This window comes from Rattus norvegicus, chromosome 6 (genome assembly GCF_021556685.1).
Source record: "Rattus norvegicus strain SHRSP/BbbUtx chromosome 6, alternate assembly SHRSP_T2T, whole genome shotgun sequence".
NCBI classification, from domain to species: Eukaryota; Metazoa; Chordata; class Mammalia; order Rodentia; family Muridae; genus Rattus; species Rattus norvegicus.
In genome coordinates this window covers 25,063,048-25,135,136 of record NC_141539.1, presented here as the reverse complement: position 1 = coordinate 25,135,136, position 72,089 = coordinate 25,063,048, and the positions used below count along the sequence as shown (strand labels likewise).

Genomic DNA, 72,089 nt, shown 5'->3' with positions numbered 1-72,089 from the left:
TGTGTAACTTAGCATTGAAGTTTTCGAAGACAAGCACAGTCCATATTTTGTCTTCTGTCCTTGCACCTATAATAAAGGGCTCATTCCCATTTATGACCTTTGGTTAATTGTTTTACAGCCCTAAGGAAAGTATTCTAAGTTGTTAATGTCTGCTTTCTATCTCAGAAGCAATTAGCTGGTGACCTGTGAAGATTGTCAGAGTTCTAATTGCACTTTTCATATAAAAGAGGACCTTAATAGCAGTCCTATTATAAAGGGCTTAATATTTACTAGTATAATTTTAGGAATTCTTACAGAATCATCATTAGGAATTAAGAAATCATCTGTCTGTATAGCATCATTATAAGACAGTACATTTTGATTGGTCTGCAGAAAATCTGCCCAATAAGGTGGCCCAGTGACTATTATTTCATTTAATAATGACAGGAAAGGCTTATCAATAGCAGGAATCAAATCCTGAGAATTGTCCCTCAGGCCTTGCCTCCAAGGGCTTCATAGTTCCACAGTGAAACATCTCTTCATGATCATCTACTACCCTTTAGCCTCTCCTGATGGCTCCTGGCATGAAACCTTGGTGAAAGGCTATTACTGGTTTGTTCTTCAGAACTTGCTCAGCTTGCTTTCTTATACAACTTAGGACCACCTGCCTAAAAGTGGTACTGATTGCTATGGACGGGGCTCTCACACAGACGACATTAATCAAGAAAAACCCCTACAGACTTGCCTCTACATCAGTCTTCTGAAGGGATTTTCTCCGTTTAGATGACCTCTTGCTAGATTCATCTGGGCTTGTTTCTAGAAGACAAAAACAAAACGAAACAAAATTATACTTGACAATACCTGCTGTGCTATTTTCCTGCTGCACATGCTCAGACCTTTTGAATGAACAAGAATTACACTAGTTTGGAGTTCACAGCTCAGAGAAGACATTGACAATTCTCTTCTTTTTTAACTTTATGTTATAGGACATTATTACTGATATAAAAAATTTCAGCCTCATTCTACTAATCAAGATATGTGGACATGCAGATTAAGACCATATATAGATATAGATGTTATAGATATAGATGATATAGATATAGATGATATAGATATAGATGATATAGATATAGATGATATAGATATAGATGATATAGATATAGATGATATAGATATAGATATAGATATAGATATAGATATAGATATAGATATAGATATAGATATAGATATAGATATAGATATAGATATAAATGAACACACATGGATATGTACATATATGCATATACATCATGGACATACAATCCAGCGATAGAAAACTATCTTAGATAAACTATATATCTTACATGTAATGTACTCTACTGATTTTTTGTGCTACTTTATTTATTTCAGGAAGGACACTGGTCAACCTCATCAAATTAATTTCTATGTCTACAGTTGAGTTGCAAATGGCATTTTGGAAACATCATAGCACAGAATTAGAGAGACATGACCTTGTGGTTTGTCTTCATACATGCCTATGTATGAAGAATAAAAGCAGCTTCATTATCTGCAGGAGATTCTTCATTTATCCACATACACTCTGTGGAATTGATTAAGGAACCCAACACATAAAATGAAATGGAAAAGTAATATTTATCAGCTATTGTTGTTACTAGAACCTGATGACTAAGCGCAGAGAAAACATTATTTCCTTCTTATCAGAGATTTAAACAGATTACGAGAAATTACCTTTCATGTTTCATTATAAGTAATGCTAGTGTTTTTCTCTATTTTATGAAATTAGTTTTGAGGTATTATTGTTTAGCTATCTAAACACTTGATGTATTTTGTGATATTACTTTACTTCTGACCTCCCATATGCAGAAGAAATAAATCTTTCCCTGTGCCTTTTCCATGCAGCACAAGATGAAATAAGATTTGCCTTCCACAAATAATCACCTCATGTGCTTGAAGTAAATAATTTCATTTCATTGCCATACATACTTTTTAAAAACTTTTCTGACTTCCAATTTAATTCTACATCAGGGAAGACACATAAAACATTCAGTATCAATGTGGATAGGAAGTAATTTTTTTCATGTGCTCTCTGAAGTTCTAACCTGGAGAGAATGACACCTCTGACCTGGAACCCTTAGACTTAAAAGACTTGAATGAGTGACACTTTCTTTGGGTTTTTGTAAAGACAGTAACCATACATGTACATATTAAATACAAAATTCCAGCGTTATACAACTGACACAACCTAAATGTTTCAAAGGAAAGAACCCTGTCTTTTTCCAGTTACTTAGAAAAAAGGAAATGCCACTAAAATCAATACCTGAAATTCCTTTCTATGTGCAAAAGGGAGAGAAGATTAACATTTATCTATAATTTCCTCAAATATGTCTCTTTACCAGCCCAGTATTCATTCTTCCAGATAAGAGCTATGCACAGTTTGAAACAAACTGCCTCACCAATGAAATTAGTTATGCCTTAGCAACTAGCCAAGAGTGTCCAATTCTACTTGTGACCTTTTGAAACTATGACACCATATCGTTTCCTGAAAATGTATAGGATGGTATTCATATGTATTGTGGAATTAATGTGGCTAACTGGACAGTAGTTGGACTTACCTGCTAACTACCATCTAAGCAGAAAAGAAGACCCAGCACCTGAGATTCAGTCATAGACTGCAAAAGCTTGAGATGGTTCATAGTGGTATATAAATCTTTTAATGCTAAAGACTTGTAGGAAACCGCCCAAAGTGAGTTGTGAGCCCCACTTAAAACCTTTCCTTTGGATGCCCAAATACCTGCTCTGGTTATGTTCCTTGTTCTGCTCACATAAAGTTGACATTAGTTCTAAGCATTAACATCAGATTTTGTTTGTGAGTGACTTAGATTTCACAAAAATACTGGGCTAAAACCAAAAAGAAAAAAAAAAGAGAAGTAAACTAAACGTGAACATTTGGCATGCCATTTAACATTATTGTTTTTTATTGGAAAATTCAGTATTCACTGTAATATATCCAAACAACCAGAACATAGTTTTTCCTTAAAATATTGATGGAACATTTTTGGTGTAGTAGAAATATTAGCTAAGGACAGAAATTTTATAGGTGCTGTTAATGTTGACATGGGGGTGGTGTTCTTGCTTGCTTTTCTCCTTTGAACACTGGTAGAGAAATTAATGGACACAAATATGTAATATAATGGAAATCATAAGTTGGATTTGAAGTTATTCATGGAGTACACCGAAAACAATATTGGCATATTGTCTCTAAGTGAAATAGTTTAAATGATACACTTCAAGAAAAGATGTAAGGATACTCTCTGCAGAAGCTCATATAGTCACTGCATCCTCTAGGTTCAGAAACAAAAAGAGGGATTATATGACCCTCCTTGCCCTTCATATTATTTTTAATTTATAATGAGCTATTTAAAAGTTTGTTATTTAATGAGTTCACAGGAATAAACTTTGTCATTAAATATAACATGATTTCATATAGAGAGCTAAACTGTGTTGGAGTATCTGAGCTTTCATAATGAAAAGCAATAGATCAATATAATGTTTGAGAAAATGAAGCTTAGTATAGAAAAATGACTTGGAAAAGACATTGGCACTCTTGAAAATACATCTAAAAATTTCAGTATTTATTGTGATTATAAACATCCCAATAATAAAGACTATAAGGGCTAGAGAGATGCTCAGCAGTTAAGATAACTTTTATTTCTTGCAGAACTTGAGTTTGGTTTCCAGTGCCCAGAAAGGGAGCTCACGACTCTAACTACTGACTCAAGGGGTCTGACAACCTCTTCTGATTTTATTAGATACACAGACATACAGAAACCTAGTTAAAAGAAAAATTATCCTTAAAAAGGCTGTTTATACTGTTTGCATAAATTTTCTTAAAATTCTTTAAACAATACTTTAACGTATTATAACCATTACTGTGAAAGGAAAAAATTTAAAATTGCCCCCTAGACAAAAGTTGAAGCCAAAAGCGGGCCCTGGAACTGCCTGTTCCAGAAACTAGCTGATCACCGAAAGAGTAATTGCACCAGCTGGTTCAGCCATTTTGTTCCAGAAACTAGCTAACCATAATAGCAGCTGACCATGGTAGCAGGAACTGGTTAACCATAAAGTTAGATTAAAATCTTAAAGAACAATCATGAGAAACAGGAGGTTCTTCCTTGTGATTCGGTATGGTTTTTCCTTTAAATACCCCTTCCTCCAACCATTCGAGGATGAACTCCTGTACCCCTGAATGGGATACGAGTCTCGACCCCAGTGCACTGGTTTCTGTCGTCCCTATCAATAAACCTTTTGTTGATTGCATCAAGATAGGTCTCTTGTGAGTTCTTGGGGGGTCGCGTCATACTTGAGTCTCCCTGCTCTGGGGGAGGGTCTTTCGATTGTCAACAAAGAACCAATGGAATCACAGAAAGGACATATTAGGTATGTGCTCCTGAATGCCTTTTGTTTTTATATACTTAGTTCATATTAATTTATATGGCTACATTAAATTATGTAATTACTATTATATTCTCAATAAGTACTTATTATTATAGAACTTGTTAATTTGTTTGTAGGAAATTCTTCCTTTATGTTCCCATTTCACACTATCCTGTGCCACTCCACTTATAACAACCTCTTATGCATTAAAGAAACCAACATTGAAGCATGGAAATGGTAGTTCCTTGCAGCTATCTCTACTCTCATGACTACAAAAATAAATGACTCAGAAGACTCACTAATGAATCTAGAAGAACTGCATCCATTTATTTGCATATGTATTAAGCATTTTGCAGAACAGGAACTATGTGAGTTTGTAGAAGAAACCTCTCTGGGAGTGTGACGTTCCCCGTACATGATGTTACTTCCTTTGTATCCTATTCTAATTGTCCTTTTTGGCCAGCTCTCACTCCTTAAATCCCTTTCTACTGTTAGTACAGTTAATCATATATATTTTTTCTAGTACTTGTTATCTTGGCTACACATTATTCAGCCCTTTCCCACTTTCTGACAGTAACTCTAAAATTCTGTTTTCCTAACCTCATCTCCGTAGTCATCATCCTTTCAGATTACTACTACAATACCTTAGACTGCATTACACGAAAGACATTATCTCATGTCATGAGTGCAGTGAAGAGTCAAAGTGCCAGCAGGTTTAGTGTTCTCTGAGACTATTTCCATAGGTAGAGTCTTTTCCCTACCACAGAACGTCATTACTCCCATTCAAGTGGGCTCCTTCCTCATGGACTGGTAAACTCAAAATTCTACTTCTGAATACTAATATTTTGGAAGATCTCCGAGTATCGAATTGGAAGGCAAATAAATTTTACAGCAGAATACCCACACAATTCTAAACAACTCGATTTACGTATTCAAATATTCCTGATGTTTATTGTATCTCCTAGCTTCAGCTTCATTTCAGAACATTTTATACTTCAAATTCTGTTTTTAATTCCATTTAACCCTATTATTGTCATTGACAATCTTCACAAATTTCTGTTAATTTTACTCTTCTCAGCTCTATGTAAGAGTATATCTTCTCTTGCCTCGTCTCTGAGTTCAATGCTTTGCTGCTTCAAAATAACTTGAATTATATCCTTATCACATGACTTCTCAATAAGTGGTAAATTTGGTTCTTGTTTGTAAGTCATAAGCAAATAACTTAAACCTATTTCTCAGCTAAAGACTGAGCTATTAGTTGTAGCCAATAGTATCTAGTTCTGATCCATCCAAATAAAACAAAAAAATTATAGAAACACATATATATCAATTTCACATATGCACCTGTACTCTTGCTCAGATTTTTATTGGACAAATATAGATTGACTCATTAAAGCAGAGAACTATCAGGGCCTTGAGGATAACAGAAAATTGGAGAATTCTGATGGAGGGTCCTGGGATGCATTCACTCCTTGTCTCAGGCTGGGGTGGTGGTAGTGCAGAGACAACATTGCCATTAAGAGTCACAACTAAGCACAAGCTAAGGAGCATGGGATATTCAAAAGAAACTACTCTGCTAGTAACCCCTAAAGGGAGCATCTGTGGGTATAATGACAGAACCCATTCAGAATTTCACAAGTCAGCTGCAGCCCTTCTCAGTAACACCATTAGCAGCCTCTTCCAATGGATCATACAACCAATTCACTCCATTCCCTACAAGGCTGTACCTAGGCTTTCCACATCTACTTCCACTTTCCCCTACCATTTTTCATATCCTTTCCACTGAAATCTTCCCTTAATTTCATATCTTTAAAAAATAAGATGCTACAATTATTTAGTGATTATATATATATATATATATATATATATATATATATATATATATATATATATATATCCATGGGCGTGAAGCTATCACTTGACTGTGGGGAAGTCACAACTATCCATAGTCTCAAAAAGAGTGATTCCCTCCCAATTTCCTTCATACACACCCCAGTTACTACTCATGGCCAATAGCTCCTCAGTAATGGGTGTGGTCTGGAGCTCTTGTACCCTATCTCTGCTGGAAATTTGGTCTTCAGCAGGCAACCACAGATGTGATTTTATGATTCAAATAGCTGTGTCATGCCAGAAAACAATATTTCACAGTACACAACCGAATCTTTCAACTTTTACATCTTATGTATTTTCTTTTCCTTTTAATCCAAACGTGGCTAGGTAGTCCATTATAGTCATGCTATTACTGCTCCAGGAAGTCCATCTTGTCTGGCAGTTAGGATTGTAACATGCAGGGTCAATTGTTGGGCAAAACTGTCAAATGTGCTTTTTTTTTTTTTTTACTCCAGTAGTGTACTTGCACCTTTTCCCACTTTGTAAGCTACTGAGGTAAGAGAGATGGTCCCCTGTCAGTTTGAAATTCATTTCTCTATGACTTGAAGGAAGTGTGTAGTGTCTCCAGAAATATGGTCTGTTCAAGAAGTTATGATGAGTAACTAAGAACAAGGGCGGAAGGCTGTGTGGTTTTGGAGATTTCTGGAGCCTTGTAAGCAGTAACTCATAGGGAGATATGACCACACTGCAGTGTAATTTTCATTAAAGAACACATGTATTCTGGGAGCTACATTATTTACTCATGCAAGATGATTCTTTTACAACTTTGTTTTATTTTTGTTTTGAAATTAAGTTGCTACTTAGTGGATTTCCATAAGGTTTTTCACATTCCTTTAGATTCTATTAAACCGCCTATTTTTCATCATTTCTCTCTAATCTATATTTAATTATGTCACCCCAGCATCCTCTCCTTTCATTTCATTAAAATACTTATTAGTGAAAGACATGCACAGCATCATTTTAGTTTTATTTTTAAACTACGTGTGTTTATTCTCTTTCTCTGACTTAACCACCCTTATTCCGTGTGTGTGTGTGTGTGTGTGTGTGTGTGTGTGTTTCTCTCTCTCTCTCTTCTCTCTCTCTCTCCCTCCCCCCCCCTCTCTCTCTCTCTCTCTCTCTGTGTGTGTGTGTGTGTGTGTGTGTGTGTATCTATGCATGTGGCATGCATATGTGAAGGTCAGAGAACAAGCCACAGCAGTTGATTCCTGACTTTTGTAATTTAAGGCCTGGAGATTAAACTCATTTAGCATCAGGTATGGTAATGAGCAGCTTTACCCAATGATCCACAAGCGATTGCTGTCAATGAGACAGTAGTTGCCATGCTATTTAAAGTTTTCTGTAGTTAGGTAGTCTATCATTCCTTTCTCTTTTGTATATCCTTCCCTTTTAAGTGAGCTGTGACTCTGTAAAGACTGATTTCTATCTCTTGCATGTTGTGTGGTTGCTTTAAAGGAAAGTATCAAAACCTCAGGTGACAGCAGATGCTGGCAAGAATGTGGAGGAAGTGGAACACTCCTTCATAACTAGGGGATTGCATACAGGTAAAACCACTCTGGAAATGAATCTGGAGGTTCCTCAAAAAATGAGAAATAGATCTACCTGAGTGATATAGATCAGTATACCACTCTTGGACATGTACCTAAAAGATGCCCCATCATGCCACAGGAGCACCTGTTTCATTGTTCATAGCAGCCTTATTTGTGATAGACAGAAGTTAGAAACAACATGGATGCCCCAACAACAACCACAACGAAAGAATGTATACAGAAAATGTGGTTCATTTTCACAATACTACTCAGCTACTAACAACAAGGACATCATGAGTTTTGCAGGAAAATGTATAGAACTAGAAAATATCATCCCAAGTGAGGTAACTCAGACCCAAAAGCACATGCATGGTATGTATTCACAAATAAGTGGAGATTAGTAAAAAACTGTACATAACACAGAGGATAAAATGTACAGAACTCAAGAAGGTTAACAAGCCAAGGGGCCCAAGTGATGATGCCTCAAACTGAGGAGGGAGGGAGAAAAAAGGAATCACAGGAGGGGACAAGGCGGGAGGGCCCTGAGTAGGAAGTAGGACAGGGAGGGGAAGACAGGAACATGATCAGATATTGGTTAGGAGAACAGGACTGAAGCTCTGAGAGCCAGCAGAAAGAATGGAAACAGGCAACCTCAATAGGTAGAAGTGGGGGGTATGACCCTCTAGAATGTACCACAGACCTAGGAGATGAGAGAGTCTCAGGACTCAAAGGGAGGGAACTAAATGAAAGCTGCTACAGTGGGGAGAGGGAAACTTACAGAGTTCACCTCCAGTAGAAAGACAGGGCATCAAGTGGAGGGATGAAGTTGCCATCCCAGAGTCAAAAATTCTAACCCAGAATTATTCTTGTTTGAAAGAACTGCAGGTACAAAAATGGAGAAGAGCCCGAGGAAAGAGAAGTCCAGCAACAGGTCCAAAGTGGTGTTCCGCTTAAGGGACTCCCCAAATCCTGACACTATTACTGAGCCTATGGTGTGCTTATAAATAGGGACCTATCATGACTGCCTTGCAAAAGGATCAACAAGTAACCAAAAGAGTCAAATTCTGTTATCAACACTTAACCAATGGACAGAAGTGGTAACCCCTGTGGTTGAATTAGGGAAAAGCTGGAAGAAGCTGAAGAGGAGGGTGATCCTGTAGGAAGACCAGCAGTCTCAACTAGGCTGGACCACTGAGATCTCTCAGACACTGAGCCACCAATCAGGCAGCACCCACCAGTTGATATGACATCCCCAAAACATATAGAGCAGAGGACTGCGGGTCTGGGTTCAGTCAGAGAAGACTTGAGGCCCCGGAGAGTGGGAAGGTCTGGTGGAGAGAGGGTGTGGGTGTATGAACAGGGATGGGGAGGAAGAATGAAATCTGGAAGAGTCAGAGAGTAAACTGGGAAAGGATAAATTCTGGACTGTAAAAATACATTAAATAATAATGATAATAATAATAATAATAATAATAATAATAATAAAGAGCAACAACAAAAATGCTATCATAATGTCTTCATCTCAGTCTCCCTTCCAATGCAAAATCAGTTGCAAATATCATTGCGAATCATTAGTTGATATCAGTTGTCGTGATGGAAAATGCAGGCATAGTCATTTCTTTTGTGGCTTTTGTTATTACCAGTTTTTAGTGATGCATTTAAGCTGTAATGTAAACTTACCATTCATCCTGATCTTTATTGTAAGGTTTTTGATGGGAAAATGCAAATCGAATTTAAAACTATTAACTTATATATTGTGATGATTAAATTTATTGATGCAACTATATCTTCATAAATTTTAGACAATTTATAATTAGTGATTTAAAAGAGAAACATAAAGCCAGTAAAAGGTTAGGGCAGAGAAGAGAATGTAATAATGATTAGCATTTTAAAAATATCTAATTCCCAGAAGAAAGCAATGAGGTTGGCTATATTTTTTTTTATTTTGTGCATGAGCTGCCTGGGGATTATATGGTATTAATTTCTTTTTTAAATTTCTTTTTTATTTCTTGCAGGCAATAATATTTAGATCCATGTTTTGTCAAATATTAAATTATTCTTTCCATTAATTGAAAAATTTACAAATCTAAGTTAATGCATTCTCAAGATTTAAAAAAATCATTAAACAAATGAGCTTTTTAATGAAAACAAAAGGTTCTCAGTCCTATGGATCAATAACCCTGAGGCAGCCATGTGAAATGTCATTTTGGTGGCTAGCTCCATTTCTCAATATAATATTGTGTGTCTCTTTCCTCTTCCTCTTGATAAGTAATAGATATCTACAAAGCTGTCCTAAGCCTTAGTAGCTAATCCTACAACAGGTAATTAAAAAATAGTCAATAATTCAGAGGACTGCTAAGTAAAAATGAAACACATTAACACTCAAACCCTTAAGGAAATGATATCTTATAAGGACCGATGCAGTTCTCTAATCATCATATATAGCTCATCCAATGAAAGAGATAAGTAATGGAGGAATTTTGAAATTTAGTTATGAAGTCTTGTTTTCAAGGATTAGCCTAGATCGAAGAAGGTGACATTCATCCACAGTGTTGTATGGAGGGACCACCAGTCAAACAAAGTGTAAAGAGCTCAGGAGAATCTTGTCAAACACATAAATTATGCCCCAGGCAACCATTCACTCTGTACTCATTGCTCCACTACAGAGCACCTCAGAGGTGTACCTGTCTGAGAGTAGAGGAATATGTGTAGGGGCATTTCCTGTTGCACAATGACAGAAAAGGATGTGGAAAGAATCTCAACACGATTCTCATTCCTAAAACCTACTGGCCTATGTACTTTGGCTATTAACATTATTTGGCTACTTGTCATACATTGATTTAAAGAGTTCCAAAACAATCTAGGATAGAAATACTCATCATGTGTGATTTGTACTTTCAGTGGTGCTATCTTTTTCATTCAGGTTTTCTATGTTCTCTCTTCAGGATTGAAGAAATAGCGGTATTTTCATTGCAAAACATGGCTCTTTTCTGTAATTGTATATCCTTCCATACTTTTGCATTTTTCATTCTCTCTTACAGTACATCCCAATTAAAGCATTCCTTCCTTCTACTCCTTCAAGTACCACCTCTACTGCTTCATCTACACTGAATCTCCATTTCCCTTCAGAAATAAGCAGCATTCCCAATGATATCAACTGAACATGGCATAAAAAACATGCAATAAGATAAGGCACAAAACTCATATTATGGCTGGACATTGCAACCCAGTCAACAGAAGGGAAAGAAACCCAAGAGCAGGAAAAGGAGTCAGAAATTTCCCTACTCCTACTGTTGGAGTCCCACATAAAAAACCCACAACTAGAGAGAGCTGGAATCCAAGGAAAGCAGACAATCCTGAGACCTCAGGGGAGATTCCCACTTCTGCCACTTCTGCTCATATTCCTGATTCAAGAGGAATATACATGGTAGCCTCTGGATACAAGTATATAGGAGCAGTCAGCAGCAGGAACCAGCTGGTTTCTGCCTGTACCTGAAACTGAACTGAACCTATCCCACAGCTCCCTGCACCCAAATCCCATGGAGGAGATAGCTGGACCCTCAGAAGTGCAGACAATCTTGAAAACTCAGAGGAGACGACTACTTTCTGCATACCTTTCCTTTCCAAGAGGAAATTGCCTAGTGTTGTCTGTTCCCTCTGGGCATAGAAACCTAGGAGCAATCAGGAGCAGCACCCTATGGATTTCCACCTGGACCAAGACCTGAAAGCCAGCCACCAGGAGCATCTACACACCTGAGAGCAGAGGTATTGTTCTGCTTCAAGCAACTCGCCTGGAGGCTTCAGGTCACAGAAATCCAGGAGCAGCTCTCTCTCCCCAATCTGGCTAAAATTACAAGAAAACACAGCCAAACAGGTAAAGGAATTGAACAAAACCATCCAGGACTTAAAAATGGAATTAGAAACAACAAAAAAAGCACAAAGGGAGATAATCCTGGTGAGAGAAAACCCAGGAAAGTGATCAGGAGTCATAGATGCAAGCATCACTAACAAAATGCAAAAGAGAGAAAAGAGAATCACAGGGGCAAGATACAATAGGAAACATTGACACAATAGTCAAAGAAAATGTAAAACACAAAAAGCTCCTAGGATAAAACATCCAGGAAATCCAGGACACAGGGAGAAGATTAAACCTAAGGATAATAGATTGAAAAAGATGGGTAATCCAACAGGAACTGTAACATCTAAGCAGATTTTGAAGAAATCTATTTACGTATCAGACTTTACCCATATTCTTGAACTACTGTTTCAAATCCAAAATATAACATTCCAAACTTTCATTTATCCTTCAATGAATGGCTCCTGTGTACACTGTGCATTTGTTTGCTCATCTTAGCCTTTGTGTGTTTTAGTTTAAAATGAAAGGGAGGGTCTTGGGGATTGCAAGCACAATGAAAAGCAGGATAGTTTCAGGATCAAATTGGACTCTATCATTAGCCTGAGACCCATCTCATCTCTGATAACGTTGTGACTAAATAGAAAGGAGAGGAAGAATATGAACTAAAGGAAAATGTAGAAATAAAATTTTGTTGTTCAAGTCAGTATACTAATTAGACTCACTAATCCCACAGGGCTTTGATATTTTTTATTGCTAATTTGTTTCTTTCATTTCAAACCTTAAAGAACTTGACCTATAAATAGTCTCCCTTATCCCTCTTGTCCTAAAGAAAAGTGAAATAGATACCTTCACTTGATTGTATAATTAAGGAGAATGTGCCTTCTCTATCTGGATGTTTGTATTGCTAAAACAATATATCAGAGATCAAGTAATTGTAAATACTGCAAATTAATTACTCATAGTTCTGGAGGCTGAGGAGTCACAATTTAGTCATCAATAGATTTGTGACTACTCTGGGCTTTCTTTCTCATAGACAGCAAGTGTCTGATGCATCTTCAATGAATGCGAGGTCAATGGTGTCTCTTCCATAGTGGAGGACAGAGTAGAAAAAACAGGGTTCCCCTCAACCTTACATAGGCACTAAGTCATCAGAAAAAGGTTCCAGAAGAGCCTAATCAATTTTGATATCACTACTATGGAGATTAAATTTAAACAAAAATTTTAGAGAAAGTATGTTTAAACAATATTAAAAGCACATGTTTTGGTGGTTATTAAATAGAGGATCCATAAATAGTCTTCATGTATATTACCAGATTTTTTTGACAAGGTTTCAGAAGCACTCATTGGAAGGATAAAAAAATAGTTTCAACAAATTCTGTCAGAAAAACTAGGAATACACATATATAAAAGGGATATGATACATTTACACCCACCAAATATTAAAGGTCACCCAGAGACTGAAATGCAAGTGGTAGGTAGATAAAATGGTGCAACTACAATGGAAAGCATTGCTATAATCATTCAAAAATTAATTCTACAAGGATTTTGAAAGGCAATATAAGTATATTTTAACCTACAGAATTAAAGGTGGTTAATTCACCAAATGCAAAGAAATGAAAGCAAAAGTGGAAGAGTGGTTGGAATCCTCTGTATATCAATATTATCTGCAGTAGACAAAAGGTGGAAGCCACCCAGTATACCTGGATGGAGAACTGTTAGTGTCTCATGGTTACATATCAGTGTACATACATATAATGGCACATAAGTAAGTGTTCTCTAAATGGTTTATATAGTACATTTTACTTTTTGCGTATTAATGTTAAAAACACAAACTTTGTAAATGACACTTATTACATTAACCAAGACAATTGGAATAAAATAACATTTAGCTGCCAAAGTTAATTTAAGAGTAAATTAAAAGGATAAACAATTGGACATTTTTATGCAATCATTTACAAATATTACTCAGGATTTCCATGATAGGGAAAGGGCTTCAGAAATGTAGATACTGTCCCTGCTCTCCATATCTTAATCAAAGATGAATAGAAAGAAATAAAATAATGAGTTGGCACACACATGCCTTCTATTATTATTTAACCTAGTAATTTCAGTCTGCATTCACAGTTTTTATAGCATTCTGTTTTATTCTGATTTGTCAGGCCAATATAATATATATATATGTATATTCTATTATGCCACCTTCTTCTCCTTTTCTCATCTCCCAACCAGGTCCTTTCCTCCCTGTTGACCATTCTAAGTGGGATTGAAACATCATCACTCTGGCCTTCCTTCTTGTTAAACTTCTTACAGTCTGTGGGTTATATCCTCAGTATTCTGTACTTTTTGGCTAATATCCATTTATAAGTGAGGGAATGTCAAGCATGCCTCTAGGATCTGAGTTACCTCACTCAAGATGATGTTTTCTAGTTTCATCTATTTGCCTGAAAAATTAATGATGTCCTCATTTTTAATAGCCGAATACTCTCCCATTGTGTAAATGAAACACATGTTCTGAATCCATTCTTCAGTTGAAGGACATCTGAATTGTTTCTAGCTTCTAGCTGTTATGAATAAGGCTTCCATAAACATAGCAGAGTATGTGCACTTGTGGTATGCTAGAGCATCTTTTGGGTATATGCTCAGGAGTAGTATATCTGTGGCTTCAGATAGAACTATTTTAAATTTGCTGAGGAAGTGCAAGATTGATTTCCAGAGTGGCTGTACCAATGTGCAAAACCACCGGCAATGGAGGAGTGCTCCTCTTTCTCTACATCTTCACCAAGTGACATGTGCTGTTACTTGAGTTTTTTATTTTAGCTATTCCGGTTGATGTAATGGTCACTTTGATTCACATTTCCCTGATGAGTAAGGATGCTGAACATTTCTTTACATGCTCCTCAGCCATTCCAGAATCCTTACTGAGAATTCTCTTTTTAGCTCTGTACCTCATTTTTAATAGGATTATTTGGATTTTTGGGGGTTAACTTCTTGAGTTCTATTTATAGTTTGAATATAAGCTTTTTATCAGATGCCTAGTGAAGATCTTTTCCCAGTCAGTAGGTTGCCATTTTGTCCTATTGATTGTGTCCTTTGCCTTACAGAAGATTTTCACTTACCTGAGGTCAAATTTATCCATTATTTATCTTAGAGTCTGAGCCATTGGTGTTTTGTTCTGGAAAAAATATATATCTTATGTTTTTATTTAATAAAATAACCAATAATGTAATTGCATAATGTATAATATAATATATATATATATATATATAGTATACTATATATAATTTTATATATTCACAAACACACATACTATGTATTCATCTATTAAATATCTGTTTATCTGTCTATATCTATCTGTAGCTGTATCTGTCTATCTATATAACTATATATAACTATATAACTATAACTGTATATATATATATATATATATAGAGAGAGAGAGAGTGAGAAGAGAGAAAAAAAGAGAGAGAATTTTGAAATTGTTTTAAAGTATGGATATATGCAATCCATTTTTTAAGTCATTGGAGCCATTGAGAATAATTGAGATAAGAGATAAGGTTCTTTATTTCAATTATGCTATTATAATATATTATGCATGCTATGAAGAATTAGATATAGAAGTAAGGAATGCCACAAAGCATCTATTTGAGGAAGCAAGAATAGTCAACATGGAGGACAGGCTACAACCTGTGAGCTAAGATTTTAAGATGACTAGAAAATATATTGAATGTGAAGACTGTACTTCAGGATAGAGAATGTCCCAGGCAGAGCAGATGATGCAATAGAACCATTCCTCTATATTGTACAGAAAGCTATAGGCAGAGCTGTGAATGCAAATTCTTCTCACCTTTTAGATGAGTTTCCAAAGAATGCTTGTTCATTAAGACCCAATTAAGATTTTTACTGGTGCCACAGTTTAGGAGCTTATCTCAGTGGGGCAGTGGACCAACCCACAAGACTGAAAACCTGGGGAGGTCAAGAGGATTCAGAAACTCCAGCAATTCTCATAATTGAAAATGGTAGGATTTAAATCTACTCCTCACTCAGTTCCTGTCCCAGAAGTCATGACCATAACACCCCATGGAGAGAACTGTGACAATCTGTCATAGAGAGATAGTACATGAAGTCCTTCCACATGCAGATGAGGAATCCCTAACATCTCACACCAAGCCAATAGATCTGCCTCTAGATCCCAATCCACCTCCCAATGTTTATAAGATCCTATCCACACACAATAAAGTGCACATAATTCACCAAAGATCCTATAAGAGTGCCTGTTTTATCAAGCTTTAACAATCCAGGGAAGAGGATTCTCTTTCAAAGCTCTCAGTGCTAGAAGCTGCTCAATCAAACTAGGTTGCCCCAGTCTTGGTCCTAGCTGCCCACTGCATCCTGCCACCTCACATTGATTCCTGTGTAGCCACAGCCAATGTAGAAGTCTGGCAACATGCCTTGCTCTGTCTCCCCCTCATAGACCTGCAAATCTTCGGTTGCTCAGGCCAGGTCATATCTCTGCAGATCCCTGCAGATAAAGTCCAGTATACAGACTGTCAAGTCCTTTTCGGGTGAAGCCCTTTGAGTTTCCTTTTTTTTGTAGACTATGGAGGGATGTATTGATTCCCTAATTGATTCTTGATTGTGTCAATAAAGAAGGTGGAAGACCAATTTTTGGGATAAGTGGAAAAGGTGGGAGTTCCGCGTCCCAGGAGGAGAAGAAATAGCCAGGTAAGATCTTAGGGGGCTGGAAAAGGCTGCTTCTGTCACCAGCAGTTGCCTCAAATAGGTTACCTGATAAGAGCCCAGCAATTGTGATATCTGGCTAGTTTTAAAATATGAAAATTGTCTAGTGTTTTCCATCTGCAATGCTAATGTGCACAGGAGGAGAAATAGCCAAGCTATCAGGGATGGACGTTATGTCTTCATGGAGAAGAATACTTGAATTGACTCCCTTGTAGGCAATATGGGAGAAGGAAATGGTCATCACTCAAGAGTATAAAGAAAAAGCACAATGTTAATAAATCATTAAAAGAATCAGTAAGAAGCAATAAAGTTCAGTAAGGATTGTAGTAGTTAACGGCAGAAGGTGTTTGCAGTTCCTACGAGATTCCTTGTAGCTATATCCCAGAATACCAATGCAGAGGATGACTGGCAAAGCAGCTGCCTTTCTCAGACTGTGGATATGGGACCAGCACCAGAAAAGACATTTATCTTGGAAATGGTTAAGGAAACTGTGTTCTCAAAAGCATGCAACTTCACATTAAATCTTTGCTGATACTAAGTAAGGGGAAGTGTATGAAAGAAACCCTGATCCAAACTCAGGTAGAAGATCAGTACCAGTGCCATTGTGAAATTATTACACTAAAGTAACTTTGACATAGGAATTTAACTTTCTCAAACTCATTTTATTATCCTTTGTTAAGTCAGTTTTGAATTTTCCTGAATCACAGTTCTATCATTTGATTTAACTTGTGAATCTTGTGTTGACTGACAATCAAAACAGAGATCATATTACTTTTGGGTTTTAGAGCCATGATGTTTTGTTGGGTTTATATGTGTCAAAATAAATATCCAAAAGAGTTAATTTCTATCAAATGCTGATTCTACAATCACCAACTCTTGGGCGTTGAATTTGTAAACCAGTGTTTGTCAGAATGCAGTACTGTTCGAAATTCCATGGGGAATAAGAAAGAAGCGGTAGGTATTCCTTTCTGGAAAGATGATTTGTGATTGATGTGATTGGTGGTTTGGGTCTTTTCTACAAATTGCAAAAGTGACATTCCAAATTATGTACCAGCTTAAAGTGTGTGTGGTAGAGTGACTAGTATTTTATGTTTTCTCCAATGCTAAATGTTGAAAGTTTGATGAACGCCAATGTCTGCATCCTCCAAAATTGACCTGATAAAAATTTCCTAAGCACAGTGGGCTGTTGCAAGAATTCCACATGCTATACAAGAGACACTTTTACATGGTGATAGATGGCGTTTGTAGTTCTTGCCCTTTGCTTTTTTGAGAGTTCAGCAACTTCATAACACTTTATAAGTGTTACTGCTTTCCATAGTGAAAAGGCTTTACCATACAGCAAATCTGCTGGTATTTTTATTCTTATACTTTCACTTTCAAGGACTATAAAAATGTAATTCCTATTCTTTATAATTATCAGTTTCAGGCAAATTATTATAGCAGTGTAATTGAACATTAGGTATGGATCTTATCTCTTGACTAATTGACCATTCTTTAGATAGTTGGGTGGTATACCATATGCAATAAAAATAATTTATTTAGTTGTAATCGTTGTCTTTGTTATTTTTAATAATCTCCAAAGTTTTATAAGAATTAAAGAACACAGGAGAACGAACTCAAAAATATTAAGAAAACAATTGATTTTATACCACAGTTTTCCTGATAACATTCTTGTATGCTTGTAGTAAGTGATCAGATTCAACATTAAACTAGCTTGGAAAGGACTCTCCTGAGACTTCTCATTGTCCCTGGTATTTTCAGGATCACATAGAGTATTGTTAGGCCAGAGAGTGCAAAACATTTTCTAACCAAGACCATAGAGGGAATCAAGAATCTATAAATATGGAAAATGGTGGTGGTATACAAATGAATAGAAAATATGTTACTGAAACTTTATAGATATCCAATTAGTAAGATTACAGATTGTAATATATTTAATTGAAAGTTCTATCTCATTGGATAAGTCACTGAGAGAACAAAAACTGCTCTAATCATGGTTCTCACAAGTGAATAAACTATAGGCTGTGAACAATTTTCTATTAGCATGAATAACCTAGCAGATATTCATCCAAATTATAGGCTTTTAGGCTTCCAGGAATTCTTTGCTCTATATATTTTAGAAATGACCGAGCATATAGTGACAGCAGAAACCCTGGCTGTTCTCACAGCTATGGGGATTTCTTATTTCAGGTTAATTTATGATCTGGTCATGTAGTGGTGAGAATACTACCTTTAACGGTTAAGTTCATGGGCTGGATTAGGCTAATCCTTTAATTCTCGGCCTCTCAATTTTTCTGGAAATGTAGAAACTAGGCAATCTGTGTGGCTTAACATGTGATGGTCTGGGTGTTCTAATAATAAAGTGATTTACTGACAGAAGCCACATATGACTAGCACAGTTTTCTTAACCTTGTAATTGTCAACATATGTAAGTCATGAGCCTGAGTTCTACAGTTATTGAGTTCCCAGGCACCCTGCAATCAGTATAAAAGTAGTCACCTTTGTGGGAGGCAACAGTGAGCTCCAGATTCAATTCCCTTGTGACAATAACAATATCATAAAAGGCTTGCTTGCAGCTTGACAAGAGGGTTATAAGCCATAGCAAACATTGTAGCCATGTTTTTAGAGATTTCCATTACCTTAAATGACATCTTGTATCACTGGTGTCAGCATTGCCTGTCACCAAGTCACACAGGCCTACATCCACCTCCCACATGAGCTATCCAAGTCACTCAGGCAGTTTTCAAAAGCTTTCAGTTTTTTTTTTAAATTTTTTACTAGATATGGAGTGTTGGAGGAGCATTTAAAAAGAATATTATGGTTGTAATATTTATAAATATCATGTTTACCGATTAATGCATTATTTTCTATCAATGTCTTGACCTAAAATCAATCTCAGATCAAGGTGACAAGTTGTCATCTTTTCATAATCTCAATAATGATATAAAATAAAGTGGCAAAGAAAATTGAAAAAGGAGTATGTGGCATTGTGTACTTATATTCTCAGATTTCGAGTCAGAATGACCAGAGTATGACAGCCTCTCTGAATTTCAAAGAATTTAACTTCATTTATGTTTTGCTACATCTAAAACTCTACCACTCTACTCCACATTACCAAGGTCATAAGCACATACCCATACACAACTTAAATAAATAACCCCCTTATAATTCACATGCATCTCAATGATCAAGACTTGCAAAAGGGATCTTCAATCTTTGTTTGCAGACTCATGGAGAAATAGCAAACCCAAATTGATACTTTTGCATTTCAGGTTAAATTACTAAGCAGATGTCTGTTTTACAACCCTATAAATGTGCCTGACAGAGACATCAAAAGTAGAACTAGTGAATTCCTAAATTTGATTCTTAATGATCTTTTCACTTTATTCTGTATAAGCATCATGTGTTTGCATATAAGCAGTTTCTAGAATTACAATTTCCTTTTTTTATTTTATAAATGACCAAAAATTTTAATATGTTGAGGTTAAAAAGCAAGACATAGATTTGCTGTCATCAAATCATATTTCATTTCCCATTTTAAAGATTGGATTGCCTCTCATATTTTCAGGACCTACAGTCTACGAAGCTCCAGTCTTTGATATTCTCAACAACATACATGAAAATCACACTTTTCTGCCTTAGACAATTGGTGTTTCTGACTCTTTGCTACTGTTTTGTATGTGATGCTATAAAAGGTGTCTGTGTTTTACCTTCTGAATCACCAGTATTGTCCTCCCCATCTTTTCTGTAGCCAGAGGAAGGAAGTTGTAAGCTTTGAGTCAGCAGTCGTATGCTTTCTGTGGAAACCATGCTTTTCACTTTTCTGAAACTTATGGATATTTTGAAAGATGAGCACAATGGGAATGTTCATTATCATGTTGAATCTCACGACAAACTTGTGTGTAAGACTACATACACCTTTCATAAGCCTATTCCCAGAGCCTTTTTCTCTCATCAAATAACTTTAGATAGCCTCCAGTAGCTTCATCACTTTTCAAATTTTAGTATGAATACTTTATACCCACCAATGCTAGCTTACATGCAAGAACATTTAAGTTCAGTCATCATTTTTTTATTTATACGATTGGAATGACTGATCTTTAGAAAAACTCATCTATGAAGAAGTAAAAAGGACATCTATAGAATATATCCCTACCTATTCAAAAGATTCAGCTATGCATTAGAATACTGCAGAGGAAAAAAAAAGAAGATTCAGAAAGAGAGACCCAGCTGCAACTAACTTTGACATGTGGTTAATTATTTACACTTTAAAGTGTCCAAGTAGAATAAGGTCTCTGCCATTTTTTTCTTCCTTCTTTCAAACTTGAAGACATTTAGGAAATTGGACAATCTAAATTGTCAGGTCTGACGACGAGTCTTGACCCCATTGCTTCATCTGGAGCACCTGAGCCAAGCGAGTGTTATCTGAGAGGGAAAAAAATGCTTTAACCTGAGTCAGCTCTCCTGACCAAAGGAAAGGAGAGAGCTGAAGCAATTATGCAGACCATTTAGGAAAGTGCAGGTGAAGAGTTTTGGACATATTCCAAATGAAAAATGACCATGAGAGGTTGGAAGCATCAATTTACATCACGGCTTAGTCCTTGCTCTGTACAGTGCTTACCAAATGGTTTCCCCACGTGTGAGTGCCAAGGAGATAAGGAATGACTAAGTGCCACTTGTTTATCCTAGTTGATTCAGACTGAATGTCTCAGATGTTTCTCCTCAATTTCTGCTTTGCCTCTGAGAAAACCCCGATTCTTAGCATGCTACATCATTGTTCAATCCAAGATGAAGAGGATCTGTTCTTAGAACAACCCAGAAAAAAATTGTCAACTGTTTTTCTGTATCACTCCCCTGTGGGTGGAAGAGCTGATACTAAAAGCTGGTTCCCTAATTGGTTCTTGATTTGGTCAATGAAGGAGGAGGAAGCCAATTGCTGGTTGAAGGGTAAAGGTGGGACTTCTGAGGAAGAAGAGAGGTGAAGGAGGAGAAAGGGCTTTTTCAGACAGGCTTTTGAAATGAGATGTATGCTCCAACCATGAAAGATCTTGGAGTAGCTAGAACCTGCAGCCTTTGCCACCTGCAGATGTCTGATATACGCTAGATGACAAGGTATGTGGAATAGATTCTGTGCCCAGCAATTGTGTTATCTAGAAAGTTCCAAAATAAAGCTGTCTAGTGTTTTGCATCCATGGAGGAAAAGTGGGGAGAGAGAAGACAGGGTGGTGCTAACCTGGAGGAAGAGGAAGCAGATGGAGTGTGGACAACAGCTCCCTGCTTTTCCAGGGGTTTGAGGTTGGTTGTGATCGATCCAAAATTAAGAGAGAGGCTAGGAGCACAATCTCACTACCAAGGAAGGTGATAGCTGGCCAGTGGTGGAGCTAAGCTGAGAAGGAGGGGCGTGGTCCAGGATAAAGGTAGAAGCATGTTTTTTTTAATTGTATATTTTATGGATTTACATTTCAAATGTTATCCCCTTTTCTGGCTTCTCCCTTTCCCATCACCTCCTACCCTTGCTTCTATTAGGATGCTTTCCCTCCCATGTACCTACTCACTCCTACCTCAACACACTGACATTCCCCTACACTGTAAAAACTAGCCTTCACAGAACCAAGGGCTTCTCTTATTGATGCCAGACAATGCCATCCTCTGCTACATATGGGGCTGGACTCCTGAGCAGGCAACACTTCCCTTCACTTGTCTCCATTGTTTGCTCATCTACATTCTTAACTCTCACCCCAGGGGCAGCCAGGATTACATTTCTGAACCTTCCAGACTTCATATCCTGTCCCCCACCCCACCCAACCCCCACAGAGTTATTTCTGGAGATATAACTGAACACCTGCTCTGCCACTAGGTACTATTCATATCCACTGTTCTTTTTTAGTTTTTGAGTTTATAATTTAATTGTATCATATTGTTCTTCCCTATACAGCCATCTTTGCTCTTCTTTGAGTACATGCTCTCTGTTTTCACATAGTGTTGTTGCATGCACACATGTGTTTATTTGGACATATATTCTAAGTATAACAAGATAAGAGTATGTAATATTACTTTTTTGTATGTTTTCAGGGCTAAACAGTTGGTACTAGATAAACAATTTGGTTGTATTCTTTCCATGGAGAACCATTCTCCCTGCTCCCAGCTTTACTTAGTTTCTTATAGTTCTTTTTTTCTTGTATTATTTTTTTACTGGATTTTTAAAATTTATTTACATTTCAAATATAATCCTGTTTCCCAGATTCACAATCATAAATCCCCATCTCACACACCCCCCCACTTCATCCATGAGGGTTTTCTACCACCTATCTACCCACCTTGACATTACCCTACACTGGGGGGAGGAGGTCAAGTCTTGGCAGAACCAAGCACTTCTTTTCCAATTGGTGCCCAACAAGACCATCCTCTGCTACATATGCAGCTGGAGCCATGGGTCTATACCTCTGTACTCTTTGGATGGTGATTTTGTCCCTGGGAGCTCTGGTTGGTTGGTATTGTTGTTCTTATGGGGTTGTAAGTCCCTTAAACTCCTTCAGTCCTTTCTCTAACATCTCCAATTGGGGACCCTGTTCTCAGTTCAATGGTTGGCTGTGAGCATCTGCTTCTTTATCTGTCATGCTCTGGCAGAGCCTCTCAGGAGACAGCTAAATCAGGCTCCTGTCAGCATGCACTTCTTGGCATCAGCAATAGTGTCTGAGTTTGACGACTGACTGTATATATATGGGCTGGAACACCAGGTGGGGCAGGCTCTGGACGACCTTTCCTTCAGTCTCTGCTCCAAACTTTGTCTCCATATTTCTTCCTATGAATATTTTTGTTCCTTCTTTTTAGAAGGACTGAAGCATCTGCACTTTGATCATCCTTCTTGAGCTTCATGTGGTCAGTGGATTGTACCTTGGGTAATCTGAGCCTTTTGGCTAATATCCACTCATCAGTGAGTGCATACAATGTGCATTTTTTTTTTTTTTTTTGTAATTGGGTAACCTCACTCAGGATGATATTTTTCTAGTTCCATTCATTGGCCTATGAACTTTGTGAAATCATTGTTTTTAATGGCTGAATAGTACTCCATTGTGTAGATGTACCACATTTTCCATATCCACTCCTCTGTTGAGGGACATCTGTATTCTTCGCAGCTTCTAGCTCTCAAAATGAGGTTGCTAGGAACATAGTGAAGCATGTGTCCTTGTTATATGTTGTAGTATATTTGGGGTACATGCCCAGAAGTGGTATAGCTGAGTCCTCAGGTAGTACAATGTCTAATTTTCTGAAGAACCTCCAGATTGATTTCCAGAGTGGTTGTACTAACTTGCAATGCTACCAACAATGGAGAAGTATTCCTCTTTCTCCACATCCTCGCCAGCATTTGTTGTCAACTAAGTTTTTTATCTTAGTCATTCTCATTGGTGCGAGACTGAATTTCAGGGTTGTTTTGATTTGCATTTCCCTGATGACTTAGAATGTTGAACATTTCTTTAGGAACTTCTCAGCCATTTGATATTCCTCAGTTGAGAATTCTTTGTTTAGCTCTGTACCCCATTTTTAATAGGGTTACTTGATTCTTTGGAGTCTAGTTTCTTGAGTTCTTTATTTATATAGTATATATACTGTTTCAGATGGAGAATTAATAAAGACCTTTTCCTAACATGTTGGTTGCTATTTTCTCATAATGACAGTGTCTTTTGCCTTACAGAAGCTTTGCAGTTTAATGAAGTCCCATTTGTTGATTCTTTGTCTTAGAACATAAGCCATTGGTGTTCTGTTCAGGAAATTTTCCCTGGTGCCCACGTGTTGGAGCCTCTTCAACACTTTTTCTTCTATTAGTTTGAGTGCATCTGGTTTTATGTGGAGGTCCTTGATCCACTTGGAATTGAGCTTGGTACAGGAGATAAGAATGGATCATGTTACTGACTGCCAATTGATCCAGCACCGTTTGTTGAAAATGCTATCATTTTTCCACTGGGTGGTTTCAGCTCCTTTGTGAAAGATCAAGTGACCATAGGTGTGGGAGTTGATTTCTGACTCTTCAATTCTATTCCATTGAATATATCTACTGCCTGTCTCCGTAGGAATACCTTACTTTTTTTTTTTAATCACTATTGTTCTGCAATACAGCTGGAGGTAAGGGATGGTTATTTCCCCCACACATCCTTTTACTGTTGAGGATAGTTTTTTGCTATTCTGTTTTTTTTATTCCAAATGAATTTGTAAATTGCCCTTTCTAACTCTAAGAAGTATTGAGTTCAAATTTTAATGGGGATTACATTTTTCTGTAGATTGCTTTTGGCAAGATAGCCATTTTTACTATTTTTATCCTGCCAATCCATGAGCATAGGAGATCTTTCCATCTACTGAGATGAGTTTCTCTCCATTTAGTTTGTTGTTGGCTACTGGTTTGCTATATAGTGCTTTAACTATGTTTAGGTATGGGGCTTGAATTCCTGATCTTTCCAGGGCTTTTATCATGAAGGGGTGTTGATTTTTGTCAAATGCTTTCTCAGCATCTAATGAGAGGATCATGTGTTTTTTTCCCTTTGAGTTTGATTACACAGTAGATTACTTTGATAGATTTCCATATATTGAACTATTCCTGCATCCCTGGGATGAGGCCTATTTGATCATGATGGATGATCATTTTGATGTGTTCTTGGATTTGGATTCCCAAGAACTTTATTGAGTATTTTTGTGATGATATTCATAAGAGAAATTGGTTGAAATTCTCTTTCTTTGTTGGGTCTCTGTGTGGTTTAGGTATAAGTATAATTGTAGCTTCATAGAAGGAATTGGTTACTTTTCCTTCTGCTTCTATTTTGGGGAATAGTTTGGACAGTATTGGTATTATTTCTTCTATAAAAATCTGATAGAATTCTACACTAAACCTATCTGGTCCTGGTCTTTCTTTGGGTGGGAGACTTTAATAACTGCTTCAATTTCATTAGGAATTGTAGGACTGTTGAGATTGTTTATCAGATCCTGATTTAATGTTAGTGCCTGGTATCTGTCTAGAAAATTTTTCATTTCATCCAGATTTTTCAGTTTTTGAATAAAGGCTTTTGTAGTAGGATTGATTTTTTTTTAATTTCTTCAAATTCTGTTGTTATTTGTTCCTTTTCATATCTAATTTTGTTAATTTGGATATATTTTCTGTGCCCTCTGGTTAGTCTGGCTAAGTGTTTATCTATCTTGTTGATTTTCTCAAAGAACCAGCTCCTGCTTTGGTTGATTGTATAGTTCTTTTAGTTTTTACTTGGTAAATTTTAGCCCAGGGTTTCATTATGTCTTGCTATCTACTCCTCTTGGGTGTATTTGTTTCTTTTTGTTGTAGTGCTTTTAGAGCTGTCAAGCTGCTAGTGTATGTTCTAGTTTCTTTTTTGACTACTCAGTGGTAAGACTTTTTCTCTTAGCACTGCTTTAATTGTGTGCCTTAAGTTTGGATATGTTGTGCCTTCATTTTCATTAAATTCTTAAAAAGTATTTTATTTCTTTCTGTATTTCTTCCTTGACCAATTTACTATTGAGTAGAGCATTGTTCAGCTTCTACTTATATGTGGACTTTCTATAGTTTGTGTTGTTATAGAAGACCAGTCTCAGTCCATGGTGATCTGTTAAGATGCATGAGATTATTTCAATTATCTTGGACCTGTGGAGTCCTGTTTTGTGACTGATTATATGATCAATTCTGGAGAAGGTACCTTGAGGTTCTGAGAAGAAGAAGAACCTTGTTTTGGGATGAATTATTTTATAGGAATCTGTTAAAAACATTTGGTTCATAACTCTTGTTAGTTTCTCTGTGTCTCTCTTTAGCTTCTATTTCCATGACCTGTCTACTGATAAGAGTGGGATATTGAAGTCTTCCACTAATGCTTTGTAAGGTGCAATGTGTGCTTCACGCCTTAGTAATGTTTATTTTATGAAAGTATGTGTCCTTACATTTGAAACATAGATATTCAGGATTGAGAGTTCATTTTACTGGATTTTTCATTTGGTGAATATGAAGTGTCTTTTTTCTTTTTGATGAGTTTTGAAGTTCAAATATATTTGATATTAGAATAGCTACTCCAGTTTGTCTCTTGGGACCATTTTCTTGGAAAATTGTTTTCCAGTCTTTTACTCTGAGGTAGTTTTCTGTCTTTGTCACTGAGGTGTGTTTCCAGTATGCAGCAAAATGCTGGGTCTACTTATGTGTGCAATCTGTTAGTCTATGTTTTTTTTATTTGGGAATTGAGTCCATTTATGTTAGAGATATTATGGATATTGTTTCTTGCTATTTTTGTTATTAGAGGTGGCTAATGTAGCTGTCTTCTTTTGGGTTAGTTGAAATTAGCTTACTTTCTTGCTTTTTCTTGGGTACATGTTCCCTCCTTGTTTTCAAGTTTTCCATTAATTATCCTTTCTAGGGCTGGACTTGTGCAAAGATATTGAGTAAATTTGTTTTTGTCATATCTTGGTTTCTCCATCTATCTTAATTGAGATTTTTGCTGGATATAGCAGCTTGGTTTGACATCTCTGTTCTCCTAGGGTATGTATGATATCTTCCTAGGATCTTTTGGCATTCATAGTCTCTGGTGAGAAGTCTGGTATGATTCTGATAGGTCAGGCTTTATATGTTACTTGACCTTTTTCTCTTGCTTCTTTTAATATTCTTTCTTTGTTTTGTTTATTGGTGTTTTACCTATTATGTAATGGGAGGGATTTCTTTTCTCGTCCAATCTATTTGGAATTCTGTAGGCTTCTTATATAGTTATGGGTTTCTCTTTCTTTAGGTTAGAAAAGTTTTCTTCTATAATCTTGTTGAAGATATTTACTGGCTATTTAAGTTGGGAAACTTTGTTCTCTTGTATGCCTGTTATTCTTAGGTTTCATCTTCTCATTGTGTCCTGCATTTCCAAGATGTTTTGGGTTAGGACCTTTTTGCATTTTGCATTGTGTCAGTGTTTTCTATGGTATCTTCTGCCCCTGAGATTCTCTCTTCTATCTCTTGTATTCTGTTAATAATACTTGCATCTATTAATCCAGAACTCTTTCCTAGGATTTCTATGTCCAGGGTTGCGTCTTTGTGATTCCTTTATTGTTTCTATTTCCATTTTTAAATCCTGAATGGTTTTCTTCAATTCCTTCACTTGGTTTGTTATGTTTTCTGTAATTCTTTAAGGGATTTTTGTGTTTTATCTTTAAGTGCTTCTACCTGTTTACCTGTGTTGTTCTGTATATCTTTAAGGGAGCTATTTTTGTACTTTTTAAACTTCTCTAACATTATCATGAGTTGTGGTTTTAAATCAAATCTTGCTTTTCCAGTGAGTTAGGGTATCCAGGTTTTGCTGTGGTGGAACTGGGGTCTGATGATACCAAGTGGCCTTGGTTTCTGTTGCTTATGTTCTTGCCCTTGCTTTTCACCATCTGCTTAGCGATGGTGTTAGTCTTACTGTCTCTGACAGTGGCTTAACCTTGTGTGTCAGCACTCCTACAGACTCACTTTCTCCAAGTGGGATCTGGGTACAGAGTGCAAGGTCAGCTCTGGGTACAGGCAGAAACAGGAAGGATCCTCTCTCAGACTGCTCCTTGCTTTGTGTTTCCAGAGGTCTCTAGGCAGGTTCATCTTAGTCCAGGAATGTGAGCAGAAGTGGTAATCTTACCTGTGCTCTCAGGATTGTCTTCTCTTCTGAGAATCTGGCTACCTCTCTGAGAAATCTGGTAGGTGTGTCATAGGGTCAGCTCTGGACCTAGGTAGAAATTGGAAGTATAGTTCTTAAGATAAGGTTGTATACTGTGTGTTTTTTCCCTGTGCATTTTAGTATGTTTCTTTGGGCTCATCCTTTTTCAGCTCACATTTGCAACCTCATGTTGGTGAACCTCTCTGAAAACTAGCTTTTATACAACCAAAAGGCACAAAGCAAGCTTCAAAAAAGGGAGACAATTAATAATCCAACTCAACTATAATGTCTATGAATCACTAGCATGTCAAGGTAAACTTTTACATGTTCTAGCAGCACACTTGCCTTGGTGGTAACAAAAAGATCTTTCTGTTTGAACTCAAGATCTCTTGCACAAGAGAGATGTCATTCTGGTGTTGAAAAAAACACTAACTCCTCAATGTTAAGGAAGTCATTGCTATTTGAAGAGAATCTACAACTATCCTTTCTAAGCAAGCATAATACTTAAGAGCAATTGACAAACATTTGTCTTCCAGCGCGTCAAGGAAAATACACAAGAGGCAGAGACAACTACCAACTTAAAACGAACAAATCCAATCAAATTTCAGGGCTTTGAAACCCAGTGCCAATAGATTCATCTAAAACACACTCCCACACCTAAGGCTCAAGGAATATTGCAGAAAATGGGGTAGAAAGATTGTAAGATCCAGAGAAATGGAGATATTTCTATCAAATTGTGTTTCCTAGTTAACCTAAAAAGCTATATCTGCAAAGTTTCACCGACAAGTCTGTTCCCATGCTTTAAAGTAAAATCTTATTTAAAAAATTACCTAACAGCTTCAATGTGCTGTGCTAGATAAACTCATCATCCAGGTTGACTCAGACTTTTAAATGGATGTTAGGGTGCAATTTGGTTGATTACTATTTAACTTGTGCCTTAGCCACTAGAATTAAAGTAGTATAATGAGGGGACTACAGATCACGAGATCCCTTAGTGCTCATTACTTCCACCACAATAGTTAATAAATAGGGCTAACTGTTTGATAAACCTAAAGAAGGGTTTATGTCTTATTTTTTTATTACTCTAATGCAATAGGCAATCACTTTTACATCAGGCTACATTGTACTCTCTTCATCTATCTCTCTCATCTATTAATTAATTAATTTATACAGGTCTAGCAAGGAAGTAATTTCTGAAACTCTGTTCTACTAATGCTTTATCTATCTGCCTACTCAAATAAGGTAACCAAGGAAAATCCCCACAATTCTCTTGTGCAGGGAGAACATGAGAAGAATAATGGCAGTTCCCATGGCTTTTGTTATGATATTTACCCATTCTAACAAACCTTAAAAGAAGTATGTTTGGAAAACAGCTTAAGCTTGCTTTATAAAAATTGGTTTGCCTTAGTTCTGTTCATTGGGATATATAGAAATATAACTAAAATATCTGACATTTCCGGGCCCCAGTTTAATTGTTATTTATGTAAGGATACGGTCATTTACCTTGTAGTTTTAAGGTGAGGGTTACTTGTGATATATACGAAGTACTCAATGCTGTGAATATCCTATGTTTGGGGAATGATAGCCATTAGTATTTTAAAGAATTATTTGCAGATAGTTTTATTCTACTAAATGTAAGAGTGGTTCATTTGGTTGATTACTATTTATCTTTACTATTTATTTTTATTAATCATTTTATTTGTTTATATTTCAAATGTTATCCCCTTTCCTGGTTACCCCTCCACAACTCCCACATCCTGTTCCCCTTTTTTCTCCCCTTTGCCTCTATAGGGGTGATCCTATAACTACTCACCCATTCCTGCCTTACTACTCTAGCATCCCCTTATTCTGGGTCATCAAACCTCCACAGGACCAAGGGCCTCCCCTCCCATTGAGGTCAGATAAGGCCATCCTCTGCTACATATGTATCTGGAGCCATGGATCCCTCCATGTATATTTACTCTTTGGTTAGTGGTTTAGTCTCTGGGAGCTCTGGGTGGTCCAGTTAGTTGATATTATTGTTCCTATGGGGTTGCTGTCCCCTTAACCTCCTTCAGTTTTTCTCCTAGCTCTTTCATTGGGGTCCCTGGGCTCAGACCAATGCTTAGCTGTGAGTATCTCTGCATCTGTATTGCTAGGTGCTGGTAAAAACTCTCAGGGAACAGCCATGCCAAACTCCTGTCAGAAAGCATTTCTTGGTATCAGCAATAGTATTGAGGCTTGGTGTGTGCAGACGAGATGGATCCCTAGGTGGGGTGGTCTCTGGATGGCCTTTCCTTCAGTCTCTGATTCTTTTTTTTTTGTCCATATCTTTCCATTGGACAGGAACTTTTCTGGGTAAAACATTTTGAGATGAGTGGGTAGCCCCATCACCCAACTAGGGGTTGTGACTACCTACTGGAGGGAGTCTGTACTATCTTTCTTTATGATGTTAGCATGCTAGCGATGAATTAAATTTTGTTGTTGTTGTTGTTGTTGTTGTTGTTGTTGTTGTTGTTGTTGTTGTTATAGTTTTATTTCCTGGCCATGGAGTAATACAACTTATATACTCAAGCCATTGAGTCCATGGTGAGGATACTGCATGACATCAAGTTGTGAGAATGAAGTCCTTGGAAACTAAATTTATCTCTGTGTAAAAGAGGAGGCCCACTCTTCTTCTTTTCTCTCACTTATACATCTGAGGACATATTGAAAAGTGAATCATTAACCAAACAGAAAACGGGCATTTGTGAAACCTAAGGTTGAATCAAGCTTGATTTTGGACCACTTAGTTTCCACACTTGTGAGAAATGAATGTTTGTTGTTTGTGGTACTCACTCTGTGGCTTAGTCACTGCAGCTGACTGACATGACCAACTACATTCCTTTTCCTCTGAAGATTTCCATGTCTTTGCCTCTGAAACCAGAGGCTTCTTCAGGCTCTTTGTCTCTTATGGAGATGGACATTTTTGGTTAGCACAATCAAGGGTCGGTGTAGTAACAGTAGACAGCACTTTTCCAGAAGAGAACTTCAAATTAATTTCCACACAGTGAAGCTGCTACAACACTGAACAACATTGATAGGCACCACATGTGCCTTCGTGACAAGGAACAGCAATGAGTGCTTTTAAGAAACCTGCCGACCGCCGGACCCTGAAGGAAACAGACCGGATAAACAGTTCTCTGCACCCAAATCCCATGGGAGGGAGAGCTAAACCTTCAGAGAGGCAGACAGGCCTGGGAAACCAGAAGAGACTGCTCCCTGCACACACATCTCGGACGCCAGAGGAAAAAGCCAAAGACCATCTGGAACCCTGGTGCACTGAAGCTCCCGGAAGGGGCGGCACAGGTCTTCCTGGTTGCTGCCGCTGCAGAGAGCCCCTGGGCAGCACCCCACGAGCGAACTTGAGCCTCAGGACCACAGGTAAGACCAAATTTTCTGCTGCAAGAAAGCTGCCTGGTGAGCTTGGGACACACGGAAGCAGAATTTCTCTAGAACCGGGCACGTTCTGTGTTTACCAGAAGTCCCACACCCGCGGATCCCGGCCCACAGCAGCTCTCTGCTCCCAGACCCGGTGAGAGAGAGACCCAACCGCCTGGTCAGGTGGGCACTCCTGAGGCTGCAGAGCGGAAGAGACCACCAACACTGCTCACCCCTGCCCACATCCCTGGCCCAAGAGGAAACTGTATAAGGCCTCTGGGCTCCCGTGGGGGAGGGCCCAGGAGCGGCAGGACCCCTGCCGGAGACACCACCGGACCCTGAAGGAAACAGACCGGATAAACAGTTCTCTGCACCCAAATCCCGTGGGAGGGAGAGCTAAACCTTCAGAGAGGCAGACAGGCCTGGGAAACCAGAGAGACTGCTCCCTGCACACACATCTCGGACGCCAGAGGAAAAAGCCAAAGACCATCTGGAACCCTGGTGCACTGAAGCTCCCAGAAGGGGCGGCACAGGTCTTCCTGGTTGCTGCCGCTGCACAGAGCCCCTGGACAGCACCCCACGAGCAAACCTGAGCCTCGGGACCACAGGTAAGACCAAATTTTCTGCTGCAAGAAAGCTGCCTGGTGAACTCAAGACACAGGCCCACAGGAACAGCTGAAGACCTGTAGAGAGGAAAAACTACACGCCCGAAAGCAGAACACTCTGTCCCCATAACTGACTGAAAGAGAGGAAAACAGGTATACAGCACTCCTGACACACAGGCTTATAGGACAGTCTAGCCACTGTCAGAAATAGCAGAACAAAGTAACACTAGAGATAATCTGATGGCGAGAGGCAAGCGCAGGAACCCAAGCAACAGAAACCAAGACTACATGCCATCATCGGAGCCCAATTCTCCCACCAAAACAAACATGGAATATCCAAACACACCAGAAAAGCAAGATCTAGTTTCAAAATCATATTTGATCATGATGCTGGAGGACTTCAGGAAAGACCTGAACACACTTAGGGAAGCACAGGAAAACATTAATAAACAAGTAAAAGCCTACAGAGAGGAATCGCAAAAATCCCTGAAAGAATTCCAGGAAAACACAATCAAACAGTTGAAGGAATTAAAAATGGAAATAGAAGCAATCAAGAAAGAACACATGGAAACAACCCTGGATATAGAAAACCAAAAGAAGAGACAAGGAGCTGTAGATACAAGCTTCACCAACAGAATACAAGAGATGGAAGAGAGAATCTCAGGAGCAGAAGATTCCATAGAAATCATTGACTCAACTGTCAAAGATAATGTAAAGCGGAAAAAGCTACTGGTCCAAAACATACAGGAAATCCAGGACTCAATGAGAAGATCAAACCTAAGGATAATAGGTATAGAAGAGAGTGAAGACTCCCAGCTCAAAGGACCAGTAAATATCTTCAACAAAATCATAGAAGAAAACTTCCCTAACCTAAAAAAAGAGATACCCATAGACATACAGGAAGCCTACAGAACTCCAAATAGATTGGACCAGAAAAGAAACACCTCCCGTCACATAATTGTCAAAACACCAAACGCACAAAATAAAGAAAGAATATTAAAAGCAGTAAGGGAAAAAGGTCAAGTAACATATAAAGGGAGACCTATCAGAATCACACCAGACTTCTCGCCAGAAACTATGAAGGCCAGAAGATCCTGGACTGATGTTATACAGACCCTAAGAGAACACAAATGCCAGCCCAGATTACTGTATCCAGCAAAACTCTCAATTAACATTGATGGAGAAACCAAGATATTCCATGACAAAACCAAATTTACACAATATCTTTCTACAAATCCAGCACTACAAAGGATAATAAATGGTAAAGCCCAACATAAGGAGGCAAGCTATACCCTAGAAGAAGCAAGAAACTAATCGTCTTGGCAACAAAACAAAGAGAATGAAAGCACACAAACATAACCTCACATCAAATATGAATATAACGGGAAGCAATAATCACTATTCCTTAATATCTCTCAATATCAATGGCCTCAACTCCCCAATAAAAAGACATAGATTAACAAACTGGATACGCAACGAGGACCCTGCATTCTGCTGCCTACAGGAAACACACCTCAGAGACAAAGACAGACACTACCTCAGAGTGAAAGGCTGGAAAACAACTTTCCAAGCAAATGGTCAGAAGAAGCAAGCTGGAGTAGCCATTCTAATATCAAATAAAATCAATTTCCAACTAAAAGTCATCAAAAAAGATAAGGAAGGACACTTCATATTCATCAAAGGAAAAATCAACCAAGATGAACTCTCAATCCTAAATATCTATGCCCCAAATACAAGGGAACCTACATATGTAAAAGAAACCTTACTAAAGCTCAAAACACACATTGCACCTCACACAATAATAGTGGGAGATTTCAACACCCCACTCTCATCAATGGACAGATCATGGAAACAGAAATTAAACAGTGATGTAGACAGACTAAGAGAAGTCATGAGCCAAATGGACTTAACGGATATTTATAGAACATTCTATCCTAAAGCAAAAGGATATACCTTCTTCTCAGCTCCTCATGGTACTTTCTCCAAAATTGACCATATAATTGGTCAAAAAACGGGCCTCAACAGGTACAGAAAGATAGAAATAATCCCATGCGTGCTATCGGACCACCACGGCCTAAAACTGGTCTTCAATAACAATAAGGGAAGAATGCCCACATATACATGGAAATTGAACAATGCTCTACTCAATGATAACCTGGTCAAGGAAGAAATAAAGAAAGAAATTAAAAACTTTTTAGAATTTAATGAAAATGAAGATACAACATACTCAAACTTATGGGACACAATGAGAGCTGTGCTAAGAGGAAAACTCATAGCGCTGAGTGCCTGCAGAAAGAAACAGGAAAGAGCATATGTCAGCAGCTTGACAGCACACCTAAAAGCTCTAGAACAAAAAGAAGCAAATACACCCAGGAGGAGCAGAAGGCAGGAAATAATCAAACTCAGAGCTGAAATCAACCAAGTAGAAACAAAAAGGACCATAGAAAGAATCAACAGAACCAAAAGTTGGTTCTTTGAGAAAATCAACAAGATAGATAAACCCTTAGCCAGACTAACGAGAGGACACAGAGAGTGTGTCCAAATTAACAAAATCAGAAATGAAAAGGGAGACATAACTACAGATTCGGAGGAAATTCAAAAAATCATCAGATCTTACTATAAAAACCTATATTCAACAAAATTTGAAAATCTTCAGGAAATGGACAATTTCCTAGACAGATACCAGGTATCGAAGTTAAATCAGGAACAGATAAACCAGTTAAACAACCCCATAACTCCTAAGGAAATAGAAGCAGTCATTAAAGGTCTCCCAACCAAAAAGAGCCCAGGTCCAGACGTGTTTAGTGCAGAATTCTATCAAACCTTCATAGAAGACCTCATACCAATATTATCCAAACTATTCCACAAAATTGAAACAGATGGAGCCCTACCGAATTCCTTCTACGAAGCCACAATTACTCTTATACCTAAACCACACAAAGACACAACAAGGAAAGAGAACTTCAGACCAATTTCCCTTATGAATATCGACGCAAAAAAACTCAATAAAATTCTGGCAAACCGAATTCAAGAGCACATCAAAACAATCATCCACCATGATCAAGTAGGCTTCATCCCAGGCATGCAGGGATGGTTTAATATACGGAAAACCATCAACGTGATCCATTATATAAACAAACTGAAAGAACAGAACCACATGATCATTTCATTAGATGCTGAGAAAGCATTTGACAAAATTCAACACCCCTTCATGATAAAAGTCCTGGAAAGAATAGGAATTCAAGGCTCATACCTAAACATAGTAAAAGCCATATACAGCAAACCAGTTGCTAACATTAAACTAAATGGAGAGAAACTTGAAGCAATCCCACTAAAATCAGGGACTAGACAAGGCTGCCCACTCTCTCCCTACTTATTCAATATAGTTCTTGAAGTTCTAGCCAGAGCAATCAGACAACAAAAGGAGATCAAAGGGATACAGATCGGAAAAGAAGAGGTCAAAATATCACTATTTGCAGATGACATGATAGTATATTTAAGTGATCCCAAAAGTTCCACCAGAGAACTACTAAAGCTGATAAACAACTTCAGCAAAGTGGCTGGGTATAAAATTAACTCAAATAAATCAGTTGCCTTCCTCTATACAAAAGAGAAACAAGCCGAGAAAGAAATTAGGGAAACGACACCCTTCATAATAGACCCAAATAATATAAAGTACCTCGGTGTGACTTTAACCAAGCAAGTAAAAGATCTGTACAATAAGAACTTCAAGACACTGAGGAAAGAAATTGAAGAAGACCTCAGAAGATGGAAAGATCTCCCATGCTCATGGATTGGCAGGATTAATATGGTAAAAATGGCCATTTTACCAAAAGCAATCTACAGATTCAATGCAATCCCCATCAAAATACCAATCCAATTCTTCAAAAAGTTAGACAGAACAATTTGCAAATTCATCTGGAATAACAAAAAACCCAGGATAGCTAAAGCTATCCTCAACAATAAAAGGACTTCAGGGGGAATCACTATCCCTGAACTCAAGCAGTATTACAGAGCAATAGTGATAAAAACTGCATGGTATTGGTACAGAGACAGACAGATAGACCAATGGAATAGAATTGAAGACCCAGAAATGAACCCACACACCTATGGTCACTTGATTTTTGACAAAGGAGCCAAAACCATCCAATGGAAAAAAGATAGTATTTTCAGCAAATGGTGCTGGTTCAACTGGAGGGCAACATGTAGAAGAATGCAGATCGATCCATCCTTATCACCCTGTACAAAGCTTAAGTCCAAGTGGATCAAGGACCTCCACATCAAACCAGACACACTCAAACTAATAGAAGAAAAACTAGGGAAGCATCTGGAACACATGGGCACTGGAAAAAATTTCCTGAACAAAACACCAATGGCTTATGCTCTAAGATCAAGAATCGACAAATGGGATCTCATAAAACTGCAAAGCTTCTGTAAGGCAAAGGACACTGTGGTTAGGACAAAACGGCAACCAACAGATTGGGAAAAGATCTTTACCAATCCTACAACAGATAGAGGCCTTATTTCCAAAATATACAAAGAACTCAAGAAGTTAGACCGCAGGGAAACAAATAACCCTATTAAAAAATGGGGTTCAGAGCTAAACAAAGAATTCACAGCTGAGGAATGCCGAATGGCTGAGAAACACCTAAAGAAATGTTCAACATCTTTAGTCATAAGGGAAATGCAAATCAAAACAACCCTGAGATTTCACCTCACACCAGTGCGATTGGCTAAGATCAAAAACTCAGGTGACAGCAGATGCTGGCGAGGATGTGGAGAAAGAGGAACACTCCTCCATTGTTGGTGGGATTGCAGACTGGTACAACCATTCTGGAAATCAGTCTGGAGGTTCCTCAGAAAATTGGACATTGACCTGCCTGATGATCCAGCTATACCTCTCTTGGGCATATACCCAAAAGATGCCTCAACATATAAAAGAGACACGTGCTCCACTATGTTCATCGCAGCCTTATTTATAATAGCCAGAAAATGGAAAGAACCCAGATGCCCTTCAACAGAGGAATGGGTACAGAAAATGTGGTACATCTACACAATGGAATATTACTCAGCTATCAAAAACAACGAGTTTATGAAATTCGTAGGCAAATGGTTGGAACTGGAAAATATCATCCTGAGTGAGCTAACCCAATCACAGAAAGACATACATGGTATGCACTCATTGATAAGTGGCTATTAGCCCAAATGCTTGAATTACCCTAGATCCCTAGAACAAACGAAACTCAAGACGGATGATCAAAATGTGAATGCTTCACTCCTTCTTTAAATGAGGAAAAAGAATACCCTTGGCAGGGAAGGGAGAGGCAAAGATTAAAACAGAGACTGAAGGAACACCCATTCAGAGCCTGCCCCACATGTGGCCCATACATATACAGCCACCCAATTAGACAAGATGGATGAAGCAAAGAAGTGTAGACCGACAGGAGCCGGATGTAGATCGCTCCTGAGAGACACAGCCAGAATACAGCAAATATAGAGGCGAATGCCAGCAGCAAACCACTGAACTGAGAATAGGTCCCCTATTGAAGGAATCAGGGAAAGAACTGGAAGAGCTTGAAGGGGCTCGAGACCCCAAAAGTACAACAATGCCAAGCAACCAGAGCTTCCAGGGACTAAGCCACTACCTAAAGACTATACATGGACTGACCCTGGACTCTGACCCCATAGGTAGCAATGAATATCCTAGTAAGAGCACCAGTGGAAGGGGAAGCCCTGGGTCCTGCTAAGACTGAACCCACAGTGAACTAGTCTATGGGGGGAGGGCGGCAATGGGGGGAGGGTTGGGAGGGGAACACCCATAAGGAAGGGGAGGGGGGAGGGGGATGTTTGCCCGGAAAACGGGAAAGGGAATAACACTCGAAATGTATATAAGAAATACTCAAGTTAATAAAAAAAAAAAAAAAAAAAAAAAGACTGAGAGAGCAACAAAAAAAAAAAAAAAAAAAAAGAAACCTGCCTACTGTTCCCACCTTTAAAACAGGATTCACAGCAGACATCCCATAATAATCTGACCTCATCTCTGATCTCTTGAAAGAATCCATTACATTCTATTAGGTTGTTCATTATGTATTCCTTCTTTTCACCTTGGGTGTAATATGAGACTTGCTTTCCCTAGCTCACTGCTGCAAATAAATCGATGGACTGTTAGAGTAACACTTAAAGAACTCTAGTCACTATAATTGTCAACTTTAGTTAAGGTTAGTGATAACTTTTTGTGCTAATCTTCTATTTGATGCCCTCTGGTTAGCCAAGCAGGCTTTATTGACTAGCACCTACACCTCAGTTTTGATGCAAAAGCTACATTAGACTCATAATTCATTCACCCCAAATTTTCAAACTGTTGCCATTGATCTGCAGACTTCCATTGTCTTTTAAATGACTCTGTATAGACTTGAACATAAGATGACTGTCATTCACTTAAAAACATGCTTGACTACAGCTTGTTTATATATATTTGACTTTTTTTCTTGTGCTAAAGATAAAGGGTTAAAGACAGTTATCCAGAGCACAGCAGAGTCTTAGACTGTTGATATTCACATCTCATTTAAGATTCAGCTCCATCTTCACTGCAAAAGCCTTCAGCAGTCAGGAAAATCTCCATGAGCCTCAATTTTCTCATTGGTAAAACAGGGATAATAATGTTACTAGCCCACAGGCTTGCTGTGAGAATGAAATGGAGCCACTTGTTAAGTGTTTTGCCGAGTTGCACATATACAGTAAGGGCTCAGAACAGGTTTTCTGCCACTTCTGTTATTATTACCTTGAAACTACAAAAGGAGATTCCTGTATAAAGCATTAAGATACACTTCTTCAGTGATATACAGCCAGGCAACTAAATTACTGCCTGCTGCTTCCTGAATAAAACAAGTTTAGCATAGGGTTAAAAGTTAATAAGCACATGCAGGCTTTCTAACTTGGTATGCAAACTCAGGTGAGATGGTAAGACCTCAGATGTGCCGACTGTAGTGGTGATAATAGATACTGGAACATTTTTAGAGGGAACATTACAATTTAAACACACATGCAATAACGTGTTGACAAGATTCACGAACCTATGGAGATTTAAAGATGGCATATTCTTTTGTTAGAAAAAGTATGACCGCTGACTTACGTTCAGCATTAAATACTCTATACAGCAACCAGTTTCTGGTGTTAGAAACAATTTCAGGCTTTCCTTTAAAATATCTAAATGGGCATAGAATAAATGCCCCTACAGCCTCACATAAACCAACAGCCAGCACTAGGAGAAAACATAAAATAGAACATTCACGGTGCTAATATCAGCTCGGTAGTGAGTATTGCATACTAGATGGCAAACGGGGAGCTCTGGTCTGATTTCAGGTGAGTGCTGTGTCTTCCCAGGCCTGCACACTGTTGTATGGGATAGTTGCTTAAACATATTTAAGTTACTTCATTTGTTTTTAGAACTAGAATATTGTAGATAGAAACCCAGATGCATGTACGCATGACATCTGGAAAGTATAAAAGAAAGTATAAGAAAAATCAGAGGCATGCGAGGAACCCCTATGGTGACAGAATTGTTAATTTTTAGCTGTACTTGTAGTCCCTCCTCCCTGCACACCCCTACCACCAAGGCTATAGTCTGTTAATACAGACCCTGAGTAGCCCTGGTTCTTCACTACAACCTCTACTTGGCAAGAACCTAGATTCAGGACTAGCAACAACAAACAGACAAACAAACAAACAAACAAGCAAAAGAAACAAACGAAAACCAAAAAGGTGCACCCATGCAACAAAGATGAGACCAGGAATCTAAATGAAGTAAATCTCAAACACAGTAATTCTAATGCTTAGATTCCTATGCCAAAACACAAATATAAACAACTGAGCAAAATCAGCTCCCTGCAGAAGCTATAAATCAAACTGTGATAGGCTCCAGAAAATGCAATTTAACCAAAAACAAAACAAGGACTTCAAATTAGTAATTTTGGATATGTTCAAGGACATTAAAGTGGACATGATTATATGCCTTAATGAAGACCATGAAGGAAGAAAGATGAATGAGATAATAATACTGATCCAAGACATTAAAAGAAGAATTTAACAAAGATACAGAATACCTAAAGATAATTGAAGGTGATATAAAACTGGAAATGAAAAACTCAGTATATAAAACATAAGCCTCAGGGGTCAGCTTCACCAACAATTTAAAATGCATGAATGAAAGAATTTCAGGTCTTAAAGACAAGGTAGAAGAAATGGCTAGTTTTGTCAAAATTTAATTGTGAAAAAAATCTAGGCTCAAAGCATCCAGAAAATATGGGGTGTTATGAGGATACCAAATCTATGGGTAATAAATACAGAGGAAGGAGAAGAAACCCCAGTAAAAAGCTTAGAAATATTTATAGCAAAATCATTGTAGAAAAAGTTCACAATCCAAATAAAATAAAATAAAATAAAATAAATGATGTCCATCAAATATCAGGGTATAATAACCAAACAGACACCAAATACCAAATAGAAAAGAACAGAATAGAAACTCCCCCATGAAATTGCACAAAACTGGGTACATACGCTCAACTGAGGACTTCATACTGGTGGCAACTAAACATTGTATATTGAGTCAGGGTTAATTTTTATCAATAAGATTGTAGGGTATTTGATATTTTGATAGTGTATTATGTAGTATACTATAATGTTATGTAACATCAGATGTTTCTTCTCTTGACATTTCTTTATAATTTCATGGAAGACACAATTAATTCTAAATAAATAGATAGCAATTATATTTTAGCAAGAATTTCTAACAGCAGAATTCACAGATGGTAGTACCCTTTGGATTTATTAAGCAGGTAACCCATTAAAAAATACAGAGAAATAGGGAAGAAATGGAAAATAAATGGAGAAGAGACAGAGAGCAATGAAGGCAATTGAAAACTAGCAAATATAGGTGTGTGTATTAAGCATACATATTTACATAGGAAATCAAATCAAATCACTACTTTCAAATAGGCAGACAAGAATGAAAAATAATTTTACTGGAAACACAAAGGAATCTAACTACATAATGTCAAAATGAATAAAATATACCATAAATCAAAATGATGTATGCATTTTAAATGAGGTAAAGTCATATCAGCATGGCTATAAATATAGCTGTACATCATTAACAATAAAGATATTGGAACCATAATAAGGGACAACTATTGAAAAGTATAGTCTGAATAAATTGTTTTAGCAAGTGACCAAGAAAAACTGCTGTACAGAGATGTCATAGTGACTAAAAGAAAAATAAAACTGTCAGTTGAAATATTTGTTGCACTCAAAAACGGTAAAAATGCTTCGCTGAAAAACTTGAAGGACATAGCTGGATATAGTTGGAAGAGAGCTACACAATGTTAAAATATTCATGATTAAAAGAAGGATAAGTTTTATTCATGCCATGAATCAAAGAGAGAAGCCTATTACAGTTTCTGAGAGTTCCTTAGTCACTGAAATTTCTGTCTGTGCTTTCAATCATTAACTGCACCTCATTATCCAGTACAATTACTGCTCTGAGATGAACAAGAAGATCAACAGAAGCCTGATGCGTAAAAGTGCCAGCCTCACAGAACAATAAGAAAATTATTGACCAGTTCATAAAGGACCTTGCACTAATGAGCTTTCTTTTAGGAAACAATGAAATTTGATTATCCTTCTACACTCTGTTACAAAATAAACTCTGATGGTTAAAGAACATCAGAGGAAGGTTTATATAAATAATGGGCAATAAAGTGGGTATCCCTCAGCACAAATAAAATTAAATTATGAAACTAATAACTTACTAGATAAACATACTCCTAACATACAATGAAAATTATACAGAAAGTAGCAGGAATGGGTCAGGGCTATATGTACTTAATAACTCAGCTAAATCACACAGACACAATTATTTCAAAATGCCTTCCACAGGAATTTTGTATACTATTATTTACATAATTTTAAGCATTTTAAATGAATTGAGAATTCTGTACATTCCATTCATAGCACTTTATTAAGAAGGGACCTATGTCAGCACTGCTGTGTAAACAATGACAAAGATCAAGGGAAACACATCAGGGATCATGTAGACAGTCATATACATTGTCTTTTATATAATCAATGTATAATAGTTAAGGAGAGTTTAATCCTTATTAAGCACACATTTTTGCATACACTGCCTTCTCTTTATCTTTCTGTGCCTTTATCATTTGTTTGACTTTAAGCAGTTCTGCCTGGCTAGCTTTATCTCTTGGGACTATCTCATGCACCTTCTTAAGATCAGCCAATGCTTGATATTGGTACTTCCAATGTGTTTTAAGTCTTCAAACATTAGTAAAATTTTATCTACATCTTTTAATTTTATATCTGTATCCTTGTGGAAATCTGAGTGGCTATCACCAGAGACATCTTTAGGTAACGTTCCCCAGTCATCTCCTTCTTTCTTTTCTGTATTAGGTATTTTATGTATTTTCATTTGAAATATTATTCCCTGTCCTGGTTCTGCCCCCTTTCCCATACACCCTTCCTCTGCTAGTATGAGTATGCTACTCCTCCCACTCACCCATACCCACCTCACCACCCTGGCATTACCCTACACTGAGAAAACGAGCCTTCACAGGACCAAGATGTCAAACACTGCCATCCTTTGCTACATATGTGGCTGAAGCCCTTCTTTCAATTCTCCATATTCCGCAATAACAAACAGTTTGATAGGTTTTTCACCATTCACTTCTTCCTTTTCAAGCATCCATGCCACACACCTAGTCCCTTTATTACTTGACCAAACACCACATGTTTCTCATCCAAATGAGGAGTTAGGACTGTTATGACAAAGAACTGAGAACCATTTGTATTGGGGTCTGCATTTCCCATGCTCAGCAACCTCTCCCAACTATGCTTATAATGAAAATTTTCATCTTCGAACTTCTCACCATAAATACTTTCTCCACAGTCAATGCTAGCAGCAAACCACTGAACTGAGAACAGGATCCCCTTTGGGGGAATTACAGGAAGGATTGAAAGAGCTGAAGGGTTTTGCAACCCAATAAGAATAACAATGCCAACCAACCAGAGCTTCCAGGGACTAAACCACTAACCAAAGACTATACATGGACTGACCCATGACTGCAACTGCATATGTAGCAGAGAATAGACTTGTTAGGGCACCAGTGCTAGGGGAAACCCTTGGTCCTACCAAGGGTGGACCCCCAGTGCAGGGGAAAGTTGGGGGAGGGCTGTAAGGGAGTAGATGTGGGGAACACCTCTATGGGGGAGGGGGAGAGGGAAGGGTGGGGAGCTTATGGACAGGAAACCAAGAAAGAGAATAACATTTGAAATGTAAATAAAGAAATATATCTAATAAAAAAATACTTTCTCCTCCTGTCCCATGTTGATTTGAGGTCTTGACTCAGAATCATAAATTTCTTAATAATTCGGTGGAAAGGGCATCCTTTAAAATGGAGAGATTTCCCAGTTGTGGATCCAATACCTCTTTCTCCTGTACACAATGTACAAAGTTTTTCTGCTGTTTTGGTAACAATATCTGCAAACAATCCTAAAACAATGCAGCCAACTCTCTCCATGTTGATGTCCACGTCAAAGAAGACTCATGGGTTCTTGGAATTTGAGGGCTTGGCTGCTGGGGATGGGTGGGACATCTTCACTGCAGGAGCTAGAAAACAGGAAACAAGTATCTCATGTGCCAGAATGGCTCAAACTCTACTGCTTATACTGTAAGCCTGTGACCTATACCATATATTTTGATCATATTCAGCACAACCCTGGCCCATATATATATATATATATATATATATATATATATATATATATATATATATATATATATATATATTCAGAGTATACTATGTAAAAAAAACCTTTGAAAAGAAAAATAGTGAAATAGTGATAGACAATCAGTCCATGGGTCCTAACCAGTTTTTGGTTGATAATGGTCAATCTTGATGGTTAATCTTAGCGTCCAGCCCTATAGTATTTAGAATCACAGTGGATGCGAAATTCTAGGCATGTCTGTGAAGAGTTTCTAGAGTAGTTTAACTGAGGTGGAAATGTTCATCTTAATTTTGGGTGACATTATTTGATGGTCTGGAGCACTGTCCTTGGTAAGGAAAACTAAGGGAGCTGAGCATCAGTATTCATCTCTCTCTGCATCCCTATTTTGGATACAATGCAAGCAACTGAATAGTGTTCATGCTTCCGTATGTTCCCTGACATGATGGCCTGTTATCTTGAAATGGGAATCCTTCTTTCTCTAAGTTAATTTTTTAGATATTTTTGCAGTAATTCAAGTTTACATCTTTATTCATTGTTATAATACATTTTAAAACATCAAATAACACACAAGTTTTCTACTCTATAACTCACTGTTTCCTATCCTCAGGATATGACAATACAGAAATATGGATTCAGTGAAATTGGCAGTAAGAAAAAGCTTAGAGGATGGGAGTAGGCTGCAGATCAATTATTGACTTGTGTTTATATTTACAATATCAAGAGCATATAGCCACCTTCCCTCATGGCACATGGAGATGAAAACCAGAACGCTATAGTCTAATGCTATTTACAAAATGCTTGAACTTAAGTGCCATATTTTGTCAAGATGAAATTAGTAGGTACATGCTCTGCACCCATTGAATGTAGAAAATTCTTAAGTATGATGGTTCAAATTCCTTACACTTACAACACATGTCCAGTGTTTTAGCATGTTAGAAAAACTAACAGAAAAAGAACTTAGAAATTAATTATACTATTTTACAGCAATAAATACCCAATATCTGAGTTTGAGGTCCCAATGACATTAACAGAAGAATCTATAAAATATGTAGACAAATGAATCTCATTCTTTTCCAGAAAACTGATGCCATAGACTTAATTTCATTCCATGCCAAAACATCCATAATTTCTAAGATTCTTTTCTTATTTAAGTTTGTAACATAGATTTTGAAGTAAACTGAAAAACAACCAAAAAGAAAATTGTGCAGAATTTTAAAATGCACTACCTTTGGGAAGCCAGAATGAGAGTTATATTTTGCACAATTTGACAGTGCTTGGCTCTAAATAGAAGTCAGGGTTTTTATTAGATGTAATCTTGAGATTCGGGACTTACATGGTCTTTGTCCCATGGTAGATTATTTGATTCTTCTATAGGAAAGAAAAAGGAAGATGGCTCAAATTTCAAAGACTAAAATATTCTTGAAAGCCAAGATTCTAATGAAAGGAGAACCTTAGTAATTCGGTAATTTTAGCAAGCTATTGCTATTTGAAAGAAGGGAATGTGGTATACAGGAGGTAACACTGAACTAACGAATGTACTCACTTTTATGTTCTATGTTTTTTTCTCATTGTACAATAGCTTGAGGATTAGACAGTGCTTTATATTAATTCAAATTCCTCAGAAAGAGAAGAAAATAAGTATCAGAAAAGTTGTATAGCTTTTATAGTCCATAGCTTTATCTTCTGAATCTTTATTTCTATATTTTCTTGAAAGTCGAACCACAGCAAATGACATTCCTACACTCATAATTTTCCCAGTTACTTTAACAATGACATTGAGATATCAAGTTGATGATTTTGTCTAAGGATGGATGAGAAATAAATATATTTTTGTTTGTGTGTCTGTGTGAGCTTGCTTGCATGTTTCCCTATAGGCATACATTTGTGCATGTATGTGTGTGCGCGCGTGTGTTTCATTGCTTATAAGGGTTTCTGGATTTGGATATTATTTTTTGTCCTTTATAGGATAATTTTTTTAAAGCAGTGTCTCAATCTCGCTCAGTTTGATGTAACACTGACTATTTAGTCCAGGATGGCCTCAAACTGATTACCATCTTCTTGATCCAGCCTCTCAAATGTTAGGATTGTACATGTAAGCCATCACACTTGGATATCCTATAATTTTCCACCGTAATTGTTACATTAAAAAGAAGTTAATATTAAGCTCACGGATTGTTTAATTAAGCTCATATTCCAATAAATGACCTAGGTTAGCATATGTCTATAACAAATAGTCTTCAATAAAAGACATTTAATTTGTAATGTTGTCTCCTTTTTATGATCAAAATAGAGTTCTTGCACACTGCTACATTTCAATTCACACAAAACAGATCAACAATGTCTTAGATGGGAGTATTCCCCTTCTCTGAAAATGTATACTTATGACTTCCGTGGAAATAAATATGTGATGATGTTTGTTTACCTGAATTGTTTTGAAAGTTAAAGATAAACATTTAAAAATTAATTTTGAGATTTTACCTTTCATTCTGGCCATGTAGTGATAGATTGAACTGGTATAAACTCTTTAGTCTATACAAATATATGTAACTATCCATCTGTCTGTCTCACTTTATTTTTTTTTATCTTCTTCAACATTATTAGAAAGGACTCTACCTTACTTCTTTTGCACCTTTACTTTTTCTGAACCTGGAAATAGTAACTTTCTCATTGAGTTGTGTGTTAGCCATGGTTCTCCAGAGAAGTGGAAAGAATAAAATAGATGTGAACACCAATACAGACAGATTAGACACAGATATGAAGGAAGAAATTTCCAAAGACATCAGATCATGCCATTATTCAGTAGAAGAAAAAAACGTTGCCTATCATCACAGGGAAGAGAAACAGGAAATCAGGTCAGATAATCCATACTGAGCCCAAAGACGCGGGAACCAGGCAGTTATGTCACTTCCAGTATAGTAAACAGGTGCTCTGATGTCTCCAAGAGAAGCTAAATGTTTTAGCTGAAAGCTGTCTACCAGTTACACTTCCACATGCTTCTTTGTCCTGATAAAGCACCAGAGAATTGGACAAGCATCCTTATCCTAAAGAAAAATGGATATTTACTTAGGCGCAAGATGCAAAAGATAATGTCTTATAGAAATGTTCTTGGAAACCCAAATCATCTTCTGGGTCTTTCAACCCAGTTAGGGCAATATTCATAATTAACCTACGTATATAGATATTTTATTTCTTCGACTTTATTTTCAATTCACGAGTATATCTATTGATATTTATTTTTATTACTGATACTTAATAATGCTCACTCTCAGCTTAAAAGAGAACAATTGTGAAATATTTTTCTAGAATCCCTGAAAAACCCATGTATATTCATTGATTCTCCAGACTCAAAATGCTTAAGTTCTAACGAATTCATTAGATAGCTATTCACATCTTATCAAGTGGGCCTGCCACTTTTAATGGATTTTAGATAGGCTTCTACAGTATTCTATTGTAATTAGCTTTGTACTTATGCCTAACAAAAAAAAAAGTAATTTCCAAAAGGAAAAGGCTTAGTTGGACTTCAGTGTTTATGCACTCCTAACATCAAGAACTATGCCTTAATGAGGAGACATTGCTGGCTGTGACAGCAATACAGAAAATTCTGTGAGCATGCAAATCTGTAATGAGTCAGTAACTCTCATGCTGGTGTTTTAGACACCCAGTCAACACACACAGTCACAAAGCTGACTGGCCTGCTCATGAAACCATTTGTCAAAATCAGGATCTCAGTAAGTACTCCTGAAGCTAGTGGCCATCATAAAAACGGAAACTGCCACAGTTCATGCATACCCTTGTAACAGGTTGCCTCTTTAGCTGGTGCTGCTAAATCCCAATCTCCTCTGCAGAGTCCACAAGACCAGTGACAATCTCACAGCATCCATTGTCCTTTCCATCCTGTTTGAGTGCCTAGAACTGAGACTCTCTACAGATACACATGACATGCAGGCTAAGTACTTCCTGCTGAGCAAAGGTGCTGATGTCACCCTTTTTTATTCTGTAAAGAACCAGGATGTTAAATGGCATACACTTTGTGACCATGATATCTTGGTAATTTTTGAAACAACTCTTTAAAGATGTGAAGAATTTTCTCAAATTTGCTGTATCCATGCCCAGGTGCTTTGCTGGTACCAAGACTACCTCATGATCTTCTGTTCCCCTTGTCTTCTGTCAGGTGTCATCCATATTCAAGAATATTGCTCTTGAAAGTAGTGTCATTATTCATTTCAAGATCTTTACCAAAGGGACCAGTCATTGAATAGAAAGAATCAACAAGACCGTTGTGGCATTGTGTTTCTTTCAATCATTGTGTTTAAATGTGTTTCCCTATAAAATATGAGCTATTCTTATGACCTTTATTCATTCTCAGCAACCTCCAATTGCTTTGTGATTTTTAAATGTCTACTTGCCATAGCCTAGAATCATTTACAATGAGAACCTTAATTAAGAATAATCTAGATCAGTTTGGCTTATAAGCATGTCTGTGGAGAACTGTTCATTGTTACTTCAGTTGGAAGATTTACTATAAATGCCAGAGAAAAGTCTTTGAACTGTGTGTAGAGTGGAGAAACAAGCATCAGCAGCAAGTAAGTAGATGCCATGAGTATATATAGATATTTTTCCTATTCTTAGTGATAGAGGAAATGCAGCTACTTGCGTTTCCCCCTTTCTTTCTTGACTTCTTCTCAATGATAGAAAATAACTGTTCAGCCAAAACCTAACCTAACCAAACCAAAACAAAGCAACAACGAAAACCAAAACAAATCAAAACACCTTTCTTCCCAAGTTGCATTAGACTAGGGTCTTTTTTAATTATAGCAATAGAAATGCTGCTAGAATATTCTGCTTCTTACCTCTATTATCATTAAGAGTCTCCTTTAAGCAAAAACATAATTCTCAATAAGTTAATGAACTTCAATCTTTATAAGGAGGCCCCACTTAATTCTGTATTTGTAGCATTCACTCCCAGTTTCAGTGAGTTCTGCATTACTCCATCAAGAATTTGTTTGGGTAATACTTGGGTTTCTGTATTCAGTAAATAGAATGGGTGTGATGTAATATCTTTGGTAATTTCCCTTACATACAGTTAAAACAGTCTATAGTCTGGTTATCAGAAATCATATGTTTATAATACTTATTATGAACTGACTGTACAGACATAGGTGCTAATTGTTTTGCTATGCTGCAATATAATAAATGACTTTTTTTTCTGAAATCAAGTCAGTCCTTTCTGTTGCTGCATATATGGTTGCTTTCATGAAAGTATTATTCACATTTGCTCATGTGCATCACAAAATGAATAGGTGTGATGTTCCAAGAGCTTTAATTAAGCCTTCTTACAAGGTCCCCAGGAATAATCAATGCCTTACTCTGCAGGATATTGTCTTTGAAAGTGGCAGCATTTTGTTTCTAGATAACTTTTTATCTTCAACTATTCCCACTACTCTGAATCAGAGCATCCTCACAACATAGATCCAATCAAGGAAACACTGTGTTCTTTCAACTTGACAAGAGGCAGAGCAAGACAAGAAACAGAGACATTTCTCACTAAAATGTCGGAAAGGCTTCCTGATGAGTACTGATGTGGTCAAGGGCAGGCAAGCCTGTTCCATTACTGGGATTAATGCCTAATTACCCAGGTATATATTTCTACTTTCTCCAGTGATTGCTGGGGTAGCAATACAGACTTCCTAAGTAGAATAAAAGAGGGGGTTTAAGTGGAAAATCTTGTCAGAAACCAGCATTTGAACTGTCTATTCCAAGGAACATTTGCTTTTGTAATGCTAGCTGTCTGCATGCAAAGATGTCTTTCTTTCTTTCTTTATCTTGCAGGCAGCTATTTTTTGATTTGTTAGTGGGAAACTGTGAAGGTGAAACTAAGTATTCATGATCACAAAAAAGGGTCAGAAGTAAATTAGGAGTGAAAAAGTAGGGGAGCATTTATATGATGTCGCTATATGCATATTTATTATAGTTACATGGGCTAAGGACACATAAATAACACACCACAAACACCAGTAAAACTACATATTCTTTTCTATCCAAGGGACATTTCCCAGAATACTTTACTGAGGATCATGCAGCAGGAATGACAAATGTATTTAGAACTCATGCAGTGCCCACTGGTTTGCACAATCACAATGACTGATCTTTGGTCAAGGCATGGCCCCTAGGACTATGTGTCCTGACAACTTCATGCTTTTATGGAGTTCTGCTCAGCTGGCTGCCCTCGCTTCCCTCATAACTTAACAATTGTACAAAAACTCTAAGGGGCTTCCAGACCCTGACTGGAGAGTATCTCTGGCACTCACGATAGTAGTTCTAGATCTTTTTCAGACATTGTCTACAAATTAATGATTTGATCACCATCCTGGGAAAGAACTTAGAGATGTAGATTGTCAGCTCCAACCACCACTCTTAGAAAGCATTTCAAAAAACAAAGCTGCTTAGGAAGCTAGGTTAAGATGGTTTCACTACTGGCTCTGATGTAGAAAAACTTAGGGAACCATTTGAAGTTCAGAAAGTTGTATACTTAATAGTTAACCTAGGGATTTTATGGTCAGGGAATGAGAACTAGCTAACATGACTTTCATAAAAACTGGACTGGTGATGATTGATTTCCTATATCCACTTTTGCCCTCAGGTTCCTGATATATTATTTTTTAATTTTTATGAGATATATTTCTTTACTTACATTTCAAACTTTATTCCCCTTCCCAGTTTCCTGTCCATAAGCCCTCATTCCCTCCCCTCCCCCTTCCCCGTGTGGGTATTTCCCCTATAAATTCCCCTTACTGACCCCCCATATTCCCCCGCACTGGGGTTAAACCTTGGCAGGACCAAGGGCTTTGCCTTCCCCTGGTGCCCCAACAAGGCTATTCACTGCTACATATGCAGTTGGAGCCCTGGGTCAGTCCATGTATAAGCTGTCAGTAGTGGTTTAGTCCCTGGAAGCTCTGGTTTTTGGCCTTGTTGTTTTTATGGGGTTGCAAGCTCTTTCAATTCTTTCAATACTCCTTCTAATTCCCCCTAAGGGGTCCTATTCTCAGTTCGCTGGTTTGCTGCTAGCATTGACCTCTGTATTGGACATGCTCTGGATGTGTCTCTCAGGAGAGATCTATATCCAGTCCCTTTCAGCATGCATTTTCTAGCTTCATCAACCTTATCTAGTTTGGGTGGCTGTATATATATGGGCCACATGTGGGTCAGGCCCTGAATGGCCATTCCTTGAGTCGCTGGACTAAACTTTGCTTCCATATCCCCTCCTATGGCTATTTCCCCCTTTTAAGAAGGGGTGGGAGCATCCACATTTGGTTATCCTTCTTCTAGAGCTTCATGTGGTATATGGATTGATTCTTGGGTAATTCAATCTTTTGGGATAATATCCACTTATCAGTAAGTGCATTACATTTGTGGTGTTCTGTGATTTGATTACCTCACTCAGGATGATATTTTCTAGTTCGTTCCATTTCACTATGAATTTTATGAAGTTACTGTTTTGGATAGCTGAGTAATATTCCATTGTGTAGATGTACCACATTTTCTGTATCCATTCCTCTGTTGAAGGGCATCTGGGTTCTTTCCAGCTTCTGGCTATTATAAATAAGGCTGTTATGAACATAGTGGAGCATGTGTCTTTGTTGTATGTTGGAATATCTTTTGGGTATATGCCCAAGAGAGGTATAACTGAGTCCTCAGGTAGTGCAATGTTCAATTTTCTGAGGAACCTCCAGACTGATTTCCAGAATGGTTGTACCAGTTTGCAATCCCACCAACAATGGAGGAGTGTTCCTCTTTCTCCACATCCTCGCCAGCATCTGCTGTCACCTGAGTTTTTTATTTTAGCCTTTCTGACTGGTGTGAGGTAGAATCTCAGGGTTGTTTTGATTTGCATTTCCCTGATGACTAAGGATGTTGAACATTTCTTTAGGTGTTTTTTGGCCATTAGATAATCCTCAGCTGAGAATATTTTGTCTAGCTCTGTTCCCCATAGGGTTATTTGTCTCCCTGCGGTCTAACTTCTTGAGTTCTTTGTATATTTTGGATATAAGGCCTCTATCTGTTGTAGGATTGGTAAAGATCTTTTCCCAATCTGTTGGTTGCCGTTTTGTCCTAATGACAGTGTCCTTTGCCTTACAAAAGCTTTGCTGTTTTATGAGGTCCCATTTGTTGATTCTTTATCTTAGAGCATGAGCAATTGGTGTTTTGTTCAGGAAATTTTCCCTAGTGCCCATGTGTTCTAGACTCTTCCCCATTTTTTCTTCTATTATTTTGAGTGTATCTGGTTTGGTGTTTAGGTCCTTGATCTACTTGGACTTAAGGTTTGTACAGGGTGATAAGAATGGATCGATCTGCATTCTTCTACATGCTGACCTCCAATTGAACCAGCACCATTTGTTGAAAATGTTATACTTCTTCCATTGGATGGGTTTAGCTCCTTTGTCAAAGATCAAGTGACTATAGATGTGTGGGTTCATTTCTGAGTCTTCAATTCTGTTCCACTGATATATCTGCCTGTCTCTGTACCAGTAACATACAGTTTTTATGACTATTGCTCTGAAATACTGCTTGAAGTCAGGGATGGTGTTTCCCCAGCAGTTCTTTTATTGTTGAGTATAATTTTTGCTATCCTGGGTTTTTCGTTAATTCAAATGAATTTGCAAATTGCTTTTTCTATATCTATAATGAATTGAGTAGGAATTGACAACTATTTTAAAAAATAGTTCAGGAATCTACACACAGAGACTCACCTCTACAGTGCTGGAAAGTTAACTGATCCTGCTATGATCCCTGTAACCTACAACAGTAACCTGCCTACAAAATATACTGGTAGAATAGTGGCAGAAAGGTTATGTGAGTAACAGACCATAATGTATTGGATTTAAAGTCCATTCTAAAGATATAGAATACAAACTTTATGATGTTAATGAGATCAAGACTTAAACCTACATAGATCATGCAGCCTAGCAAAAAATGTACTACTGACTTCTGCTCACATTCTTGGCCTAAAAGGAACCTGCAAATGGCCCTCTGGACAAAGGAATCTAGAAGCAGTCAGGGACAGGAGCCTTCCAGTCTCTAACTGCACTCAGAGCTTAAAGCCAGTCTTTAGGAGCTCTGACACACATGAGAGCAGAGGTAAGACCATCACATCTTCAACGATGGACCTGCCTGGGGCACTCAGGACACAGGAACCTAGGAGCAGTCTGAGCCACTACTATTCTGGTTCTTGCATGCACCATGAGCTGACCTGTTCCACAGCTCTCTGTATGCAGATCCTGCTGGGAGAAAGTTGGTCTCCAGGAATGCTGACACAGTTTTCATTTGAAATCACATCTCATGATGATGATAGAAGACTTTAGGTAGGACATAAAAAATCTCTTAAAAAATAAACATAAAAGAAGCCTACAGCATTCCAAGTAGATTGGAGCATAAAAGAAATTCCTCCTGTCATATTGTAGTCAAAACACCAAATGCAAAAGAGAAAGAAAGAATATTAGCAGCAGAAACGGAGAAAAGTCAAGTAACATATAAAGGCAAACCTATCAGAATTACACCAGACTTCTCACCAGAGACTATAAAAGCCAGAAGATCCTGATTAGATGTCATAAAGACCCTAAGAGAACAAAAATGTCGGCCAAGGCTACAATATCCAGCAAAACTCTCAATTAACATAGATGGAGAAACCAAGATATCCCATGACAAAATCTAATTTATACACTATCTTTCCCCACACCCAGCCCTAAAAAGCATAATAGATGGAAAACTCCAATACAAGGAAGGAAACTGCACCCTACAAAAAGCAAGAAATTAATCGTCTTGCAAAAAAACCCAAGAGAGCCACACAAACATAATTCCACATTTAACAGGAAACAGGAATCACTATTCCTTAATATCTCTTAATATCAATGGACTCAATTTGCCAATAAAAAGAGATAAACTAATAGACTGAATATGTAAAGAGGACCCAGCATTTTGCTGCACATAGGAAACACATCTCAGTGACAAAGACAGACACGCTACCTAAGAGTAAAAGTCTGGAAAACAAGTTTCCAAGCAAATGGTCCCATGAGAAAAGGTGGAGTAGCCATTCTAATATCAAATAAAATAGATTTCAACCAAAAGTTATCAAAAAAGATAAGAAAGGACACTTGACATTCATCAAAGGAAAAATCCACTAAGATGAATACTCAATCCTGGATATCTATGCTCCAAATGCAAAGGTACCTACATTCATAAAAGAAACCATATTAAAGATTAGAGCACACATTGCATGTGAAACAATAAGAGTGGGACTTCAACACTCCACATTCAGCAATGGACACATCATGGAAATAGAACTAAACAGAGACACAAAGAAACTAACAGAAATTATGAGCCAAATGGATTTAACATATATCTGTAGAATATTTTATTCTAAAACAGAAAAATATACCTTTTCTCAGAATTTCATGGTACATTCTCCAGAATTGACCATATAATCAGTCACAAAACAGGCCTCAACAGATACAAGAAGATTGAAATAATCCCATACATTTTATCAGATCACCAGAGAATAAGGCTGTTCTTCATTAACAACAAAAGTGACAGAAATCCCAGATATACAATGCTCTACTCAGTGATAACTTGGTCAAGAAATACAAAATTTAAAGACATTTTTTTACAATGTAATGAAAAGGAAGGCACAACATGCCTGAACTTATGGGACAGAAGAAAAGCAGTCCTAAGAGAAAAACTTATAGCTCTGAGTGCCTCCAAAAAGAAACTGGAGAGAACATACACTAACTACTTGATTACACAACTAAAATCTCTAGAACAAAAGGAAACAAATACACCCAAAAGGAGTAGATGTTAGGAAATAATCAAACTAAGGACTGAAATCAACCAAATAGAAACAAAAAAAGAAAGCAAAGAATCAACAAACCAGGAGCTGGTTCTTTGAGAAAATCAACAAGATAGATAAGCCCTTAGCAAGACTATCCAGCGGGCACAGAGACCGTGCTAAATTAACAAAATCAGAAAGAATTCCTAACAATGGAATCTGAGGAAATTAAAAAAAAATCATGAGATCCTACTACAAAAGCCCATATTCAAATAAACCAGAAAATCTGGAGGAAAGGGACAATTTTCTAGACAGATACCAGATACCAAAGGTAAATCAGTATCAGATAAGCCATCTACACATTCCCATAATTCCTAAAGAAATAAAAGCATTTACTAAAATCTCCCAACCAAAAAAAAATCTCAGGACCAGATGGATTTTGTGGAAAATTGTATCAGACCTTCATAGATGAAATAATACCAATATTGTCCAAACTATTTCACAAGGGAGAAATAGAAGGAACAGTACCCAATTCCTTCTATGAAGTCAAAATTATTCTTATACCTAAACCACACGAAGACCCAACAAATAAAGAGAACTTCAGACCAATTTCCCTTATGAATTTTGACTCAAAAATACTCAATAATAATACTCGCCAAACGAATCCAAGAATACACCAAAAGGTTCAACCACCATGATCAAGAAGGCTTCATCCCAGGGATCCAGGGATAGCTTAATACACAGAAATTCAGCAATCTATTCCACTATATAAACAAACTCAAAGAAAAATAACACATGATCATCCCATTGGAAGCTGAGAAACCATTTGACAAATTTCAATACCCTATCATGAAAAAAATCTTGGAAAGATCAGAAAATCAAGGCCCATACCTAAAAATAATAAAAGCAATATACAACAAACCAGCAGCCAACACCAAACTAAATGGAGAGAAACTTGAAGCAATCCCATTAAAATCATTGACTAGACAGGGCTGTCCTCTCTCTCCCAACCTATTCAATATAGTACTCGAAGTCCTAGCCACAGCAATCAGACAACAAATGGAGGTCAAAGGGATACAAATTGGAAAGTAAGAAGTCAAAATATCACTATTTGCAGATGATATGACCCCAAAATCTCACCAGAGAACTACTAAGCCTGATAAGCAACTTCAGCAAAGTGACTAGGTATAAAATTAACTCAAACAAATCAATAGCCTTCATCTACTCATAGCATCCTGAGAGAACAGGCTGAGAAAGAAAGCAGTGAAATGGCACCCCTCAAAGTAATCACAAATAACATAAAATATTTCAGTATGACTCTAACCAAGCAAGTGAAATATCTATATGACAAGAACTTCAAATCTCTGAAGAAAGAAATTGAAGATATCAGAAAATGGAAAGATCTCCCATGCTCATGGTTTGCCAGGATTAATATAGTAAAAATGGCCATTTTGCTTAAAGTAACCTACAAATTCAGTGCAATCCCCATCAAAATTCCAACTCAATTCTTCATACAGTTAGAAAGAGCAATTTGTAAATTCATTTGGAATAACAAAAATATCTAAGAGAGTGAGAACTGTCCTCAGCAATAAAAGAACTTCTTGGCGAATCACCATCCCTGACCTCAAGCTGTATCACAAAGCGATAGTGATAAAAAAGTATGGTGTTGGTCCAGAGACAGGCAAGTATATCAGTGAAAGAGAATTCCGCCCAGAAATGAACCTACATACCTGTGGTCAGCTGATCTTTGATGAAGGAACTAAAAGCATCTAATGGGAAAAAGATAGCATTTTTATCCATTGGTGCTGGTTCAACTGGAAGTCAGCATGTAGAAGAATGCAAATTAATCCATTCTTATCTCCTGTACAAAGCTCAATTCCAAATGGATCAAGGACCTCTACATAAAACCAGATACACTCAAACTATTAGAAAAAAAGTAGGGAAGATCCTCCAACACATGGGCAGTGTGTAAATTTTCCTGATCAGACCACCAATGGTTTATGCTCTAATATCAAGAATCAACAATGGAACCTCATAAAACTGCAAATCTTCTGTAAGACAAAGGACACTGTCATTAGGACAAAATGGCAACCAACAACTTGGGACAAGATTGTTACCAATCCTACATCTGATAGAGGACTAATATCCAATATATGCAAAGCACTCAAGAAGTTAGTCTCCAGAGCAACAAATAACCTTATTGAAAAATGGGTACAGGGATAAATAAAGAATTCTCAACTGAGGACTATAGAATGGCTGAGAAGCACCTAAAGAAATGTTTAACATCGTTAGTTATTAGGGTAATTCAAATCAAATCAACCCTGAGATTTCACCTCACACCAGTTAGAATGACCAAGATCAAAAAGTCAGATGACTACAAATGGTGGCAAGGATGTGGAGAAAGAGGAACACTTCTTCATTGTTGGTGGCATTGCAAGCTGGTAAAACCACTCTGGAAATCTGTCTGGAGGTTTCTCAGAAAATTGGACATAGTACTACCTGAAGACCCAGCTATAATTCTCCTGGGCATATCATCAAAGGATGCTCAAACATATAACAAAGACACATGCTCCACTATGTTCATAGCAGTCTTATTTATAATAGCCAGAAGCTGGAAAGAACCCAGATGTCCTTCAACAGAGGAATGTATACAGAAAATGTGGTACATTTTCAGAATGGAGTTCTAATCAGCTACTAAAAACAATTCATGATATTCATAGACAAATCAATGTAAATAGAAAATATCATCCTGAGTGAGGTAACCCAATAATAAAAAATATACATAGTATGCACTCACTGATAAGTGGATATTAGCCCAAAACCTCGATTAACCAAGATACAATCTACAAACAACATGACTCTCAAGAGGGCCAATCAAAGTGCAGATGCTTCAGTCCTTCTAAAAGGAAGGAACTAAAATATTCCTAGGAGGAGATATGGAGACAACATTTGGAGCAGAGACTGAAGGAATGTTCATTCAGAGACTTCCCCACCTTTGGATCCAGCCCATATACATACAGCCACCAAATCCAGACAATATTGCTGATACCAAGAAGTGCATGCTGACAGGAGCATGATATCGCTGCCTGAGAGGCTCTGCCACAGAATGACAAATACAGAGGTGAATGCTACCAGCCAACCATTGAACTGAGAATAGAGTCCCCATTGGAGGTGTTAGAGTAAGGATTGAAGGAGCTGAATGAGGCTTGCAACACCATTGTAACAATATACCAGCCACTTACCAGAGCTCCCAGGGCTAATCCACCATCCAAAAACTACAGATGGACAGTCACATGACTTCAGATATATATATATATATATATATATATATATATATATATATATATATATATATCTGAGAATGGTCATGTTGGACACCAATGGGAAGAGAAGTCCTTGGTTCTGGCAAAGCTGGAACCCTCCAGTGTAGGGGAATGTCAGGGTGTGGAGGCAGGAAATGGTAACTGGTTGGAGGGGAACCTCCTTATACAAGAAGTGGGAAGGGGGATGAGATAGGGATTTTATGGATGGGAAAATGGGGAAATGGCTAACATTTGAAATGTAAATGGAAATATATCCAATAAAAAGTAAGAAAAAAGAAAAAACCCTACTACTAGTAGTGTGTTAATTTTACACATCAATTAAATGACTTCTAATGACATATAACTATATGTCCTAATAACGAATACCTAGAAATAAATGTATTAGTTGACCCTCATCAAAGAATCTTCTCTTTGAAATAGATGGTATTTCACAGTCTAGTAGAGAGAGTCACTACTTTGTATTCAGAGAGGACGTAGAACACACAGGCATAAGTGCATTGTCTTTTACCAGCTTATTTTCTCAAGGCTCCTATTCCTCACTGAGAATTCTTTCTTTAGCTCTGTACTCGATTTTTAATAGGGTTATTTGACTCTCTGGAGTCTAACTTCTTGATAGATAGATAGATTAGATAGATAGATAGATAGATAGATAGATAGATAGATAGATAGATAGATAGATAGATAGATAGATAGATATTGCATATTAGCCCTCTATCAGATGTAGAATTGGCAGAGATCTTTTCTCAGTCTGTTGGTTGCTGTTCTGTCCTCCTGACAGTGTCCTTTGCCTTACAGAAGCTTTGCAGTTTTATGAGGTTGCATTAGTCAATTCTTGATCTTAGAGCATAAGCCACTAGTGTTTTGTTCAGGAAATTTTTCCCTGTGTCCATGTGTTCAAGGCTCTTCCCCACTTTTTCTTCTTTTAGTTTGAGTGTATCTGATTTTACGTGGAGGTCCTTGATCCACTTGGACTTGAGTTTTGTACACATGGACAGACCCTTGTCTCCAGGAGCATATGCAGCAGAGGATGGACTTGTTTGTCACCAATGAGAGGAGAAGTCCTAGATCCTGACAAAGCTGGACCCCCAGTTTTTTGGGAATGTCAGGGCAAGGAGATGGGAAGGCAAGGCAGGAAGGGATGGGTGATTGGGGAGGGGGAACAACCTCATAGAAGAAGGGTGAGGAGTATGAGATAGGGGTTATGTGGTTGGGAAACTGGGAAAGGGGATAACATTTTAAATGTAATTTTAAAAATATCCAATTAAAAAAAAAGAAAAAAAGTGGAAAACTGGAAAGACTTCAGGGAAACTGTTTTTGTGGGTTTTTTTGTTTTTTGGGGTTTTTTTTTGTTTTTTGTTTTTTGTTTTTTGTTTTTTTTTTCAGTTACAACAGGATTGATTCAGGTATGAACTTAGAAGATCTGCATACATTTACTGCTGACAAAATCCTAGCATTGAAAAGTTAAAATAAGCACAAAGCCTCATCCTTAACCAAGATGCTATTTGTAATCGATGCATTCTCAGAGGGGTAGAATCATGATTTTTTTTTACAGTGGAGTGAGAGGGGTAAAATCATGATTTTTTTTACAATGGAGTTAGACAAGATAGATCAACCACAATCTATAATAAGGCTTGTGCTCAAGAGTAGTTTATCAGTAAAAAAATATTCTATATTTGGTTCTCTCTCTCTCTCTCTCTCTCTCTCTCTCTCTCTCTCTCTCTCTCTCTCTCTTCTCCACAACCCCAAATATGTGTGTGTGTGTGTGTGTGTGTCTGTGTCTGTGTCTGTGTCTGTGTGTGTCTCTGTGTGTCTGTGTGTGTTTGAAGAGGAGGGGAAAGGGAAAGAGGAAAAACATGAAGATAGCTGGATACGGCGGTATGTAAGATCTGAGGAGAGGAGTAGAAATCTACCTGTTTTTTTCTGACATCTAAAAGAGATGACATTTATCATTTTTAATGTTTAAATATTTGGTTGAATCATAACAGAATAGATTTAATGTATAAACAAGCCAGTAACCATGTCTCCATTTCTCATGAAGGATAATAATTATACTTCTAAAAGTTTACTGTTTCTGATAAAACTCATCTAGAATTTGGAAAAGTGTTATGGATCACATCTGTAATCTTTTTATTTGGGAAGTTGCTACAGAAGACTAAGTGTGAGAGACACATTTTGTGGGCATCAGAGGTCAAGGGAGTAGAGTCAGCTCTTTTTCTGCCATGTGAATCTGAAGAATTGAACTCAGCTTCTCATACTTGGCAGCAAACAACCTTTAATCACTGAGCTATTTCACTTGCTTAAATTGTAAGCTTCTCAAGTTAATGCACAATATTTTCCCATGTCCCTATTGGACACTTGTGTCATTTCCAAATCTACAACCAAAAAAGTATTCTGAATTGGTTTCTATGTATAGCAGAGTCAGAAGAAATGCTACAGTTAATTTCTCTGTGAGAAATGATCCATGAGTCTCCTTTGCATGTGGGGTTTCACTGATATACTTTTTATTAATGAGAGAGGTATGATTCAGCGAAGGATAGCACTGAATGATGCATGCGTTATAACAGTTGTCCGAGTTTGTTTAGGCATGTGTTCTGATAATGCTCTTAAATATCTACACAGGGGCAGGTTTCACTAGGTACTAGAAAGTCAAGGCTGGGCTTAAGAGTTCCAGCCTTTCTGAGGATTCTCTGAAACCCTGTAGCTCCAGTGATGTAAATGTTCTTTCAAAATAAAGTTGGTGGGCCTGCCAGATGCTTCAGCGGGTAAAGGAGATTTGCTGACGAAAGAGAAGCATATATTATTACTTAGTGATATAGATTTACTGTGGCATTTCATTTGACACTGGTATACACGGAAGACAAATCATAGTTAACTTTTATGATACATTGGAAATGACACAAATTTGAAGACCTGAGTTCAATCCCTGGGACACATATGGTAGAAGATGGAAATGGATTCCCACTGGTTATCCTTCTGACTTCCACATGCATAGTATATTATATACATACATACATACATACATACATACATGCATGCATACATACATACATACATTCTCTCTCTCTCTCTCTCTCTCTCTCTCTCCCCTCTGTTTGTCTCCCCAAAAGCAAAAGTAAGCCATATATTTGGTAACACAGAGATGAAGTCAGTCTCATGTACCCCTGCATTTGTCCCAAAGTTTAAGCATCTCACATTAGTGATGAAATGTAATGAGCTTAGCTCAAGGGATGAAATGTCCCTTAAGCACTTTCTTGTCCTGTTTTCTCTTCCTGTTCCTTTCTCTCAATCCTCTTTACTCTCTTTGTTTTTGAGTCTTGAAATATGAAGTCATTTGAAGGTCTTTTGCAGTTTCCATTATACAAATTATAATTTGTATCAGCCGAGGGAGAGTATTTTTCCTCAAAAGACTTACAAATATTTACCAATAAGCTGTGCTAGGATTGCCCTGACCACTAGACTGGAACCAGCTGTGACCAAAGGGAGTGCTCGCATAGGGACTCAATCCTTTCTGGTAGTTAGGTTTATAATCCTCAAAAAAAGAAAGACTCTAGAGACTCAGCTATGCCTTCAGATAGAGTTAAAGTAGAACTGTTCTTTCTGTCTGGAGTTTGAACTGTGTCTGACATTTGTTAAAAAGCACTACGCCTATTCAGAAAATGTTGTTTGTATTGGTTCAAGCATTTACACCCAAAGGAAAACTAAGACACCTTAGATAAGAAGGAAAATGTGTTTTTTTTTCTGGGAAAATGATGATGGCAACTGGGGAAAAACAGGAATTCTTGTGTAGAACACGTATTCCCTGTGTGGTGTCCAGGATGCCTAGGTTATTACAATTGCAGTCGTGAATAAGAGTGGATCCGTGTGTTGTTCACTTGTGTACCACTTACACAGACATTGCAGACTATAACTGCCTTTAACATGACAGAGCTCTCACTTATGATCTTTATGATATTGTAGAGTCATTAGACACCTGTCATCCAAGGTCACAGTAACCTAAGTGACTTGTCTTATGGCTCAACATTGTACGAGCTCACTCTTTTGACATTTTTAAGTCCTTTCTCAATAAACAGTCTTCACTTCTGCGTTATAGAGGTTAATAATTGCATTATTAGCATTGTTGCCTAGGTGCTTGGCAGAGCAATCTCATGGTTAGATGGAACATTCAGTTACCCAGGGCTCTTTACTCAGGAAGCCCAGGGCTTAGTGAACTGAGAGGTCATCATGCTGAAATATTTAGTAATTTTTAAACAAATCTTTTACTCTACAATGGTCCTCACAAACTCTGTGGCTAATATTTACTCCTGAAGCAATTTCAAAGAGTGGATGAGTGACTTGTTCCTTAATGCGAAGTCTTTGATATTTGAATATGACATCCAGTGACAAGACCCATGCAGAAGGGTAAAATCCAGGCCTGTTCACAGTGTTGTGTCACACCCTCCTCATGGAAGTTCAAATAGAAATATTAAAATTATCTTTAGGACAATAAATGCAATCCCCTCTAGGGCCAGAAGTTAAGGACATCTCGAATCGGTGCACTAAATGATGCTAAACCCGATCTTATGTTCTGCCAGGAGAAGGCCATGAACCTGTAGGCAGAGAAGCTGAGGCTGGTCAAGTGGGAGTCACTTCCTCCTAAGTACATTACTGTCTCCTAAAACAACGTCACACACATATCCTGGGTATACTGTGGGCAGAATGACCCAAACAGATTATCGTTTAGAATGTATATCCTACCCCAAGCGTATCATCACTTAGAATGTATATCCAATCCCATGCATTCTCTCAAAGGACAATTGGAGTACTACAGTGAAACAGTGGATTCAGATAAGTCCAGACTGTTTCCAAATTTCATATTCTTTAACAGGGTCTTTCAAGTCCATTCCAAGTGCACTTTTCAGTGCTACACTAGTGGTATATTCAAAACTCCCGTTAGAATGTCTGCCTATATGATAGTAGTCTTATTCAAGGAAATGCATTACATTTCGGTTGCAGTTCATGTCTCATACCTTTAGCATCAATGCCAGTTGTGGTCTGAATGTTTGGCACTATAAGTTTCCTACCACAATAGCTCAACAAGTGAAATTTAGGGAGGTGAGTGCGATCGGTGGCAGAGGGCTTATGAATTAGGAAAGAGGCTTCTTCTATCTGTGAGAAGCCAAGCAGCAGGTGTCGTCGGAGACAAAGTGGCTCCTTCCCAGACAAGCTGACAGAATCTGGATTTTCCAATATCAGAAAGGAAAGGCCTGCTTTTAATCATGCCATTTTATCACTGTAGAATCGGGGAATGATGTGTGGGGCTGATAGGGCCAACAGCTAAAGACACTTGCTGACAAGCCTGGAAAATGGCAGCTAATCAATTCATGGGGCCTATTTGTCTAAATGAGAGTCCCACACGCTGTCCTCTGACCTCCACAACCATGCCATGGCACAGATATCTCCATAGAGCCACACACAATAAACAAATAATTGTAGCAAAATGGCCTTAAAACACAACCATGTGGGCATTAGAAAGAGAGCAGGCTATCAATAAAATTGAATTGGAAAAGGACAGAAAAAAGAAAGAAAAAGAAATCCTCTACATTTTGGAGTTGAGGCAAGCTCTCTGATCACCTTATCAAATTCTACCTTTCCTCAATCTAATTTGATAAAAAGGATCTCCTAATAGCCACTAAGAGGGGAAAGTTTTGCTCTTTTAAGTCAGTGCCCACTATATGCTTTCTGTTGAAATCCTTCATTCAATTTTCCTTTTGAACCTCTCTAATTGCTTGAACACTCTGATGTTAATTAAACTAAAAGTTGATTCCTTATAATCTTAAGTGTAACATAGTCTCTACTTACATGAGGAACACAGCCATATACACATAATACCTGCACATAGGCAACGCATATTACAGTAGTTAATTCAATAGCCACAGAAAATCTACAAACAAATGTATTCTCAGTTTGGAGGGAGTTTCACATCCAGCTAGTTTTTGCCCTATTCCATGAGTCTAGTAATTTATTCAGACAAAGAAACTGTATAGACAGAGTTTTCTAGGTCCTAATATATTTGAACCTTTCCTATCTTTAAATTTTTATCATTACCACTCATTTCTTGGTGATCTTCATTTAAACACTTCTTGTTTGTTTTATGGTACAAATTCATAGCTTTAAGGATGTTAGGCCAATGATCTTTTAGACTAAATAACCTAAATAATTATTTGAAAATTGTGCAGTACACATATGACCACTAACTCTAAATAGTATCTCCCTTCTTGTTCTAGTACAGCTACTTTGCAGTTCTGGGTTTTTCTGATTAATGTGTACCCATTAAAAATATCCAAGATGGCTATGATCTGTATATTGTCAACACAGAGGCACAATTCCCTAATATCAATACATTTTGCACATATTAGTGTTTGTGCATTCTTAGATTGCACCATTACATTATTGGCATAATCTAAAGCAGTGAGTTTTAATCTTCCTAATGATATAGTCCTTTATGATAGCTCCTCAAGCATAACTTCATATTTGTAATTTTATGTACTGTTATGAAATGTAATATAAATATTTCATTTGGAAAATATGATATGCCACCCAAGGGTCACTCAAATGCAAAGGGATCACACTGACTGTTTATTTTGACAAATGTTGACAAGTGTAGATGTCCAGCATTGGCATACTTTTCAACATCAAGAAAGAGTCCTCACAGGATCTGATTTTGTTCCCTTAGTTTTCCTTTTAAAATGTTAACATTGACTTGAAAAACAAACTAAAACCAAAATATAAAAAATAACAATTCATGAAACCTAAATCACAGCCCTAAATCACCAACACAGGCACTTTTCTTGGCTGGCAGCTGATGATAATGAGTGGCAGATTACTTCACATCACCCTATTTTTGTCCTTGGTGTCCTTGTGGCTTGACGTGAACCTAGTACTCTGGATACACTGGTTCCTGAGGTCTTTCTAGTGATTTCATTTAGCATGTGGATGAGGTAAGCTTGCCATCTTGTACTAGAGCTGAACGGAGCTTGATCATAGAAATTATGACATACTTTCTACAAAATCCATTCAGATTCCTTGATTGTCTATAGTTTTGCTAAAATGGCTTCTTACCACCAGATTGTAATTTTCACAAATGGCATCTTCTCTATTGTGATTTAAAAAAAATCAGAACATTCATTTAATCTCCCATTTTCTAAGTGCTATCCTCCTTTTTTGCACCAACTTAGAAGACTACATTTGCATTTATAGTCTCTTTAGCATCTTATTATGTGCTTCTTTCTGAATTGCTCATTCAAAATCGAAATATTAAGTTATTTTATAACATATTTGTTATTACAAATACATTTATATAATAAGCATTATTGTCCGTACTCTAGATAACTAAACTAAAATTGGATTGGGCACAAGGAGTGTCTTCCTCTGGGGGCTGTTACTTCTTGAGGCCTGAATTCATCCTGGGATATTTTTTGAACCAATCTCTCTGGGATCAGCATACTTTTAGTTCTTTGTGAGAATACATTTCTTTGTCTGTCTCACAAAGATCTTGAAAGTAAAAGATTTTATTCAATATTGCTGACATGTTCCATTAAGGAATGTTCCAAATTTATGTAAATGAAGCCCGTAAAACTGGGTCAGTAAGGAAGCTCTATTTTAATTTTTGTTCATTTTATGTTGTATTCACTGTACTTCTCCTGGTCACACCCTCCCACAATCCTTCCCCATCACCCCTCCCTTTCCAACTGAGCAAATGGGGCCCCTGAGCATCCCCTAACCTAGCACTTAAAACCTCTGCAAGACTAGGCGCTTCTTCTCAAACTGTGTAAACCCATCTTGGAAAACACATCCCATATACAAGCAATAGCTTTTGGGATAGCCCCTTTCCTATTTGTTTAGAACTCACATGAAGACCAAGCTAAACATTGCTACATCTGTGCACTTATGCCTAGGTCCAACCCATGGATCTTTGCTTGGTGGATCAGACTCTGAAAGCCACAAGGGTTCAGGTTAGTTGACTCTGTTGGTCTTCCTGTGGAGTTTCTATCTCCTTCAGGGCTCGTAATACTTCCTCCTATTCTTCCCTAAGAGTCCCCAAGCTCCACATCCACTGGTTATGTGTGGGTGTCTGTATCTGTCTAAGTCAGCTGCTGGATGGAGTCTCTCAGAGGACAGCATGCTTCTGTCTGTAAGCATAACAGACCATCATAAATAATGTTCGGGATTGGTGCTTTCCCATGTGATATGTTTCATGATGGACCAATTATTGTTTGTCCAGTTCCTCAGCCTCTGCCTGTGTTACTTATAGATCTGAGGACTCTTTTCTTTAAGAAAAACAACACAAAGCATCTTATATGTAAAAATTACATATAGAAAATTAATCCCTTCATCATTGTTCCCTGCGTTCAATGTTGTTGAGGTAACCAACCTCCTAGAAAGAACAACTAAGAGGTTCTCAGCATCACCAGTGTGAGAAAGCCATTGTTGGAATACTCTAACAGTGTTTTATAAATAAATCAATGAATCATGAATCTCATATATATTCATGTATGAATTTTATATTAATGTATGAATTTTGTTATTTGTTGGTGTTAACATATTCCATGAGCTTGCATGGAATTTTGAATTTTATTTCTCCTTTTATAGCCTCAGTATACTGTCTATTGTGCCTGTCTATATATATGTTTCTCTATATATATATATACATATATATATATAGTCTATATATCTATATCTATATCTATCTATCTGGGTAGATAAATATAAAATAATGAATAATGCATCTCTAAATTTTTCATAATTATTTTAAGTTATGTTTAAATTTAAATGATAATTTTATAGTTGATTTACTTTTTCATATAGACTTTTCATTTTGAACAAATTCTGAATTCAAATAAACAGGAAAATATCATATGTCTTACCACAAATCAGTGTTCCATAAGGTATCATGTTTTTTTGCTTGTCTAATGTAGTAGAAAAGGTACTTGGGAGCTAATATCACTTGAGAATGCATGACATTTCCACATTTCTATTCATTTTATTTGATTCCTGTCAAAATGTCCATAATGCTTGTGTTCTACTCCTCTGGGGAGCCTGCACTGAATCTCCAGAGTCAGTCCTGGCACATCCCACTTGGTTCTTGTTTTTGACCCCATGAAAGAGTTGACAAGCTTAATTGTCTTTTCTGAATATAGGTCTTTTTAGTATGTTGTCAGGCCCTTGTGAGAAAACAGTAAATATTGTTTGTGGCATCAAAACTCTATAGTGTGTTTAGTGAAGAGTAAAAACTAAGTAAAATGGTGTGCATTTTCAACTCTGGTGTTTTGATTATCTTCACTAAAGCAGCAGAAGAATGTGTATGGTTTGAATGCATTTTGACAGATTGAAAATGCTTAACCCCTTCTTCAAGGAAGATGGAATCCTTCATTGCTATTCCCTGTGCCTACGCAGATTATACTATGCTCTCAGAAGCAGGAAATATCATTATGTTGTGCATTATATAGAATCATCATCTCTCAAAAGGCATGTAGCTTTTCAAATCAATCAAAATACATTCTCTTGTTTCTAGTCTGTAATTAACCCATGTCTGTTGCTTATATAATTTTTTATAATTTTGATTTATCTTGACTATGTTAGCATCATTTTCTCTGTGATTAGATTTGATTTGGCTAACATAAAAATGCAAGTGGGAAAAAAACATTACTATGTAGGCATTTTTATAAGATAATTAGTATTCTACTTAATAGGCTTACCAAACATTATGGTTCAACCCAGCATCACTCATTTCTACTGGAGGATATTTACATTAAACCACCAGAGTCACTTGTTCTTGTTTCAACATTGATACAGAATTATAAAAACACTTATGTGAAATAAAAACAGGAGGGGTTTTATAGTGTGAATGTTTCAGCATATTTCCAGCCCATCTTCTTTTGATTTTCTTGAATTATTGCTGATCTTGAATAAAAGCTGATCTCAGTACCAAGAATAAATTCAAAAGATAGACCTGAAATAACAACGGCTTGTGATGCAATGTCAGACAACTTGTCATCACTAAACCATAATTCACTCACTGTGTGTTTGCCTTGTTTGTACAGAGTTTAGAGGTTGAGTCTTAGGATTTTTTTCAAGACCAATGTTCATTAGCTTCTTTAACCAAGTAATGCAATTATTCATTGGGTCATCATCAACAACAACAACAAAAAAAATATCCTGCAGTTTATACAAAGTATGCATTGGGTTTGTGGCTACCTTTTATTTAATGCAGTGCCCTAACCAGTAGGTTCAGTGGGCAGAAATATGGATGGCCAAAGATAGATTGTTTTATTTTTATGTGATATTTCTCACAATGAGAACAGCACATATATATCTGCATGTGCACATGTAAGACTTTCTGAATGGCATGCTATCTTTTCCTGACAGTCACGTGAGTAAGCAAGGTTTAGAAGCTAGCAGTTTTTAACACTTTAGAAAGCACACACTAAAGGCTACCTCCAGGCATGTCTTCATACATCTTAACTTCTTTGAGTCTATGAAAAAAATATTTATGAACATCCTTCAAAAATATTTTTGTTTAACAATCTTTTTTTAAATTTTTTAATGTACTTTATGTATGTGAGTACACTGCAGCTGTCAGACACACCAGAAGAGGGCATCAGATCTCATTATAGATGGTTGTGAGCCACCATGTGGTTGCTGGGATTTGAACTCAGGACCTCCGGAAGAACAGTCAGTGCTCTTAACCTCTGAGCCATCTCTCCAGCCCTGTTTAACAATCTTATGAGTCAGAGACCTCACAGTTTTCCCCCTGACAAAACCACGAATGAGGTCTGCCTTTGGGTCATCTAGAAACATGTTAATGAGAGTTTTGCTGGGTTGTTGTTATGAGTGACAATAGTTTTACACTGGACAAGCTGTATGGTTAAGTAGGAGCCAAGCTCCTGGGGGATCATCTATGAAGGAAAGATCAAGGGTAGGTTTACTTTTGAGCATATCTATGAGGAATTATATGGATTGTTGAACTGAGGAGAAGAAACTTACATTAATAGAGATGGAATATTTTTCTGTTCTAGGATCAAATGGAGCATCTGTCTTTATCTTTTTCTCTTTCTTTGTTCATGCAGATCAAGAAACACAAGCTACTGCTGCAGTGAGTTACATTCCATGATGAACTGTATGCCTTCAAAGTTGTGCCAAAATAAACCCTCTTCTCAGTTGCTTTTGCTATGGTATTTTAAAGTATTTTACTTAACACACACACGCACACACACACACACACACACACACACACACACACACACACACACACAGTTTTGAGTGAATATACTATTTGAACAGAAGTCCAAAGTGGGGATTGAGTCAATGAAATTAGAGCCCCAGGTAGTTATGAACCTCTTTATGACTACTTTCGGGAGAAGATTTTTCAGAATGACATGCTATCATTTTCTGTTGGGCAAGGGAAAAAGAAGCTTCAAAAGTCAACTGTGCTTAGCCCATTAGACAGGAATGCACACCAAAGTCTACCTCCAGGTTCTTCTTTGTATGTAATTCTCAGTGACTTTGTGTCTTAAGAATATATTTGATGAACATTTCCCAACTGAGGTACATGAAGTTTGAGGAAAGGTCATAGGAGGGCTTCAGATAACTGGAACTAGAGCCTCAAGCAGTTATGAACTACAGTATGCATATGGGAACTTACACTTCCTCTTCTGTAAAAGCAACAACTTCTATCTTGTGAGCCATCACTCCAGCCCTTTTTATTTTACCCCAACAGTGAAAACAACCAAGACAACCTATTTAGTGAAATTTCCTACTTTTAAGTATGAAGAGATAGCTCAGCCATCAAGGGGGCTGGAGAAATGGCTCTGTGGTTAAGAGCACTGATTACTCTTCCAGAGGACCTGGCTTCAATTCCCAGCTTAAGATGGTATCTCACATCTCTCTGTAAATCTGGTTGCAGGGGACCCAACACCCTCATATAGACATACATGTAGGCAAAACACAAATGTATATAAAATAAAAATAAATATATTGTTTTGAAAAAAAGTATCTCTAGCAATCATTCAGAAGACCAACTTCAGTTTCCATGAGGACCCCATATCTGGCAGCTCAAAACTACTTGTAATTCTGGCTCAAGGGATGCTAAGTATCTTTTTTGATCTCCATGTGCACTGAACTCATATGCAAATACCCACCTCCCAAACATACATATGCAACTTAAAATCTTTAGAAATATATTTAGAAAAATATCCTCTTTTGATATTTGATGAAATTCCTCACTTGCCAACCTCTCAGTACATGGGAGTTTGTCTAGCAATGGTATTATACCCTATTTTGTTTTCCAATTTCTTCTTTTTATCTATCCACTGAGCCCCAAAATGCTTCATGGCAATAATTCCTTTTCCTTGCTTTTGCTTGCTGTCTTTGAAATTAAACACAGTCTCACAATCTCTCAGACTGTCTGCCTATCTATCTATCATCTATCTATCTATCTATCTATCTATCTATCTATCTATCTATCTATCTATCATCTATCTACCAGTCTGTCTCTCCTACTTAAAGAAAAAAAAATAATGCTATTGTAGAAGGGCTGTACTATTGTTTGAATATGTCCTCAATTACTAACTAATAGTATGTGTCAATAATATCACCATATTGAAAATTTACTGTGACTATGGGATTTAGAATCTGGACATTGAAAATGGATTAATGATTAAACAATGCCATTAGGAGAAAGTTCATGTGATTGAAAACAGATAACTTTATAAGAAGGGACTAGAAGGTCTGATAGAAATATACTCATGCAGAATCCCCATTTGCTGGCATGCTGTGTGCTGTGATGTCTTGTACTCCACAGAAAGGTGGCCATTGTCAGGTGTGACCTCTCAATTTCTAAGCTGATATTACTTTTTTTTACTGCTGTGTCAAAAATACCTAAGCAACTTAAGCTAAACACATGGAAGAGAAACCTTGTATTTTGGATCACTGTTTCAAATGTTTCAGCCCCTCATGAGTTGGACATTTTAGAGCATTTGACATATATCATTAATGCCACAAAGAGAGCAAAAGCAAGAATGAGTGAGAGAGGGAGTACTGATATTAACAGACTCTCTTCTGTGATTTACTTCCTTCACGTATGGATTGTTCTGTTTATAGTCAGGTTTGTCTTTCCCACATCATTATTTCTCACTAGAAAGAATATCACAGAAATACTAAGACACACAGGTTATTTATCTTGTAAAATGTTTCAAATGTAACAAAACTGAGAATCAAGATTATCCATCACAGATTTCTAGAAACCTGAGTCAAACAATACTCTATTCTTTGTAAAGTAGCCTGCTCCAGATATTTCATTATAGTTTAAAGAAAACAATGTATACCACTGAGAAAAGGCATTCCTGGTGATTTAAAAAGTACCCGGAATTGTTTTGTCTTCCTTTCAGACTACCACAGAGTGTGATCCCAGAAAGCATGGTTTCAGTTTCCTAAATACTATGTAGTCCTAGGAAAATTCCAAGAATAAGCCTATTTATGACTACCTTCTCCTTAGAAAGTATAAACAAAAGAACTCAATAGAATATAGTGTTATTTCTTGTCAACAATATTAAACAAAACAAGGCAAGCAAATGAGCTAAAAGAAGTAATTTTTCATTTATTCTAATTCCTAGAACTCACTATTGTGTGAGGAGATGCAGAGGGAAAGGGGAAAAAGTAAAACAGTAAGAAGTGAGAGAAATAATTGCATATATTTGAATAAAGTTAGTTGATAATGTATCAGTTCTTTGAAAGTAATTCAAAGAAAACTCCAGAACTGAGGAGCTAAAGTATAAGCTAACTGTGCTTCAAGAACAATAATCTTTACCTTTTAAATTAATGAAATTAATTATGATTATCATTTGTGACATGTGTAACATGTTATAAAGTCAGAACACATTGAGGTAACAGTGCTATGGAAAACGATGTGAATTCTCCAAGAAAGTTCACTTTACATGGTATAAAAGTGTGTTGGAAATTGACGTGTTGCTTAGTAAACACACAATCCTATTAAATTTTATCAGAATAGACATAAGAAGTATAATTAATTATGGCCAGGACA

At 37.3% G+C, this 72,089-nt stretch overlaps 1 pseudogene; it reads right to left on the bottom strand.

Annotated features, from left to right (window-relative positions):
• Positions 1 to 42,335: 42,335 nt before the first annotated feature.
• LOC108351326 (peptidyl-prolyl cis-trans isomerase D pseudogene) lies at positions 42,336 to 43,737 on the bottom strand (annotated as a pseudogene).
• Positions 43,738 to 72,089: the final 28,352 nt, after the last annotated feature.